A 60,948-nucleotide genomic window follows, 5' to 3' on the forward strand; every position below is an offset into this window, starting at 1 on the left:
TAGCTCCTGCTGCAGCTGTTGTCTGCAGAAGGTTTCCACCACCAGGCCACAGGTGCCCTCACCGCACACGGAAACCCTGGAGAAACGGTGGCCTGGGGTGAAGGGGCTGGTGCTCAGCCCCTGCCCTCCTGCCCCATGTCTGCCAGCCAGGAGCCATCCACATCCGTCCGGCACAGGGCACGGGAGATTTGTCCATGTAAACTCTGAGCAGATCCTAGGCACTTCGGATCAAATCACAGGGTCTTCCCCTTCCTTCAAAAGCATCTGAAGGCTAAAAGAAGCAGATCAAACGTGTAAATTTGAACTAAGATTAATTATACGTTTGCAAGTGGAGGAGGGGAAAAAAAAAAGCCATTAAGGTTTGCTTGCATTAACGATGCCTGTGGGGGTGTTTCTTTGTCTTTGCATGCGATGATACTTCATGAGATACCACGTCTGGTTCCACCAGATCTTTGGAAAAGCCTTAGAGCCTTCAGGAAACTCTGCAAATGCGTTTCGGAGGGAGGCAGACAAGGAGAAGGGAAGTGTCGGCACAGCTTCCTTGGAGCACTGGAGCAGCCTTTGTTGAGTGGCTGGAGGCTACTTCTCGGCTCCCAGATTTCAAACAGGTATAATTATCACTTGGATCGGGTTCAGGACTCAGAGAGAGCTGCCAGATCTTTCATGAGGGGCTGAGTTTGTTCCACTGAATCTAGGATAAAATGAAAGAAAGGAGGGATACGATTTAACCACATAGGTGTTGTCTCACATCCATAATGTGCCAGGTAGAATGTGCCTAGTGCTGTCTGAGAGCCTGGCTTATACACGCTTTCCCTTTGGAGCATCTGTGTTGTGATATTTTTATATATATAACCTGGTTGAAATGAAGAGGTACTGGAAATTTCTCTATAAATCCTGTTCTCCAAAGAGCTCCATCCCAAGGAGTCTCAGAAAAAAACAGCATCTGATCTTCCAGGGATCTCACTGACCCTCCAAAGCTTATGAGCTTTTTTACTTTACCCTATAAACTGCCTCTCCTTAAACCTCTTCAAGTAAATTCTAAGTCAAATGGATTTTCTTTCACACTTTTCAGAGTGTGAATGCCTTAAACCTTTAGATCTGCCAAGCCACTTTCCTAATCGTTGCCATCAAGTCACTGTCAATATTTGAGCATAAGCTCGTGGACTTTGTTCTCAGTATTAAAAGTCAGGGCTAGTTGAAAAGAGGGGAATGCTTTCAGGAAAAAAAATAAAATCAAAGCTGGATCTGTTTGCAGGCACAGTTCAATACAAATAGATTTTAACACTATTTTCAACTGTAGCCTTTTGAACTGAAAACGGCCTTCAGAATAAACATTTTCTTCTCTGTAAAACTTATTTCAGGTATAAAATAAAATATATCATCCTGATGATTTCGGGACACAGGTTGCTGCAGCCGTTATCACACCTGAGTGACACATTACACCAGACACTGATACCAAATGCTTCTCCCCTGCCTCATGCTCCAAGCCCCTAGTCCGCAAACCTTGGTGCCTGCTGTAGTAGGTGCTGTGTGGCCTTTGCCCCTCGCATGTCTGTGCCCACACTTGCATGTCAGACTTGATTTCTAAACTCTTACTTTCTCTCTTGCAATCAAGAACGGTGAAGAAAACTCACCAGTGACTTTCCTAGAAGTGCTCTTCTTACCTTGTGCTTCAGCCACAGGAACTCTGGCCAGAGATCCCACTTCAGACTTCCTTCTTGGGAAAAAAAAACCTGAGATTGTGAATGTGTTCTTAGTTCCACCTTACCAGTAGGCCCATGTGGATGAAACCTTGGGATCCTTTCCCAACATGTCAGCAGGAATCTCCTTTAACTCAGTCTAAACTTTTTTCCCAGCTGTTCCTGTCCAGCTGCTCTCTGCAAATGCCTGCTCCACACGATGCCACCCTGGCTGTGTTGCTCTCACCTAATCCTCACTCTACATGCCCATGTCCTGCCCAGCCACAGCTTCTGATACACGTCACTGCACACACACAATAACTTTATTATGTTTTGTGGTGATTACTAGGTGATGAAATGACCTAAAGTGTGACTTTTTCACCAAAGATGCAAATGTGAAATGTGGTCTTTAAGACAATGAACTCAGTAAAATTCCAGTAAAGTTTTCAGAAAATAACTAATGCCGAAAATGTTTTACCAAAAATAAATTTTAAAACATTTAAACACAACATTTTCTTCAATCACAAAGGGATTAAATCACAAAGGCCAACATATTTAATTCATCTCTGAAAACGCTGACCACTTCTACTACAGAGTAATTCAGCCATTGTGTGGTGATGGCATTGCTGCTGGTTTTCTTGTCCTTTCAACACAACCTCTCCCTCAAAACATGCAGCTACAACTTGGCGCCCTCATGAAACTCGCTTTTAGTAAAAATCAAACCAGCTGGTAAGTGAATGAGCTTCTCAGACAGGGTACTGTAAACACCATTTAATAACCTTATGCTTTATGGGCTTGTTAACGTAAATGGAACTTTTGAAGCTATCATAGCACTGCAAAAAGCAAAGCTACGGAGCTCGCCACACATAAACAGAGGCGAATGCCTCGCATTTGTACAGCAGGTCATGCTGACACACTGTAGGTGCTCAGCTTTGATCTGTCCTAATAGACCCCGTGGGATGCGCCACCACTGCTTGCATGGGGGGCATCACCCCTGTGAACTGGGGATGCAGCATTACCCAGCTGTGTTGGGAGCATATTGCTGGGGCACTAAGGGAGGCAATGACGGAAGTGGGTAGGGCTTTTCCTGGCTTTTTGCCTGGCTACAGCAATGGTTTGCATTTGTCAGCAGTAGGGTGCTGATGGCAAGGAGGATGCCAGTGGCATCATTAGCATGACAGACTGGCAGACAGATTTCTTTGTCCCCACCACCTTCACTATATCTGTAATATATGGGAATAGAATAGAAGTCAGGGGAGATTCAGGTTGGATGTTAGGAAGTATTTCTTCTCTGAAAGGGTTGTCAGCCACTGGAATAGGCTGCCCAGGGAGGTGGTTGAGTCCCCATCCCTGGATGTGTTTAAGAATAGGGTGGATGATCTACTTGAGGATATGGTTTAATGGGGATTAGGGATGGTTGGACTCGATGATCTCTAAGGTCTTTTCCAACCTAGAAATCTATGAAATCTATGAAATCTATGAAATCTATGAATAGAATAGAATAGAATAGAATAGAATAGAATAGAATAGAATAGAATAGAATAGAATAAATGCAGATGTCAGATGCAATACCAGAGCTGGGCAACATGCAAGGGCAGATTTATCTATGAGTGCAGGGGACTCAAGCACTTCCACTCACACAGGGACAAGCAGCCCAGCAAGCTCATGGCAGTGCCATGGCTGCAACCAGCTCCTGGTAAAGCTGTACAGGGACAGCCCAGTGATATTTTCCAGTGAGATGGGGCAGGATCTCATGGTGTTCCCAGCAAAGAGGCAAGAGAAGGGCCATGCTGTTGTTGAAACACAGGGAAAACGTGGGGCTGAAGTAATCTGAGTTTATCACTTGGCTCTTGACAGCAGGTGGGCTGAGCTCTGTAATAATCCCCTCTGCTCCCCAGCTAGAGCACAGCCTGCTCACAACTGCTCAACACTTTGATAAGAAATACACTTGGAGGTATTTTGCAATGATGAATGAGAAAAGACAAATGAGAAGCGATGGTAGGCAGATAAATGTGGTGTGTCTGAGATGCAGGCAGACAGACTCACCGTCATGCAAATGCTGTGGTCTCAGCTATTTTTTGCACAATGGCTTGTGGTAAAATCATATTACTGCTTCTTTTCTTATAAGGGTTGGGCTTTTTTTTTTTTTTAATTTAAATTTTGTTTATTAAGCAGCTCCCTGCCCACCTCCCGCCCAACTGCTGAGAGGTATGTCCATCTTCAGCAAGAAGGGATGATAAAATCAAGCTGCTGTATGAGAAAGACACAAAACGCAGGCAGGATATGCCTCTACACTCTTTCCTCTATAGCCGTAGCCAGGGCTACAGGGGCAGACAAGGAGGGAGGAAAGGAAAATGATGTGGATTGATGGCGAATGGCAAAACATAAGGAAAGTGGGCAATTTCACTATAACGTAAACCTATGACCAACCTCCGAAAAACACTAACAGCAAGAAACAGCCCTTCCTATAGTCCTGAGCTTGACAAAGCTTTCCATCATGACCAGCAGAGCATGCCTAGCCTGCAGCTCTCTGATTCCTCTTTCTATCAGATGTGTTACTGTCTTGGGTTGGACGTTCACACCACAGACTTAGTCCCTGTCCTCTTGTCACTGTTCACAGAGCCAGCACTCTCTCTTTCCCCTGTGATGACCAATGCAATGTCCCCATGGTTGCCAGCAGCACTCCTGACTCCCGGTGTGGGGAACAGAGGAGGAGGAGGAAGGAGGAAGAACAGTGTCAGTAGTGCAACTACTCATCTACTCATTTAAGAGAGACACCTCCTGTGCTTGGCCTCCATATGTGCTCCAGACTACTTTTCGCAGCTCTCATCATGGTGCTGGGCTCCTCTTACCCTCCCCACTATTCTGTTTTCTGCCTTCAGGATTAAGGTCCACCCCACAGTTCAGCCCCAGCCTGCCCCACCTCTCATTTCTGCCTCGTGACAGAGACAGCAGACACAGCCATTTGTGGCCAAGCTCGTGAGGGATGTCTGAAGTGAGCAAAGCCTCAAGAGGCCAAGTTGAGTCCTCACTAAACTCATGGAACCCCCGGGCTAAAAACACAAAGCCAACCCTCCAGGGGCAGGAGCCCTCCTCTTTCCCAGTGGAGTAGGATAAATATGCCAGGGGAAGGAAGACAGCACTTTAAATGATGGAAAACACCCACATTGGCTGGTGGTGGGGCCAGGGAGGGAGTCATGCCTTGCTCTAGCCCGGCCTATGGCTCCTTCTAAGTCCTGGTTCATGAGAGTTGCTGCTTTGCTTGTTCTCATTAGCATTTCTGCTATGCAAAATCTCACAAACTTTTTATATCTCTACAGGGTTACCCTGCAAATATATTAAGTCTGTTTTTCTTTTTTTCCTGCCAGGAATTGATCCTCCCCAAAGGTGTCATATCTCGTTTGTTCAGCTCCTGTTTCAGCCACACAGCTGCTTTGATATCAAGCTGTGTGTCACACTGCAAACCCACTTTCTTTCCCCCTGCCATCCTTCCTCCTTCTCCAGTGCACAAGCACCACAACACACATGCCTGTGTTTGTCCATCTTGGCTTATTTAATTTATACATTACACAGCTTATTATAAGTTTCATTCATTAAGCACCAGTGAGCTTTAACACCTCCAGGTGTGGGGACGCACACATCACCTCCACATGAGTGTTCCCCTGGGATAAACTCTTCGCAGCTGAACCTGAGACTTCTTTGGTGCTTCTTGAATTTAAAAAAGGTACATCTAGAGATCAGCCTAATATAGCATAATGCTGGCAGTAAAGCGAATACATAAAAAGGCGTAAAAATTCCTTTTATTTGTAACTACTTGTTCTCTTTGTGATCTCAGTGCAGGTGGAAGAGATTGGTTAGGATTCAGTGCCGACGGCTGACAGCCCTGGAACACAAAAATCTGCTATATATGTGCAGAACCACACTGCATCAAAATAAAATAATGAGGACAAGCAAGGTGCTTTGTGAGCAGCACAGCAGATGAAGCTTGGCTTGGATTTGCATTATACTCTCCCGGGCTTCACTGCCCACTACCTTCCCCACATTTTCAACCCTTCAGCCTCTCACAGTCCATTCATTCAGCTTCTTATTCTCAAATCAAAAATTTCCTCAAAATACTCATATTTTCATCCCTTGGCCCCAGAAGAACAGGCAAGAGGCAGGGTGGTACACTAGCGCAAAGCACGTGTGCCTGCTGCTGGCTGGCTGACCATCAAGTGGGTCAAACTGAAAAGATGATCTAGTGTTAGCTTTCCCCTCTGTAAGGACTCTAATTTGGCCTGTCCTTCTCCTCCGATGGCACCAGTGTTCATGGACCGTGTAGGAATTTCATGTCCTTGAGACCTCTATCTTCAGTCATATCTGAAGTGAGCCGAGGGGTCTCCAAAATTTTCAGGAGGAAAACTGGCAGAGAGATGATCGGACTCCTAAGCTTCCTTTAGCCATATGAATAAATCTTTTCATTTCCTGCACCTGCAAAACATAATTGATAAAAACTGAGGTCCACAGTAACATAGAGTTAACTCTTGGTGCTTCAGCAAGCGTAGGCTCATTCTCAGATGACAGTGAGTCCTACAAACTTGACTTCAAAGCCTTTGAAAAAGGGTGAGGGAACTCAGAGTGAAATACAGACTTGCTGGCTGCTCCTCACTCCTGTAACCCACAGTTTTGGGGGTATTAGCTCCTTCAGCCATATCTAAAGACAGTGGTGGTAATGAATCAGAGTCTTCAGCCACCCAGCTTCACAGATGGGTGTACTGACCTTAACAAATCCTCTCACTTTACATGAATACACCAAGTTACGACTGGAAGTGGTTAGTTGTGCCTGCTGTGCTGATCAGGGCTCAGGATCAGAGGCATTATCTCACAACATGGATATGAGTAAGTAGGGGAACAGACACTGATGACAAAAAAAGGCGGCCCTTTCACTCCTGACAAGCACTACCAGTCTCTTGCACGGCACACTAAATGAAGATGCTGGTTCCTACTGAGTTTCCAGCGTCTTGGCTCAGAGTAGCTGAGTCATAACATTTTCAGCTAGCTCTGAGCAGTGCCACTTTGCCAGGCTGCTGTACATTCCAGACAAATGTTCTTGACACTTCATGCTCATTTCAGCAGCATCCTAGCCTGACCTCTGTCTGTATTTGATCCACCATTGACTCTATGGAGATCCACTGATGCATGGAGAGAGACTTCTACCTTCAGGAACACCTTCACTCCTGTAGTTTGTTCTCCCAGCAAGGGCAACTTGGAGAACTTTTCCATTGCTGTGTCAGTGGACATATTCACAGCAAGGTATAAAAGAGTGTAAAAATAATGTGGGAAATACATGAGTGAGCATTTATAGCAGATTTTTACCTACAAGCACACCTTCGGGTTGATGGAGAATGTAGCTTGTCTTGTGTTTACAGGGCTTCCAGATCTGCAGCTGGTCAGCCTTGCACAAGAGTTAGGTATAGCTGCAGTCTCACCATTTTGCTGCTCCCCATCTGTCTACAACAAATTTACCTCTCACTCTGTAGCCATTTACCTATCTGCTGAGGATTACTAGTGATGAGCACCTGCTGAAGTTATATTTGCTTAGGCTCTGTTTTGGAGAGACTTACTGAGACCTTGCTCAGCTACAGTGACTGACCTCAGCTAACTTCAGCAGAGTTTTCCTGTTGGTACCGTTTGAAAGTCTCTCTTCAAAATGTTTTGGATCTTGTTTTGCCTCATTCCCAAGTATGCTGGTGACAAACGTTTTCAAAGGTTCTTTATTTCTGTGTGGACGTCCCCTGTTCATTTATTCCAGTGAGATAAATTGGTCCTGATTGCTTTTCTCTCTGAACATGACTTTTCTAAAGTGCCTTCTGGTTTTCTTTGGCCATGTTATTGACACTGGGTAATATAACATGAAAGGAGTGTGGCTGGGCTTTTACAAAGAAATCAGCTAAATAGCTATTAGAGGATTAAAAGCAATCCCATGGCCAGGATTACACGTCTTTAAAATGCTGATAATATCAAGGAGCAAATGGATTTGTAATTTAATGGCAGAAGAGGGAAGACTTCAGATGTATGTTTTTTTCACATTTGATAGAAAGATTAAAGTGTCTGCATTTGGTGTGCAGGAGTTTGATAAAGCTGTAGCACGGTTGCCTAGGGATATCAGCGTTTGCCTTTCTTGTAAATAGTAATTGCGCCACACGGAGAGAATCCTTCTGGTCAACATTTTTTATTAAAACTTTAATTCTCAGGGTGACAAGTTGGATCATTGTCTGCTTTCAAAGTCTGATAATCATACACTTTAGAAGCTTTGAAGAAAACCTTTGTCTAGACAGAAACAGCTTAAGAAAGCTTTTGAAATGTAGCACTCACTTGAAACCTTTGTTGATGCCTTTAGGAAGCACTGGTCCATATTTGGGAAATCTTGAGCTGTTTTCTACTTCCTTGTGCTAAAAGCATGCAAGAGGTTTGTTTGCATGTCAACAGGAACGGTGAGAAATAAACATGTAGAACTTTCCTAAGAAGAGTGGTTCAACCTGCGAGAGATTTTTCCCATAGAAAGAATTTCCTTTTCATCCAGAAATTCATTTTCCTTTAAAATTAAATTAAGCTGCATGTGACATTCTGCCTTTTGCATCTTCAGCATTGAGGTTGGACTGGGAAGTATTTTAAGGACATCTCCAGAGCTGCTAAAGATGTAGAATCTAAAAAAAAGTAGCTACAGTTTTATTGAAATGTAGACTTCTAACCAGTCTCCTAGGCTTGAGGTCCAAAGGCCTTTTCCAGAATATTATTTCACAAAATCCAGGCTTGATTCTGACTGCTGAATATTAAGGATATGCAACAAATAAACCAGTTCCATCTAGATGTGCAGCAGATGAGCCTGCGTCTCACATGGGAAGAGACACTCTACAGTGTCGATGGCCAAGCACAGGCCCAGGGTGTGATGCTCTCCACTGGGTTAGACTCCTGTTGAGGAACATCCCATGTGGAATGAAGCTGAAAGGGGGCAGAGCCATGACCTCGTCCACTTCTCCAGCCAGCCTCAGTAGCTGATCCTGGGAGAAGGTGGCACGCTGCACCATCTCCCTGGGATTTGGAAATCAGAGGATTATGGCTCCTGGCTATCTCTGTGATAACCATCTGACAAAATAAACTTATTTGGGGCATTATCTGATGCCTCATGCCCAGGAGGCTAACAGTCATTCTGGTCATTTTTAGTTTTAGTGGTTTGGTTTGACTTTGCTCTTTATTGTGATTACACATATATTAACTGCTTCTCATCATCAAAGCACTTTACAAACAACTATCTGTTTCACAGAATTTGTCTCAGGTACTCTGAGGAAGTGTATGTTTTTCACAGATAACAAAGATTTAATCTCTGCTTTGAGGGAGAAACGCATTTCAGGCTTACTGCATTAACAGCAGCATGACTGTATTTCCAGAAATCTCAAAACTGAGGCAGAGAGAGAGGTTGAATCTCTTGTCAGACACTGCGAAGGGAAGGAAAAAAGCCAAAAAAAAAAAGGATTCCAATCAGACATTCAGACCTTGTCCTTCTCTCCTTTCTTGGGTAATAAATAGAAACACTTATGCACCCAAAAATGAGTGCTTCAGCTCTGCATCCTTAGAGAGAATGGTCCAGGTAAGTAGACTTCTACTTTTTGGGTCTGGGGAGCAGACCCTGCAAAAGTAACAGCCCTTGGAAAAACAAAATAATCATTAGAAAAGGAAGCTGGCTACCACATAAAGAATAAAAAGTGAAGCCTGTGATTGCTGTGGACATTTTTAGCAGTGTTGCTTCAGACACAGTTTGCAGCAAGTCATTTGGACAACTCATTTAGGCTTTTTCAATTTCTAAACTGTGTGTGATTTGTCTAAATGTGTTTGTTTTTCAAGGTTATTGGCTGTAAATTAAGAAAAAATAATTGGGTTCAGAGCTCCAGCAATAGCTAGATCCAGACTTGGAGTGCAAGTACTTGAAGGCAGGCACCCAATCGCTGAAAGTGTTTAAATATTCAGAGCAGTTTTCTAGAAATCAGCAGAGCATTTTTATACCCAATAATTTTGATTAGATGCCCACAGCACAAACCCGTTCCTTATCTAGATTTAATAATCTAGGTTAAAAACGCATTTTCATAGGTAGCAGTTTGTATTTACTTCCTATCCATTTTCTTTACTCTTTCCTGAAAATTCACTACTCCTGCAAACAGTGCTGTCCCATTCGTTATCAACTGAAAGTGAAAAAAAACCACAGCCATGATTAATTCAATTTTTTATTTAAATGAAATTTATGGACACGTTTTGAGGTATTTGATCAGAATTTGTTCTTATTTATACACAAGTATTTTTTCAGGTGTTCAGTCAGCATATCACGAAGGAAAGACAAAAAGATACATTTCACCAACGTGAGGCCAAAAAAGCAAAAGTTTGAAAGGTCTGTGGAAAGTGTATGGGTAAGAAGGAATTTACTCCATACGAGATTTAAGCACATTGCAAAATGTTATTTAAATCCGGCCCTTGGGAAAGGAAGATTTTTGAGTAATTTGGAGAAAAATTCTCATTTTAAGTAGACAAGGTCCAAATTAAACGTATTTCATAAATTTTGAGACATTAATTTTAAAAGGTCCATTCTTTGAAAAAGTAACACAATATTCTAAACAAACGGAGAAATATCTATATTTTCCTGCAGACGTAAACTGATATATTTAACGTTACCCTTTTTGTACACACCAGTACCTAACCACTACAGGAACAAATTTCTAAGCATATCATCTCTGACCTGTCAAAAAGACACAATCAAGACTATTTTGTCCACAAACTCAATATTCAGAAAAGAAGAAAAAGGCTGGTAACATTTTTTCAGTATCATGAGTGGAGCTTTGCTTTTGAAGGCGCAGTTTTACAGAACTCTGTTTCCCTCTTCCCAGCATTAATCGAAATGAAAGTGTTAGATTTTCTTTTCCTAAAAATTATCCTTCAAATAATCACCAAGTAGCCAGTGCCCAATGTATGAGTTGCTTCTTTCACTTTATAAGATGCTGTAAAAGAAATTAATTCCCAAATATAGCCTTATTTGTGTTTTAAAACTGTCTTTTCAGAAACAGAAGTATTTCTGTGAGTTTTCTAAAAATTTTAGGGAAAGGTAGTTTATCTAAATCTTACCTTTCCCAGTCCAAGTGTTTGCAACCCAGTGCATCTCAGGTTAGTAGTCGGGAAAAACAGACAATAAAACTTACAGGAGGAAGCAGGAGAAGGGGGAGGGGGATTTCCTGAAATGGATTTATCTGTTTTTGCTGTCTTATCGAGTGAAAGGCAAAAGAAAATAGACGAACAGAATAAAAGCTGAACGAAAACTAGAATGCAAAAGTTGCTTCGCTTTTAACCATCCAAATCAAGTTTAGTAACACAGCTAAAGCAACTTGGAGAGATCTGTTTGCTTATGAATCACTTTTAGGTTTTGTACAGACACCATGTAAAGTCCTTTGACAGACTGAAAATACGTTGTGGGTTTGTTGTTTTTTTTCCTAGCTGTTATCCCTTTTCCTGGTATTCATTTTCAACTGTAGAAAAATCCCCAGGGTTTTAGATTTGGTTTCCAGCTGAACTTGAAGGTTTCTGTCTCCAGAGAGGCTGTTTCCTAGCTGCCCGTCTCCTCAAATTCACTGTAGGGGGATGAAGCTGAAGAGGTTTTAGACTCTCCATCACTGTTGCACTCCCGCGGGGGACCAGGACTGGGAGCTTCCGGGAGCTCCTTGGCAGGGAGCATTTCCTTACTGTTAGACCCTAAGGGATGGCAGTCCAGCAAGCTCTGCAGGTGTTTGATGTAGCTTATTGCAGCTCTCAGGGTCTCCACTTTGCTGAGGCGCTTGTCAGCAAATTCCTTGGGCAGGTGCTCTCTCAGGCGTGTGTAGCCCTCGTTCACGCAGCGCACCCGCTGCCTTTCCCTCTCGTTCCTCTTTCGAATGAAGGCAGGCTCAAAGGAATAGTCATAGACACCCACGTAGCCAGGGAATGGGATGTAGGAGATGCGACCCGCGTGCCTGCTGTAGGCTTGCTCCCAGTAAGACGGGTCCAGATGGAAGGGAACCCCAAAGGGCTCTTTCAGAGGGACCCCATGGGGATGCACATGGCTATTAGCCAGGGATGTAGCTCCTGGAAACGCAGTCCTGTTCAATAGTCCATCATCATCTTTATTGCTGTCCATGCTGCTTTACTTTCCCACCGGTGGAATGTCAGTTCCTGAATTTGGCTTCCAAATCTTGTATCAGTCCAAGCAAGGAGGAAACATTTGTATAGGTACTCTGCCCTGCAGGCTGCGATTTCCTCCTGCGGTATATAAACACTCAGATCTCAAAGCACTGCTAACGAATCATGAGGTCCACTCTGTGCTTGGAAATCAGCTCTAAGCCTTGTTGTTTTTATAGATGTAAGTTGCCAGCTAATTTACAGACAGGTTTTGAGGACCATCACTCCAAACTTTCAACCCTTCTTTTCCTCTGATCTTCATATTTCAAAAGATAATAAGAGGGTTCCTGTGTATTCCTTTTTCTCCGCTTGAAATTATGACCATAAGAGTTAATGCCAAACATAAATAATCTTCCAGGCTCTAAACACTTCTCATGTATTGTAATCCACCGTATCGTTTGATATAATTGTCTCCAAAAGATGGGTAATTTGCAAAGTTTACAGGGATCTTCAAAGTTTTGGCAGAACTCCTCCCTTTCAGGAACCAAGGATCTTCTGTCATCTGAAAACTACCCAAAGGCTTTTCACAATGAAATCCAAAAGACAACTGCAAGCTTTGTTGTTTCGGCTGCTCTGGTCTAACTGAAACAGCTCACAAGCAGTTTGCAAAACTTATATGGCATGTCTCTAGCGTTCTGGGGAAGCTGAGAAATCTTCAAAGGAAAGAGTGCTCTCTTGTGGTTGCAAGTCATGTCAGATCAAGAATGCATACGTGCAAGCACAAGCGGAAAACTGCTTTCTTTGCCCAAAGAGAGACTTTTTCAAGAAATGTGAGTTTCATACATTGAACATGAGCATTTTCAAAAAATCTTCAACATTTTGCGTGCTTCTGCTCATTGCAGGAATGTTCTAGTCCTCACTCTAAGCACCTACCTCAGATAAACGAATAAAAAGGATGCCTTGATTGCCCCCTGCGTAGCTACTAGATGTTCACATAGATATTGGCTTACCTGATGGACCCGACACACTGCTTTAATTGGGGAGCTGAAAATCCCTCTTGACTGTGCCAGATCTGTGCTGCATCCTCCAGTTTGCCTGTAGCTTGCCAAGGAGAAAAGGTGGACAAAAGACAAGGACTTCTGGCAGTATACGGGCATAACGTCCTCATCCATGCCTTTCCTCTAAAACATTGTATTGTGTTAGGATCTTCTTCTGCAGCAACTGGAGAGTCTTTGACTTTTCCCACGTTGTTGTTCAAGAACTCCATGGTTATATTTTTTTCTGAAAACAGGTCTTCACAGTTAACTGAATTTCCTTTTTTTTGCCACTAACAGTTTGGGGAGTTGAATGTTTGGTCTGGGAGAGCTGTGGGAAGGGACAGACATGAAAAGTTACAGGCACGTAGGCTCTATAAAAACTGTTCTTTTGCTCAAAGTGAAAGTTTCCACCCTGTTCGGTCTTTCATGCCAAACTGCCTCAGAAGCGTGAGTAACTGAAACAACATCCTCCACTCCGAGAAACACATCTATGTCTCTGCTGAGTCAGAAACCAGCAGCAATGACATCAGCATGCATTTTCAAGTCAGCCTTTGTATCTTTGCTGGCCTATTCTGCAGCTTCAAAAAACAATGGCAATCTTCAAAGTATGTTGAACATACCAGCAGACCGTTCCAGACAGATACGAGTGAGAAAAATCCTGGACTCTGGTTTATGCCAGGGGCAAGATCAGCACCAAAATGCTCAAAAGCCAGGGCAGCTATCCATCTACTTTCGCCTCTGTCACTAACCCGGCCGAGCAAGAGCTGATGTTTGAAGCTGAAAATTTGAAAATTTGATGTTTGAAGCTGTCGCATTACCTAAGAGTTAGCTAATGCATTTCATGTGGGGTTGAGATCTTTTCCAGTCACAGCTAAATGACTTTCTAAAATATGTGCCATAGCTCAGAAGAAAGGTATGGGTGTAAGGCAAGAATTATTGGGGTATGTACAACTCATTTCAGTTCAAATAATCAATAGAGCCTTTCTGCCTTTCAAAAATCTTTGGAAATGTTTGAATAGTATGGGCTTCTCAATATAAGCTATAAGCTTTGCTGTCAGAAAGGTCTCCAAGTAGAAAGGTTTTCAGAAGTGAATGCTAAATGAAAATAGCTCATTCACTGTAGCACTGAGGCAGGCCAGGACTTCAAGTTTTCTTAAAACAAGAGGATGTTGGCCTTTATGCAAATACCTGAAGTAGGAAAAGGACATTTGATTTGCGTCATCATTAGATTTAAAATGCTGTTCACTGGCGGCATTCCCGTAAGGAAAAGGAAGCATGCCTCTTGGGGGGTCTCAGGTGCCAGAATGTTTCACAGCTCTCCATGACCTTGCCAGAAGTCTAGTTAAGTTCAAAGGGCAGGGTTACATTTCAGTTCTGTCATGCAAACACCCTATTCCCTGCCACCAGACCTCTTTCCTATGTTTACTGTAAATGCAGGTCACTGGCACTTCCCAGAGTGTCAGAATTGCACCTGCGCTAAACAGACATCTGCTCCTAATACAGAAAAATCCACGTTGTTAAGCCTTTAGAGAAATACATGAAGAAAAATTACAGGTAAATGTTGTTTGTTAATCTGAATGATTGAAGCTGATCTCATACCAAATGCACTCTGTAGTCTGATTTTGTTTCTTGTGCAAGAGAAATAAGAAAACATGCCACAGGCTTTTGTTGAACGTCATAGCTTGTTGACAATCTAATGTCATGTGCTCTGAACGGGATTTGCCCCTGGGCAGGGAGCCAGCGCAAGGCCAACACGCCATATGTCTCGCTGAAGGTCCCTGTTGAGAGCGCGAGCGCGATTCAAGCAACGTATCGTTCTCCTACCAAGCTCTGCACCACGTAGGCCCTTCCCAACCTGTCTGCACATGCAGACTCGGCGAAAGTAGCGAGACTAGCCCACCAAAGGGTAAGGCTAACACGCATTCTTTCTAATTTTAAGAGTAGGTGAAGACTACACGGGTAATGTCCCTCTTCTAAGAAAAGCCTTTGATCTTAAACTGTTTCTCCAGTTAACTCTTCTTCACATCTTTGTCCAGACCATGCTTTGACTCCAGAATGCAATATCCTCCATGCTGATAAGAAGCAGATGGCCTGGTTTGCTTTCTAGGTGGTACAAATCAGGTGTTACTCACTGCTCTACAACGGCAGAAAAGTCCTGCTTTAAAACTGTTGCGCAAGGATATTCAGGCTCTGAGATTCTGGAAGTTGCGCTGTTTCTATTCATATTGTATGTTTTACTTTGTTGGTTTGGTTTTTTTTTTTAAATACAAAATTTAAATGGGGATGCTGAGACATTCCTTACATACTCCATTGCCTGTGGCATTCAAACAGGTTCCCTTCCTTCTCTCCTTCCTTTTCCTTCACTATACGCACTTAATTTACCCAGCCAAAACTAATAGAAAATACTTCTGACATACTTAAAAATAAACTGTTGAGGCATCTTCCTTCCAGATATAACTTAGTTGTGGTTTTAATTGCATATATCCTAACACAGTAACTACAAGAATGAAATCTTTGTACATAAGAACCTTCAACGTGTTCACACTCCCACAAGAATCATGAATAACACTACTGACATTAAACAGTGATTGCTTTGAATTACTTTGAATCACTCAAAGCAACAGATTCTCCTTGACACCGTGTCCTTCTGCGTCTGAAATGAAAGTCGTTGGTGGAAATATTGTAGTAGAAACACAAGAGTTAGCAAGCCCACCTATTTCCCAAGATGATGTCTCAACTATTTTATCTGTGAACACACTACTGAGAAGGAGGAAGAAGAAAATACATCAGGAGTCTAAGAAAAAACTTCTTTAAAAACAAACCCTCACAACATTGCTCATTTATTATGTTTTACTATGCTGTAATTATACTAAATTCTACTATTTATTATTCATATCATAGTTTGTCTGGGCCGCTGCAATTTATTAACAGATATAAAATTGTGAAATAAAGAGTTTCTCATGTAAACTACATACCACAGAATTAGAGTAATAACTGCAATTTAGATTGAGATTCAAAAATATAAGATTGAATAGTTTTGTGCCTCTCCAATTCTGTTTATTCCTCAGCACAAGCCATCTCTCTCCAGTTCTATAGCTAGAAGTGAGAGCTGCACCTAAACTACCCCGGTTTCATACTGGGATTATCACCAAAATACAAGCGGTGTATAACAGGCCAATAAAAGGTGGAGGGAAATTTTGCTTTTTGATGTTAAAATGGCTGGCTTCGACCATCGCTTTTTGCGTAATCTTCATTCGGTGTCATTCTGCTCACTCTGAAAAAGAACCCAAAAGCAGGTTTGCAACAGCAGAAGAGAACTGACTGTATCGAGATGTGGGCATGGTCCAGCAGGGACTCCTGCTCATGCTGCAGAGAAGGACTGAAGCATGCTTACTGCATCTCTCTCCCTCGTGGTTTCACGAGTCTCCCTTATCTTTCAGTATGTCTCCAGGATCTGAAAACGACTTGAAAAATAGCTCTGCAATTTGTTCCTCATGCAGCAAGTACTGCTATAAATGTCAATAAACTAAGCTTTCAGATGACATAGTGCAGTTGTCTTATCAAAACGTTTCACATATAATAAAAGTGTTTGGTATATAAAAAAAATCTTCCCTTGCAGTAGAAACAGTTCTTGAATCTGTTTTATCACAATACCTTGGGTGTGCAGAGTACATCTCTGTAGACATAGATTAATTTCTCATTCGGTGACACTTCATATTATCACTGGCTTCCTTTGATACTTGTGCTTTAAACTGGTAGTTAAGATATCACTCGTTCAAGGGAGTAAAGTGACTACAAAAAAAGCTGGAATCTCAGAGGACTCATGTTTGACAGTAGAAAAAAACACTCTTATCTGCGTATGACTACATCCAATCTGCCTCACAGGCTCCAAGTATTGCTTTCAGCTCAGACAGTTGAAATAGAGCAAGGATTTCAGCACCAGGGCAGTTCTGCCGTAGAATTACACTACCATAAGTGGCACAAAGAGAAGCTGAGGGCTTGGGATAACCCAGCATTTCAAGACAGAACTGAGATGTATTGAGTGTAACTGCGAAGTTGTAAGGATGACAACTGAAAATGGAAGGTCTCCAGCCATCTCCTATGTATTAGGGAATGCAATGCGAAGAGAGAGACTTTTGGGCTTGTAATCATTACCTGTAGTTTCTAAGAAAGATGTGAAGTACTAGCACCCACCATGTGAGTATGTGTTATTATACACATCAAAACGAAGCACAGGTAAACCCGCCATCGCAACCTTAGCAGTCCCTAAAAACCTGAGGACTTGATGAGTTCTTTCTTGACTTGATGAAATAATATTTGTGGGCCAATACAGATACACTCAGTCCTGGTTAGAGTAACGATTATCTGACTTAGTGGAGAACAGGTTGTGGGATACGCGGTGAACTAAATGAGGTCCTGCTTTTGGTCACAAGTGACAGAGACCTGGATTTATTTTGCCTAAATGTACTCCTCTAGAAGTTACACATTTAGACTAAACTAATTACACAGGTCCCAGTTACAGGCCATAGCCACAGAGAGGCAGCTCCAAAGGGTATTCTTCTCACACATTTCAGACACCTACCTCAGGGTAGGATGAAGGGCTCTCTGCAGCAGCCTATTTCTGTCAGCTAGAGAGAGAGCTTGAAGAACTAGCACATACAGGGCATCTAACTTTCTGACAGCTAAAGCCAAATGAGAAGAGCCTGTTTCCACGCCTAGAAGAACTGATGGGTTTATGCTGAACTGGAGAGACCCTTCCAGATCCTACGTTTGGGCTCTTTAGGTTCAAAGGTAGCTGGCAGAAAAACAAACCTTAAGTTTCCTTCTGTGCACACATCCATCCTATCAAGGGATGTCTCATTAAACGAGGCATCATTTAAGTGTCAGGCACAATCAAATTACAGAAGCGCGTTACGGTGTTTCAGGAAACACCTGTTCACTTCAGGAACTTGTAAATTGATTTGAGCAGCATATGTGATGAGCATCCAAGTGTCACAGGTGAAAGTGAGCTACAAAACTACTTGTGCACAACGAGATTCTTTCGCAATGTAGCCTTAGTTGGAAGCGTATGGATGAGTCATAAGTCACAGATAACTGAACAGCAGCTGATGGCCAGAAGGTAGCTGAGGAGTAGGGCCTGATAGTACCCGAAGACCACCGTGCCCTTCTGAGAGAGGCAGCACACGAAACCATGGGCTGACAGCAAGGGCTTTTGGTCACCCGCCCAAACTGGGAATGACGCCTTACGGCTACAGATCACCGGCCGAGATGCTCCTCCGGACGGGGAGAACCGCTGCCTACCTGGGCAGCTTCCAGGCCTGTCCTCCCACCCCAGTGCCACCCACAGTGCTGGCAATAATCTGGGAATAAGGTGGGGAGGAGGCAGTGAAACGGGCCCGAAACGCCGCCGAGGTTCACGGCGGGCAGGCCGGCCCCGGCCCCGGCCCCGGCCCCCAGCGCGGCGGCTGGCGGCAAGCGCCGCGGCGGCTGACAAGGGCCGGGGAGCTGCCGCGGCGGGCAGGCGGCTGCCGGGAGGCGAGGAGTGGCCCGCTCTGCCGCGGAACCGGGCGGACTCCGCAGGCAGCCCCAGGCGGGCCCCTCCGCGCCAGCACGGCGGGCGCAGGCGGCCGGGCGCGGGCCGGCACCCAGCGCCGAGCCCTGCCGCAGACGCCGCCGGACCCCGGGGCGGCGGCGCCGCTTCCTGGATGTGGCGCGCGGCGGCGGAAGCAACCCGCGACCGCCGTCCCCTCCCGCCGCCGCCGCCATCACCACCGCCTCCTCCTCCGCGCTCCCCCGCCCGCCGCCGGGCCCACGCCGCTCGGGGCCCCGCCCATGAGGCGGCGGCGGCGGCGGCGGTGGTGGTGGTTGCGGCCGGGCCGTGGCTGGGGCCGGAGCCGGGGGCAGGCGCCTGCCTGAGGGGCGGCGGCGGCGGCGGGTCGGGGCGGAGGGCCCTGATGTGGCTGCGGCCGCTGCCGCTCCGCCGCCGGGAGAGGTCCCGCCCCGGCGCCAGGCCCCATGCACCCCAGGTGAGCGCCCGCGCGTCCGCCGGGTCCGGGGCACCGGGGGCCGTGGGAGCGGGCGCGGCGGGGGACGGGCGACGGGCACCTCGGGCCTTGCGACCGCCGTGCGCACCCCGGCCGGGGGCGGGGAGGGGAGGGGGCCCTTAGAGCGTTCAGCCCTCCCGCAGGCCCCGGGGCTTGGTCCCGGTGCTGCGCCAGCCCTCGGTCCCGGGGCGGGGGTGGCGGATCCCTCCCTCGGGCATCACCACCCTCAGCAGGCGTTTGGGCCGGGGGCGTCCCCCCGCCCCGCCGGGCAGCCGAGACCCCTTGGCACCGGCCGCGCAGAGCCGTTCCTGGAGGGATGCGGGGCGGTTTGCGCGACCTGGGTTGGAAAGTCCGCGATGTGAAAACTCGCTTGAGATGAAAGTCAGCAACTCTCTGCGGCTCAGATCTTCGGGTTAACTTGCCCGAGTTCGGTGTGTTTGGCCCTTTTCCAGCGTGCGTAGTACCTTTCCTTACTGGAGTGGCGATCCATGCTCCAGCCCTCCGTCCGCGCTGCGAAGCTCGGGCCTGCTGCTCGCGGAGGGCATGCGAGAGGCTCGGGTCAGCCTGGAGGCCGTGCGGTGGTGGTGCCGGGGCTGGGACTGGGGTGGGGGCAGCCGGTCTTGCTGGCCCTGCGAACCGCTGATTAGAGCCGGTGTGTGGGCAAGAGCACCAGGGTGGGCAGAGCCGAGGCCAGGCAGAGCTTCTGTTAGTTAACCCATGGGAGGTGACGGTGTCTCCTTGGTCTCCCCAACCCCTTGAACTGGTTCAGGCTGCATGTGCAACTTCAGACCCCAGAGGATGGATGTGCCCTGAGCTGGCTCAGTTTATCCCAAGGCTGGAGATTTGGGTTGCCAGGCTGCCTGGCAGCTTTGGCAGCTCTGCAGCCACTCACGTGGTGTGCGCCCACTTGAGTACCTTGAGAGGTGCAGGCACTCAAGAGCCACTGGTCAATCACTGTGAAATAACATGCCATCCACAGTTCCAGTTTTTAATGTGATAGGAGCGTGTGCCATGTCTGCAGAACCAGGCTGAAGCAGCCTGTTAAAACTCCATAAAATGGCTATTCTGCAGAGGTGATTCTTGTCACTGTTGGCCTGGTTCGAACAGATGGTGAATTAGAGGTTTTGTGTCTGCTACCGGTTTTAAGTGATCTTTCCCCCTTCTCTCCGCTGACTTTGAACATGAATGTGGTGTCCAGAAGCCATGAAATATAAACCCGATCCCATTGTCCGAGTAATTCTGACATTCAGCTTGCAAATTGATCTGTGTTCACAACACTTTAATCAAGGAGTGAGACTTTTTCTGGATGGCAAGGAGAAAGCTATGGTCTGATTTGTCTTTTTGAACTGGCTTTTTAATCCTGGTTAGTGCTGTCTATTATGGTCAATATGTATTGATTACGGTGTGATCACAGCGTGACTGGTTGATGTGCTGTATGCTTAGCTTTCTAAGGCGGGGTTTTTACGTGTCAATATTTGATTTTGAGATTGTTTGCTCAGCCCTTCCTCAGCACAGTACCATCAGTAATCAGGAACGCTCTTGCTTCTGTTTCTCTCTCTTTTTTCCCCTCCCCTCTCTGTTTCCTGGCCCCAGGATGAATGACATGAACTTGAGCCCTGTAGGGATGGACCAGCTGACCTCATCCTCAGTGAGCAATGCCCTGCCAGTCTCGGGGAGTCACTTGGGATTGGCAGCGTCACCCACTCACAACGCCATACCAGCACCAGGTAATGGGAGAAGTTCCCACAGAGGGTATTGCAGCTCATGCTGTGTATTTACTGTCATGGGAATGTTCGTAATCTGGTAGCAGTTGCTTGCTCTGATAGTGAGTCATGTCTTCAGCAGGTGAGGTGATGTAGAATTGGGGAAGGGAAGACCATAAACCGTTACTTCCGTGGGCAAAGCAAAAGGGATGTGTGCTTACCAGGCTTATTCCTTAGAGGGAGTCTGATTTTGTTCTAATGGAGTGGTTTGCACTGTGGGTGGGTAGTAGCAGAATCCTTTGAAATATGAACTGTAGCTGCAAATCTGTCTCTATCTATGTCTGTCTTCACTCGGGTGAAAATAATGACTTTTCACCTGTAAATCAAAACTTTTCCTAGCTCTTTTTTTCAGGGAGCTACACAGACAAAATTCCATTAAGATGGTAAAGCAGAAGCAGGCCCTACGTAATGTATCCAAAAAAGATCTAGCCACATTCAGGCATGCCTCTCAGTGCTGTGATAACTGTGATCCTTTCTTTGAAGCTTGCCACCTTACTTTGACAGTACTATACCATACTTCGATAGGGAGCTCCTGAGGAATTAGTAACCTCTTTGTAAGCTCAAGTAGTTCCATTGGATTTAAATGGGCATTTTCTTTTGCAGGCTTGCCTGTTGCAATTCCAAACTTGGGTCCCTCCTTGAGTTCCTTGCCCTCTGCTCTGTCTCTGATGCTCCCAATGGGTATTGGGGATCGAGGAGTGATGTGTGGTATACCAGAGAGAAACTACACCCTACCTCCACCACCATACCCTCACCTGGAGAGCAGCTATTTCAGACACATTCTACCTGGTAAGTGGCCTGGTGCTGATGGATGGGAACAGAGAGAGAAATTGTTTTAAGAGCCACCTGTTTCTGTCCTGAAGCAGGCAAAGGTGACTCTTTTGTAGAGCTGTAAATTCCCTGAGCTTGTCTGGAGTCTGTTGTGTCATTTACACACCTTTATTTTCAGGTCTCTGTTGCTGTATATGTGTACGAAAAGAATTGCAGGGCACCTTCTACTTAAACCAAACCTCTGTTTGCTCCTCCTGCTGCTTTGTGTTTAAGATTGACAGAAAACAAATCATGCCCAGTTTCTACTCGGGTAGCTTGTAGTTTGAAAGCTGCTGCTTTTTTTTTTTTTTCCTGTAGTCTGAAGCAGTACTTAATATGTGCGTAATACTAGGTTATGGTAGTTCAGAGCTCAAAAAGAGCAAGCCATCAGCTGAAGAGTTTGGGCTCTTTCCCACCTCTTTAACCCATAGTATAGTTTTTCTTCATTTTTGTTCAAAGTAGATTTCCAAAGGCCTAACATACTGATTTCTACTTGATTCCTCTCTCACATGTGCTTTAGAGTATAAATGTAGAATTTTACATGTTAGTATATGAAGACACAGAAATTTAAGCTTTAAACGTAGGCCTCATTTTGTTTTGTAGCTAAGATTGACAGGGTGGCAGGGGGTAAATGGAGCACATAAACTTCTTCAAAGTGCTGTTAGTTCAGTCTAGGTTAGGAAAAGAAATACAGCAGCCCAGATCTCATCCAGCTACCTGTTGACTCGTGACTGAACTCGCCAACTGCTTAGGAGTAACCTTTCCTACTGCATTACATGCCTGCCCGTTTTGTGGGCAAAGAGTAGAGGAGGAGACGGCGCATTTGAGGACCAAAGGTATTTGCCATTCTTCTGAGCTGGAATAATTTATGCAAAAATATATTTATTTCTTTCCAGACTGCTTGATGTTTAGTCTGATGTTTCATAGGGCTCTTCCGTCAGTCATCTTACTGCCTTCAAGGATCCTGCTTGTTCAAGCCGCAGGGCAGCATCGCATGCAAAATATTTGATGCGGCTGATTAAATTAAACTGTACGTTTCTTGGCTTAGCCATTTTTAATGCAGTTATGCTGCAGAAGGAGTATCCATGCTTGCATACTTGTAATAATGGACACGTTTCAATGGAAAACTTTTACAGAACAAATGGCTCATAGGGTTCAAGGCCAAAAAGAAACATGCTGACTCAGATCTTGCAGAATCTGCAAAATCTTTCTCTGTCTCCCCTGGAAGTACTGTTTACTTGAATGTGCTGATGTATTTCCTCCAAAGATTTTTTGTTTTTTAGCTTTGTTCAACAAGAGAAGTTGGTAATATGTAAATACAGGTTGGTGTTACTTCATATCTTAAGTTCCAAGGTTGTTTGATGTCGAGAAGCTCTCCAGAACTACCAGAAAATATGTTAGGGTTTCTGCTTTAAATTTAATCAGGCTCACGATACCTTTGAGAGACCTTGGTCCTTCAGGATTGCAGTTGATGATCTCTGAGATGGACAGTTGTGTCACTTAGTCTTAGAAGAAGGAAGTAATCATTGTTAAAACTGAAATACCAAAGCAAAAAGGGTGTTTCTACTTCTCCTAGCAAAGATGGATGAGGGATTATCAAATGTTACGTTCCACTAGAAGTCCTTCACCCTTTGTGAGCTATTTCTTGAGAATGAAATATTATGCCTAAAATGTGAAGCACCTCTTTCTGATTCAGTCTTCGTACTTAGGAGCCTAGGTTAGATGCTGCCAGAAACTTGGCTGTTCAGAGTTTGACAAGTAACTAGAGACTTGCTCTGTTGGGTGGAAGCTCTGCATTTATTGTCAAATGATACTTTGATAAGAGTGCTTGGTTGGCATATGTTTGTGAGCCATGTTTCAGAATGAGTGGGTTTTAACTGGACATAATGTAAAGAACACGTCTTCAGGGATCTAGGTCTTAATGTACTGTGCTGCGATGATGGGATATCTTTGTTCAAGTTTTGAAAACTGATGTCATCTCACTCTCTTCTCTTTCCTCCTCTCTTTCTATTAGGTATCTTATCTTACTTGGCTGACAGACCTCCACCTCAGTATATCCATCCCAACACTATAAATGTTGATAGCAATCCAGCGTTGTCAGTCTCCAGCAATCCCTCAGCCCTAGATCCCTACCAGCCCAGTGGAACCGTGGGGCTGGAACCAGGGATTGTCTCCATGGACTCCCGCACAGTGAACACGCACGGTGCTCAAAATCTGCATCCTAGTGACAGCCATGAGGTAGCGCTGGATACTACAATCACTATGGAGAGTGTTTCGAGAGTAACCAGCCCCATCTCTACAGATGGCATGACAGAGGAGCTTACGATGGATGACGTAGCCGGGGATCATTCGCAGATCCCGAATGGCTCCCGGAGCCATGAACCTTTAGCCGTAGACACGGTGGGGAGTAACTTGACGTCGGATGCTGTGGGACACGGCGGTGTCATTCCCATTCATGGTAGCACTTTGGAACTCCCTGTCGTCATGGAGCCCGACCACATCGCTGGCCGGGTGACAGGAATGTCGGACAGCACACTAAATGACTCCATTCATACTGTGGCCATGAGCACCAACTCCGTGAGCGTGGCACTCTCTACCTCACACAACCTGGCTTCCCTGGACTCGGTAGCCTTGCACGAAGTGGGCCTCAGCCTCGAGCCGGTGGCAGTGTCTTCCATAAATCAGGAAGTAGCCATGGGGCCAAGTCATGTGGATGTGTCTGCAGACAATCTTGCCTTCGTACCATCCTCTCTGCAAATGGAAGACTCCAATTCAAACAAGGAGAACATGGCAACCTTGTTTACCATATGTGAGTGGGCGTTTCCTGGTTTCTTGGGGTAGAGTCTGTTATGTAGCGGTTGTCTAGTGGGATGACAGGACTCTTATTGCTAGTCTTACAGATTTCTGCTGAAAGATACTTAGTCAATAAGTCCACGAAAGTTGGAATATCTGCAGTTGCAGATTAACCACACTGAAACGACAGTAGTTGGAAATAGACATAATAGACTGTTTTAGCATCGTTCTCTTTGTGTCTGTCTCCCATGTTGCCTTGAGGATGGAAGCTGAGTGCTTTATGAAGCTCTTGCCTTTTGTGGATATGCTGGTATTATCCTTTGCAATGCGACTTTTGTTTTTTAAAGTCACATCACAAATGACTTTTCTTGCTCTGTCAAAAAAAACCCCAACAAATGCCACCACAAGCCATGCATTTCATCAAGTGGGTATAGTTGTTGAGTACGACATTATGCGATTTTTGCAAAATTTTTATTAAACTGTGATCAATTATTGTGAAAAGGTTCTCAACAGGACCTGCTGGAAACAAGAGCAGAGAGGGAGGGAAATTTTTACTATTTCTAGTTATTCTCATCAAACGACTTCAGTCCACAGTTTAGTTGATCTCCTAGGAAGAGAGCAGCACTGGAGGTTGTGCTCTCTCCATCCTGTCATCCTTCAAAGAGTGATGTTTGGGAACTGTGAAGTTCTTATTTGCTGGGACAGAGATTTGAAATTCCACCTGCAGCATGCCTGGCTTCCCGCCTCTGAAGCGCCAGGCCAGCTTTCATATTCAGTTTTATTAGTTGTGGTAGCACTGCCGAGTGCTGCCCTTGCACACCATCTGGCCCTGCAGCTGCCAGAGCCTTGCGACAAGCTTTGCCTGCAGAATGTTTTTTAAGAAATGGAAAGAGATAGTGCCTTGGTTAGCAATAAGAGAGGTGGAGTTTAGTGACTAATCAGACATTTGAATTGAAACTTATTCTGTGGGTGATAAAATGTAACTTAAAATCAGGTGGGTGTAGAACTATGATGATTTGATGCACTCAGAAGTATTTACAAGCAGCTGTTGCACGTTGAACAAATAATGATCAAAATGCTGTGATATACAACATGCTCATGGTGAAATGACTTCTCTCATTCACCTAAGTGAGATTTGATGTGCCAGCTTATTGTCCCTATACTTAAAATAGTCCTAAGATGTTTCCCAGATGACATTCCCCATTGGTAGGATGTTATAACGGCTACTGCATGCCTATAGCTTTCCTGTGACTTGCAAAATAGATCTTTGACTTGGGAAGGTTTACATTTTAACTTCTTGTTGTTTTTAAAATTCCCCTGAATAAAACATGAATTTGTGTTGGGGTAGGTGACAGCAAGGAGCAGTTGTTGTTTTAGACCCTCTTGGTAGATTTTCCTCACTGAGAAAGGCAGGAGTCGGGGCCTCTTCCAGAAAACTTCTTACACCATTGCTAAGCAGGAAGAAAAATGTGTGCCTTTGCTGCAGTCCTAAATGTTTGTGAAACTTTTAAGCAGCCCCGTTTTTTGTCATCTTTACTTACAGTTCTGGGTACCCAGATCAGAGAAGTAATCACTGTGATTTTTTTTTTTTCCTCCCATTTTTTGGCAAGGACAGAAGTGGAAAGGAACCGGTATATTTCATTTCCTATAAAGCGTGGGCTTTTTTTTTTTTTTTTTTGACTTCTTAAAAATTTATGAATCCTTAAGCCTTTCCAGGTGGAAATGTCACATGCCTTGGACTCCCTTTTCTTCCTCTTTGCCTCTGCTTGAGGGTAGTTCACAGACCTGTAGTGGTGTTTGCTAGGCAGTGCTTAAAAACAAGTGTTCCAAATAGTGTTTCTCATTACTCAGGTCTGGTTGTTGGTGGTGTACTCCTATGTGTCACCTGTGCACATGAAGCAGTGCTTAAATAGGCTCTACCTAATAATTTTCTGAGTACCTTCCTATCTCTTAATTATGTTGTTGCTCAAACTGTGCTTTATGTGGGGTCAGATTCTGGTACCCTGATGTATTAAAGGAGCGTCCCAAAAATCTCTTCGGACAAGTAATAGTGGAATTGCTGTTTATGCCTGCTGAAGACTAGTTTGCGGAGAACCTGCTTAATTATCTGAGCACCTTTCTTTAGAAGAAGCATGATTTATCAGGAGGGTGGTTGCTGAGTAGGTGTTGGTTGCTCCATTGGTAGAGAATTAAATTGACGTAGTTTTTCTAGATCAGAGCATTATACACCCTGCTTTTTCTGGAATTTATTAGACTGAGGACTTCCCGTGGTTTATTTTTCAGCAGTACTTATGCTGAATGACAGCTTAGGAAAGTGATGCTACCAATTCTTCTTGGACTTTCATTTTTTTTTCCATTCAGTGGCATCCCATAGAGGTGTACTGTATCAGTTTATTGCAGTAGGTCCTTCAAAAGCAGCAGTGAGGTCAGATTTTTGCTGCCGTGAAGATCTGCATATTGTCTGAATTTAAATGGTGATAAGGGGATTTGTGGGTTCAAATTAAAAAAAAAAATAGAAGACCTTACTGTCCCTTTACATGAATATCCTTGAGGTTCTACATGCAATAAATTTCTTGTGTTCCTCGTAAATTCCAAAAACATAACCAGTTAGAAAGTGTTTGGTTTGGTACGGCTTAGATTTTTCGGCCAGTAACGATCATTTCACTGGTGATAAGAGAGAAAATGGCTTTTCCATCATCAGCTTTACTGCCAGCTCTGGGAAGACTACCATCAGTTTTGCAGTAGTTCGGATGAAGAGTGGACTCTGTCCCAGTGCTAGCTAGGCCCCTCAGGGATAGTCTAGAGTGTAGACAATTAATTTACCATCCTGAAGGCTAGTGGAGATCCTCATGTTTCGCCTGAATTGGGTAGGAACAGTGATGTGTACGTTGGTGCCCACCTGACTGTAATAATATGGTTTATCTTTTTCTCGGTAGAAGCTAATAAAGCGGGCGAGTTAAACCAGATAGAAGCAGCCTTTGGCAGGAGTTGAGCTAAAACCTATCGGTAGGGAGCTGATTGCACCGTGGGGGCTGTTGCATCTTTTTAATCCCTGTTGTCCCTTCCCCTCTCTGCAGGGTGCACGCTGTGTGACAAGGCATACCCATCAGACTGCCCAGATCACGGGCCCGTCACCTTTGTCCCTGACACCCCGATAGAGAGCCGAGCCAGGCTTTCTCTCCCTAAGCAGCTTGTCCTCCGGCAGTCTATCATGGGAGCTGAAGCGGGTAAGAATCAGACTGCTATACATTTCTATGCAGCGGTTTAAAATACACTTACTGCCTGAAATCTAAAACCTTAGGGATTTTAAGGTGGAAAGAAACACTGCAATAAAGAGGTGGTTCCCTCTTCTGTAATCACCCTGGCTTACATTGTGCAAGAGCTTCTTGTCATCTGCTTAGACTTCAGCTAGAGTCTAGGGGGTGCTGCCACAGAGCGTTACTGAAATGCTTTGTAAGGTCAAGCCCAAGCAAGGTATGGTGTTTATTTTTATCGTGTGCTAAACAGCCCAGCCCAGCTGTGATAAGAAAACATTACAGCAGTTGCAGTTTGGGGGAAGATAATAACTAGAAATAATGGAGGAGATTTCTGCCTGCTTGTTCATCAGCTTGGTTTGCTACCTGTGGGTCTTCTGGATGCTCTCATTGGAGAATTGATCACGAGTGCCTCTTTTTTATTTCCTCCCCCCCTCATTTACGTTTGGCATGTAGACTGTGACCTTGTCATTGGATGTGGACCTTGTTACTGTATTTCACGCCATTGTCACCTGGAAATCGAAGAGTACAGTGCAATACCCTAAGGACCTGAAGGCTAGAGAAGAATTTGATTATTGGCTTGCTTAGCGATGCTGCTTGTTGAGAGTAGATTACATCTTTTCAAGCTGCACTAGTTTCCAGTTTATTCCTAAAAGCTATTTAGTGTATTCATGTAGACATATATATATATATATAAATGTTTAATAATAAATAATATACATGCAGGAATCCCTCTGCCCATGACAGAAATACAGCTGCCTCTGGGGAGAAATGCAGAAGCTGCTTAACAATGCCCAGCAACAATTCTGGAAATTCCTGGGGATTAGGTAGGCAAAATGTAGTTACTGAAACTAGTGTTTTCTGCTTCTGCAGAAAGTGCCATGAAAACTTTAATTGGTACAAGTGGCTAGGATCTTAGTTCTATAACTTACTAAAAAGTAAATTACCTGCTTTTGACAAACAAAATAAATATTTGTAATTAAAACAAAGCGGCTCCCAGTAGTGTCATGTGGTGGTGGTGGTTCTTGTCTCTGCCTTAGGTGTGTTTTACATGTGAAGTAGAAGCTTTGATGATCTTTTGCCTAGACATTACCCCTGGAGCGTTATCTCATAAACCTCCTACCTCTTTTGTTATGCACGATTGGTTGTTTAAATAATTGATTTCTGCAGAATTTGGTCTTCTGCTGATAGGTGTGTGGACACGAGAAACCATTCCTGTACGGACTTGTTTTGGACCTTTGATTGGGCAGCAGAGCCATTCTCTGGAGGTGGCTGACTGGACAGACAAAGCAGCTAGTCACATCTGGAAGGTCAGTGGGTGTTATGGCTCACAGAGTCTGCAGGCATGCCTTTATGCGGTGAGAGCCACCACAGGACACAGCAGCTTTAACATTATCATCCTTGTCAAAAATCGAAATTAATGCAGTTCGATTGTTCAATATAGCAGAGCTGTATAGCATGTAATATGCTGGTAATCAATCCTGAAGTACAAGGAACTTCTTGAATTCCTTTTCTTTTAAAGGGCTGTAAGTGGTTGCCAGTATTTGTGTGGAGCTGCAACAGGAATTGTACATGAATTACTAGGCAGGACTTGTTTGTTTTGTACATTTTTTATTGAAAATTCCCCCAGGTGATGAATGATTTGTTTTAGGAAAGCTGCTTTAAAGCGTTCTTTTTCACATCATTTCGTGTTCAGAAAGTAAAATTGATCCATATAAATAAAACATGTACTGCTTGCCCAGATATTATTATTCACAAGACTTGGCTTGTAAGAAAAGCAGCCAAATGCATTTCTGCTGGGAGCTAAAGATGATGTGTGGGAAAGATGCTGATAAACAGTAGCCTCCTGGGTAGCAGAGAGGTCAAGATTCCTGTGTGAAGGGGAAAGTAAGAACAGGGCTGTGGTCTTGCAATGGCAGTGGAGCCTCCTGGTTTATTCTAGATAAACACATCCTTTCTTTATAAGTAAAGAAGCTGGCTTTCACTGCATTTGTTGCTGTGTCTTGTCCTAAGATTGCATTTGGTTTTCCTGGTAGATCTATCACAACGGTGTCCTGGAGTTCTGCATCATTACAACTGATGAAAATGAATGTAACTGGATGATGTTTGTACGCAAAGCCAGGTGAGAATCACCTGTACTGTGCTAAGTAGCTTGGAGTCTGAACTGCTGGCTCACAGGAGGCTGTGCTGGAGAATGTGCACTGCTGCACTGGCTGCCCAGATAGGTAATGAGCTCGGGACCAAGGGACCTTCTGGAGTTATCCAGGCATCTTGGACTGATGGGAAGAATGAAATGAAGCACCCAGTAGAGAATGTTACGGGAGAACCATTACGCATGCGGTAGTAAAACAGCCCCAAACCTGCCCACGTTCTTTATTTCCCTTGTTCTAAAGCTTTAAACCAAGTTCTTTTTATATTAGCTTACTGTGTATTAGTTTATTATTGCCTTCTCTCTGTCTCATTCTTTTTGAATATATCTGTGAAGATCATGTTGATTTTTTTTTAACATGTTTTAAGCAAAGCATCCCTGGGTTCTTTTGGTCAAGTTCCAAGCTCTTAGAGCTTAAAAGAGCTGTCCGTTTCAGTCTTTCTGGAGCCTACAGTGAAAACTGTCCAGGCTGACTTCAGTATTGCTCCATATGTGGTCCACTGAGAAGGCTGAACCTTTTGTATTGCTCTGTGACACAAAGTAGGTTTCCCCTGCAGTTCATTTCATTGCTCCCATATGCAGGAGTCAAGAACTTAGTGCTTGATCTCCCACTGCAGTGGGGCAGAGCTTTTGCTAGTTTCAGATACGGGGATGAAAACATATGCATGGTACAACTTCACAAGATGAATTACCACTTCTTGGAAATGCTTTTCAGGAGTTATTTTGGAAGATAATTTTGCTTGAAGACTTTACTGATATTTTTTTCTCCCATATGTGTTCTCTATTTCTTAAAGGAGTTAATATGAAAAAAAAAAAAGTGGTTTCTTAAGAGAGCATAAACTGTCTTCTCTCAGCCCACTCCAATGTCTATTAATAACTTTCTCAGCAAGATATCGCAGTGGCATGAAAAATGTATCGTTTGGTGGAGCAGATTGGCTCTCAAGGTCCGGTTTTCCTTTACTTTCCTTTAATAAAGAAGGACAGAATTGAGAGATACGAAAGTTTTTATAATGTGCCGACAAGCATTAAGCTTCCCTCATTACCTATTTATAGGAATTTCCTTTTTTTTTTTTCTCTCTCAAAAAGTCATTATTTCTGGAGGGCTTTTTTTCATAACTCTTGTTATTGCTATAGGAACCGGGAAGAGCAGAATCTGGTAGCTTATCCTCATGATGGAAAAATTTACTTTTGCACCTCTCGAGACATCCCACCTGAACACGAGCTTCTCTTTTATTACAGTCGGGACTATGCACGACAGCTTGGTAAGTAAGAGCTCCCCTTTCTTTGTTGGTTTTGTAGGGGTTACTCAGCTTAAATTCCTTTTTAGTGCCATCTCTGGGCACTGTGACTTGGGAGTGCATTATATTCCTTCTCAGTTCCTAGTGGTGCACATCATAGTTTCGTTTTACATTTCCTGACTACAAGAGTACCATCATTTAAAAGAAACATTTCACTATCTAATTCCATTGATCAGGAGGAAAAGATCGCAGTTTCAAAGAAAAAAGGTTGGTTTTCTTCTGTTCATCCATCTGGTGCTAAGGGAGTTTTGCTAGCCGAAGATGTTCCTGTCCTCCCCTACCTTTGGTTGTGTTGATTTAGGTCTGGTGGAGCTGTGCTCAAAACCATTCCAAAGCTTGCCCCCCAAAACGTTTGAAATGGCCTACCTAAAAGAGCTGAAAAACAAGCACCGGAGCTGAAGGGAACAGGGGTAAAAATGTCTGCAGCTGGCTTTGCTTCTGCAGGCAAAGTGTTAACATGGATCATGCTCACGCTCTGTTAGGCCTTGCCGTGCCTCATTAAAAATGATGCTTTTGTGCCCAAAGGTGTCCCCGAACATCCGGACGTGCACATCTGCCACTGCGGAAAGGAATGCGCTTCCTACGCGGACTTCAAGGCCCATTTGAGCAGCCATATTCACAACCACCTCCCCAGCCAGGGGCACAGCAGCGGCCATGGGCCAGGCCATGGCAAGGAAAGGAAGTGGAAGTGCTCCATGTGCCCCCAGGCTTTCATCTCCCCTTCCAAGCTTCACGTCCACTTCATGGGGCACATGGGCATGAAGCCGCACAAGTGCGATTTCTGTAGCAAAGCTTTCAGTGATCCTAGCAACTTACGGACACACCTCAAGATACACACAGGTAAGGGCTGGGGACATTATAGAGATGCCTGTGCTAGGAAAATGTTGGGGCAGGACCTGTTCTCTCTGATCCCTTGGCCAGTTGGCAGGGCATAGTTTGCGTCCATAAATCTAAGCTCTTAAAAACATAGAATCATAGAATGTTTTGGGTTAGAAGGGACCTTTAAAATAATCATCTAGTCCAGCATCCCTGCCATGGGCAGGGACGTTTTTCACTAGATCAGGTCACTCAAAGCCCCATCCAACCTGAGCTTGAACACTTCCAGTGGTGAGGCATCCGCAACTTCTCCGGACAACCCGTTCCAGTGTCTCAGCACCCTCATTGTAAAAAAAATTTTTCTTTATGTCCAATCTAAATCTATCCTCTTTCAGTTTAAAACCATTACCCCTTGTCCTGTCACTATAGGCCTGGTAAGAAGTCTCTGTCTTTCTCAGAAGCCCCTTTAAGTATTGAAAGGCTGCAATAAAGTCTCTCTGATGACTTCTCTTCTCCAGGCTGAACAATCCCAGCTCTCTCAGCCTTTCTTCATAGGGGAGAGGTGTTCCAGCCCTCTGATTGTTTTCATGGCCCTCCTCTGGACCTGCTCTAACAGGTCCGTGTATGTCTTGTACTGGAGACCCTAGAACTGGATGCAATACTCCAGGTGGGGTCTCACAAGAGCAGAGTAGAGGTGGAGAATCACTGCCCTTGACCTGCCTTTCTAAGACTGGCAGCATCCTTGCCGTCTGTAGGAATGATCTGTAGTCTGTGCTGAGCCCGACTAGTCCTTGGGCCCTGCCTGAGCGAGTGCTGGTTGGCACGGTGTGAGACTGCACTGGGTTCAGTGGCGTGGCTGCTTAGAGAACAGGATGTAGACCTGTGTTCTGGCTGATTGTGCCATGTCTAAAAGAGCATTTGGCGAGTTGGAGTTGATCACAGCTGGGAAGAAGTGTCGGCCTCTGTCTGGGAGACAGAAACCGTTTGCTCCTACATAGCTGGCAGCTATGATAAACAAGGGTTCCCTTCTGTTCATGAGAAAAATCCAACTGGGTTTGAGACCTTTTAATGTGGACAGTTGTCCACTTAGTATGGGGCTGAAATCTTTCCCCTCTTTCCTACTTGAATTGTTTTTCATCTTAAGGAAATGGCACAGGAAATTGGTGACTGTGGGATCAGTCTGATGTGGATAAGGCTCAGCTCTGTCACTCATCAAAACTTAAGTCTGAACATGCTGTTGACTCCTGTGGGCATTTGGATATCACTAGAGGCTTTGGGGATAGAGGCAGAGTTGCCAGCAGATGAGTGAATGAGTAGTAAAAGAGGAAAACAAAACAGTGGAAGATTTTTCAGCTGTGTAAAAAGAGAGGAAATACGAAAAGGCATGTATTTAACACAGAGTGAGGATAGGGGAGAGCGTGAATGTCAAGTACAGGCCAGCAAGAGACAGTGCGGATGTTGTTACCCATTTTTTTTTTTCTTCAGTAAGGTTGAAATAGCAATTGGGAATCACAGAATGCAAATCACAAAGCTGGAAAGGGAATAAAACTGGAAGTTCAGTGCACTTGAGTCAAGCATGGGAAGCTGTGGGCTTAGCACCGAGGAGTTTTAATAAACTGATCAAGTACAAGTGGGGTATACACAACCGCAGAATACTCAGTGGGATAGGGATTCAGGTGGTATTCAAACTTAATCTGAATTCAGTGGCCTCCGGGGGTTTTGAACTATTTCTGGCAAAGACTAATAGAACTACAGATAAGTGGAAAAGTGGGATAAAACATAGAAGTTGCCAAAGAGCCAGTGAGCTTTGTACCTGTGTGTGTGTTAGATAAGAGAACTTGTTTTTCTAGACAAAGGCAATGCCATGCATCAAATGTGGCTGGGCCGTGGTAAGGCATCAGATACAGTTCCTGTGGGAAATTAGTGGAGATGGGGATGAACTAATGTACAGTAACTAGATGGCTACCGTGGTTACTATTAGAAAAGGAGACTACCGTTATTTTTACTGAAAAATTCATTTTGGATAAGCCTGCTCTTGTTAAGTGTTTGCCTGAATGTCTTTGCTGGAGAATTTACAAGTCTACTGGTGATGTTTTGAGATGCAGAACAGGGAGGCACAGTTGGTATAGACAAGAAGCAGAAAGTCTGTCTTACAGGAGAGGCTGACTGATCACACGTGCTGGAGGAAGAGGAATCAATGGTGTTCGGAAGGACAAAGTGCAGAACTGTGCATCACATAAAGGGCTCAGTGGTTTGAAACAGTAGCATGAAGTGTTTTTTTTTTTAGCCTGGGGGCATGGGGTGGGGATGAAAAGCTTTGGGAATGATGAAATTAAGTCAAATGCCTGTTTTTCACACAGCTAAATCTAGACTGTGACTAGGTAGGCCTTTATGCTGAGCCTGAAGGAACTGCAGGAGGGAGCAGGTCCCGTTCACAAAGAATCTGCCTTCCTTCAGGGTGAAATTTTATTTTCAGAAGCGGTCAGGTTTGTTTGCTTACTGTATTTCTTGGGACACTGACTGTCAATTTGTGTGTGCGATACTAGGTCAGAAGAATTATCGCTGTACCCTCTGTGACAAATCGTTCACCCAGAAGGCTCACCTGGAATCACACATGGTCATCCACACAGGGGAGAAGAATCTGAAGTGCGATTACTGTGAAAAGCTGTTCATGCGGAGGCAGGACCTCAAGCAGCATGTACTCACTCACACGCAGTAAGTGATCTCACAGAATGTGTTGGACTGGCCAGTGCAATAAATAATGAAGCTGAACAGCCCAAGAGAGAATGTCCAGTTTGAAAACAGTTTGGCCTAGAGACTATAGGTTCATCCTTGAAAATGACAGAGAAGTCAAGCTGGACAAATTCCTTGTTACTGGCTGAACTTGTCCTATTCTAGTGTCTGGAGTATTTGAATGACAGTAAATTCCAGGCATGCACCTTATCTTGTGAAGTGGCATGTTGGAGTGCTCATCGTTTCGAAGAGAGAGGGGGTTAGCTGATTTACATTTAGTTCTCTGCTGAGAACTGTTTCCACGTCCCAACATGACCACAAAAAAAATCATAAACTCCTCAATGCTATTCTCACCGAGTAGCTTGTTGGTGAAGTTTCCCTTTCTGCACTAGGAGTGAGGTGCAGCCATTCTCAGTTCTTACCTCCCCCCAGGTCTCATTCATGCACTTGGTCTCCTGCTCCTCCTGCAGAGAGATGCCCTCAGTCAGGGCAGATCCCCACCCCCAGGTCCTCCTCCAGCTATCTACGGGTCTCTCCCAGCCCCTGAAGCTCTCTGCCAGGTCAGATCTTTCCTTTTGCTGTGAGAATCTCTCCATCCTGTTTAGTTACTCCCAATCTAAGGTCCTCTGTTAAAGACTGCTTCCCCAAAGCTAGTCCCTCTGCTTATTTCGTTTTGAGCACCTGATTCTTGTACTCACTTGGAATCGATTGCTGCTTCTGTCATCCCTAGGACACAGCGTAGTGCAGGTAGCATGAGCAAGAGAGAGGCAGACAGACTTGCTCTGTTGCTTTTCTTACGGCCAGAGCCAGGAGCACTACTGCTGGGAGGTGCTTTGCACAGTCATCTACAGAATTTGACTGCTGCAGTCTGGTAAGCCTTTGCTTAGCACTTAGAGACCAAGGGTTGTTAACACTCAGCAGCTTTGTTTTCTTTTTTGTTCCTTTTTTCCCCCTCTGTTTACGAAGGGTAGGACAGAGGAGCCTAACCTTTCCACCACGGCAACATCTCTGCCCTTGCCACAACATGGAGCTTAACCAGCATTCGATCTTAAAAAAGAAACAAACAAACCCCTTGTAGAATTCTTTCTTCTTTACTTTATCACCCAGAAAGGAAAACAGTAGGTCGCAAGCTAGCAGCTAATCCTGACTGTTAATTAAGACTGACTTTTGCCAGTGATGGCGTGGGGGGGACAGGCAGAGAAGAGGGGCTTTGTGTACGTACTCTGTGCACAGAGAAAACCGAGCAGTGTTTACACTTTAGTGCTGCAGTAGTGGTGTTATTTCTAGTCTGCTACTTCTTCAAGTATATGGAAAGTAATATTTAGGAGTAAGACTGGCCCTTTCACCCTTGCTGTCACTACCACCCCACCATTTAGCACGGTACCTTGTAGGTAGTACAGCAGGAGCAAACTGTAACTTGGTTCCATGTCTTGCAGAGAACGGCAGATCAAGTGCCCCAAGTGTGACAAGCTGTTTCTGAGGACAAATCACCTGAAGAAGCATCTCAATTCACATGAAGGAAAGAGGGACTATGTCTGTGAAAAATGCTCCAAGGCTTATCTAACCAAATATCACCTCACTCGCCACTTAAAAATATGTAAAGGCCCCACATCCAGCCTGTCAGCCCCAGAGGAGGAAGAGGATTCAGAGGAGGAATTAATAGACTCTATGAGGACTGAAGACTGTAGGATTAACAATGGAGTCTATTCAACAGGTGATGCCCTCTCTGGACACAAATGAAGAAGAGAGAGGGAAATTTTCTTGGATGTTGAAACTGAGGAAGGAAAAAAAAACCCTCCGTTGTTTCCTCAATCAACAGCGTGTGTCAAATGAGGCATTTTCCTTCCGTTTTGGTCACCGCACTACCACTGCTTAATGAACTCTCGCCAGAACACTGAGAACGGATTGTGCATGTACAAGTGAAGAGTTGCTAAGAAGGAAATGTGAGGCAAGATTTTTTTTTCACACACACTGTGCATACTTCCTTTCCAAATCACTCAGATTAATCCATCCAGTGCTGGGATACATGACACACCTTGCATAGCCCTTTGAGTAAAGAGCCACAAACCAGAAATGTAGTTGAGTGACTGCAGGGACCTGTAAGCCAACTGTCCTTAACTGCCAAAACCATGACAATACGAAAAACAAACAAACAAAAAATGGTGCTGGCAGTTACGTGTTTTGCTTCTTAACTGAAGGATGTGGTTTGGCACAAAGCAAAGACATCTCAATGCTCAGGTTCCCTTAAATAAATAAATAAAAGGCTTTGGCTTTTTTTTTTTTTAAAAAAGGCCAGTGAAATCAGCATTTGCAGGCAAAGGAATTAGCCCACTACAGAAAATCAAACATTGGCTTTTGGAGAACAGTTATTGCCTCTTCTCACTCTAGTTCATCACTAGAACATGTAAGCAGGCGAAGAGGTAAAGACTGTATAGACTTAGTAAGGAAGAGGCTTACAGATGATCGACGGTGTTTACAGTATATATTACTTATTGTGCTGTAAACCTTTTACCACCTAGAGTGACGGGAGGGTTTGCTGCTAATGTTATTTATGGAATGAAGATGTATTTCATTCACTTGTTTTCTTTAAAAAAATTAAAAATGTGGCTCTTTTCTAATGTTCTCTTTTATTCGAATACTTACACTTTCCAAAAAAAAGGTTCCTAGTTCTGATAATGATGCTAAGAGAAGTAACACCACTTTTTCATCCTCTCCCTCTCCCAAGCTTTCCTGGGACAAGATTATGGGTAGGAGCACCTCCATGAACAGGCGTGGCTAAGAACCAGTTTTTAAGCCTTGCAGATTTGCTGTGGCTCCTCTGGCTGTGCTGCAAAGAACAGTAAGCTGAGCTCTGTTGTCTGACAAGGTGGGTGGAGGTTGCCTTGTGAAAGAGGCTCCAGTTCTTGTCCTGCGTGGCCCAAGTTCAGCTGTATATCTCCCTGTACACTGTGTTTCCTGGAGAGCTCCTTGGGTTCTTCAAACCTGAAAATGCACAGTGCTTATCCTCTGAGATCAGTAGGTGACTAAAAAGCTCCGGAAAGACAGGTTGAGGGAGTTTGTTTAGTGAAGGGAGAGATGTGTTGCTTGCAGTGACACAATTCCTTCCTAAAACAAAAAGCAGCTTCTAGAGCTACAGTGTCAAGTGACACCAGAGGTAGGGATAACAGAAATTACTACCCTCAAAGAGCTTAACGCGAAGCATTTATTTCAAACGAAAGCTTTGAAAAACTTGCAGCTTTTCAGCAGCGCACTCGAACAGAGGTGGTTCTGGTGCTTTCACCTTCTTAAGCTTCAGAAAAGCAGTTGTCCATTTGTTGTCTACACATTGTTCACTCTTGCTTGGCAGAGAAAGGATTGAGGCAGGAATTCCAACACATCCACACATTACGCATCCAAAAATCTTCCTGCAGAGCTGCACTAAACACCTGTCACCAAACTAGAAACAGATAAATTGGCTTGAGAAGCAGCCATTTAACCCCAAGGGATGGGAAGCCCTGCCTTTTCCCCACTGATGCAATCTACCTCAGCAGAACGAGCTACCGTGAGCTAGGGTGGAAAGCACTGGTAAGATCTTGTCAACTACATGCACAGACATTACAGCTGCTTTGAGAGCAGTTGCTTTAACACCCAGGGTGTTTCTACAGCAGCAACACTTCAATAGGCAGTTTCCAGCATGTGGTGAGGGAAGCATTTCACAGGCAGGTAAGAGTATATAATTTAATTTCTGGCCTGGGGTAGAAGGCACTTGGGTGTTCACTTTAAATGTAAGGAAACTGTTTGAGTCACGTTCCTTGACTGGGTCCCTGACACTATAAATGAAGTGTTGAAGTCGGTGGCTAAGCTGATACTCAAAGTATTCCTCTGTGCCTTCAGCTTTCAGGCAGAAATGCCTGGGAGGAGTTGAGAACATGAGTACATAACATGGGCAGCTTTCACCAGTGACAGGGACCAGCTGAGATCTCTACCCTCCCTGTATGTCCTGACAGCTTCTAGCCTCCTCCGAGTAGTAGCTCCTTATTTCAGTTCAAATTCTTTATGTTACTTTTGGAGCTTGAAGGAAAACCCAATACACAGGCACCATCAATAAGCTTCAGGTGCTGTGGAACCAGGGAGAGGAAACCCTTGATGGGATACAGCTGGGAACATTTCCAGTTTGATACTGGTGATCTGAGGCATTAAAAATATATTTCAAGATTCTACTCAGGGACTCCAGCTTAACTGCCCAAGAAATACTCTTATGACTTAAAAAAGTTACATAGAAAAACTTTTAAAATCTGTATTAGAAACCTGTAAGTCTAGCTTTAAATTAAGGATAAATTATCTATTTACACTTGTAATTTCATTCAGCTTTTGTTTATTTATTACATAACTGTTGTCTGAAGTATTTTTCCTTATGCTTTTAGAATATATTTACCTTCTTTGCAGTATTAACAAACTTCTGATACCACCAAGATGCTTTACACATAGCCCCTGTTTCAGGGATCATAATCTCAGGCAAAATAAAGTGATTTAATCTTTCAAAGCCAGTAACAGAGGCAGGAATTTAGAACTGCTGACTTAAGAGCTTAACCACATCACCGTGTTTGTCTGAGACGAAGCAGCCTGCAGGCTGCAAGACACCTGAGTCATTTCTATGAACTCTCACCAAACAGGGGATCTGTACAATGCACATTAGTCACAGTCCCATTAATTACTTTCATTTTGTGATGTTTGGTCCATCATGATTCCATTGCTGTCTCTGAATCGTTGTTGCTACTGCTGGCCATGGAGCTGCAAGCCACAGGGTTGGCACTAGTCAGAACAAGTCTCTCTCTGTTTCCAAAAACTTCATTCACTGCAACACAGACAGGGGATTGCTCATGTTACTGTTCCAGACACAAGCGTAATACAGCATGGTGAACACCACGGAACGGAAATCCTAACCTGGTGCAGTTTTAACACTTTTCCCCTTACCCTGAGTAGGGAGATGAAGCTTCATGTCAGAACAATCTGCTGCATATGATACCTAAATTACAAGTCCTGTTATTTCTCTCCTAGAGCATCTCTAGAGGTTTCCCTGTGTGTAAGTCCTGCGCCTAAGTACCGTGAAACGGTTGAGTTTTGAGAGCAAAACATTAAGTTTAAATAATTTATCTGTGGTTTTAGTCTCTCTGGTTTCCACCAAGCTCTTAAAAGCCTTCTCCAAAAATCCGTGCCATTTAGTTACATGGAGCTACAACAGATCAAAACCAGTCCTCACTTTTATTCCTACAGGTACTCAAGAATGTGATACTTGATTACACCAGGAACATTAAGAAAAAAGTAAAACACAGTGTAATAAGAAATCAGGTATTATACTTCAACTACAAAAAAAAAATAAACCATATGGCAAATACAATTCCTCAAGTTAGAAAAACCCACATTTTTTAAGCGGAAAATATGAACACATATGCAGTCTTGGGGTATTTAAAATATTAACCTACAGTTTCTCTCAGAGCCACAATACATTACTGAACATACAAATACACCCTGGAGGCAAGGGGAGCACCACAAGATCCAAAGAAATGAGAACGTTACCTGCAGAAATCTTGCTTATATCCCAAACACGCAGCCCTTCTCGCTCTCCTCCGAAGGCAAAAACAAATGGGAAGTCAGGGCAGCAAGCTGCACAGAAGAGAACACCCTGGGAGGGAGGCAGAAAGAGGAGGATTTTAATTTTTTTCAAAATACCATCCTAAAATGAATTTGTCATCTGAAAATACTTTCACCAAGCAAGTTTTAACAAATGTAAGCTCTTCAAAATAAGTTTCAGGAAACTTCTAGAGACACAAAATTAAAGTCAAGAGATGCTAATTACGATCAGTAAATCACATCTTCGTCTTGAAGCTGGCAGACGCACGTTGGGAGTACCTGTAGTTCCACTCAGAACATTGTATCTGGTATTCAGGTCTGAGGCTTTGAAGCAGTCTGCCAATTACGTGCTGAATTGAATACTGCACTGTAATGAGCATGATTTACCCAGAATACACAGATGTGGTTTTTTTTCCTAAAAGATGTTACATTATGTAAAACAAGATTCAAGTTAGACAAAAAAGACTCAGCAGACTCATATATGAACATTCTTAGAATCAAGAAATTAATATTACTTTACCATTTTCATATTCCTGGAATGGATTAAACTTGGTCTGTCACCCAGGATATCCCAAATTTTCACATATTTGTCAGCAGATGATGTCACAAGGCACCCTTTGATCTGACTGCTTAGTTGTAGCCCTGGAAGATTGAGTGCAGCAGTGTGAGAGCACCAGGTAACCACTATTTCACAGAGACGAGGATACATTTTGAAGTGAAGTCATGAGAACAAAGCTAATATTCTCCTCACACTAAACTCTGTTCCAGCACAAAGAAGCGAAAAGTCAATGGAAGTTTCATGCTGCCACTGCTCCCTGTAGCGAGAGCAAACTGACTTCAGGTAGCCCTATTTTGTCTCTCAATCCAACAACAGTAACAGTGCAAAGACGTTACTGTTCTGCTTCTTACTTACTTCATGTAATCTGGCTTCCCCAGCCAGCTTGCTTCATTCCTTTGCCAAAGACCATCCAAGACGATGGGGCATATTCATATCTCATTTTAGACACCTCATCAGGTGCTTCCAGTTGCTATTTAGAAGCTCCTACACTGATCAAATAATTCAAGTGGCCTGAAGGAGGCAGTGCAAAAACCTTCCTGTGCGCTACACCTAAATCACCTCCAGAGTGAACTGACAGTATAAAATAACTACAGCTACAGGAGGTAAACAATATAGTTCATAATCCTGGAGGACCTGACTGCACAGTTTTTATTCTCCCTCACCCAAAAAACACAAGGAGTGTGTCCCAAGTGAAGAGATCTGTTTTGACATGTTTATTCATGATACTCACTGAGAAAAGTTTACAGTTGTTAAAATACTTCGCTTACGATGACTTCTTAGCAGAGATGTGTTTCATGCGCCAGCTGCCCATGATTAGTATGCACAACTCTTACTTGTTAAGCAAGGAATCACTACCACCACAGTTGTGTCGGTTAAAGAACTTCCAGACGTGCCTCACCACTGGGGACAAACACACACACACAATTTACCTGACACCTCTTCATCGTGAGCTTTCAGAGTAAACAGCGGCTTATCAGAACGAGCATCCAGACAGTACACAAAGCCATCCTCTGTGCTTGCCTAAGGAAGAAACCACAACATTTTAAAAACAAACAGCTGTAGTCACTCATTTGGAAAAAAGCTCCTACGAAATACTTGCCCTCGTATCAAACCCCTGTGATCTGAGGCAGATTTACGCTACTTCTCGGTAGGGCATATCACAGTGTACACAGTCAAAATCAGGCTCTATCCAGGTGGTGCCTGAGCTATTCTACGTACCTAAACTATGCTGCAGGGACTTACATGGAAGTCTTAATCCTATACAATTTTCTGAAATTGTATTTTGAAGATGGTTGCACAACTACGCCTGGCTTTCTCGTTCAGCAATGAAACACAGAGCCTTAACTGTCTCTTAACTGTCAGTTACTCCAAACCTCCTGGAGCCATCCTGTGGCTGCATAACAGATCTGTGCAAAGCTAAGTGTGATTATACTGAGAGAGATCTACATCATAAACCCCACAGAACTGAACAACATCTTTTGTTGGCTGTATACAGAAAGCAACAGAGAACTAGACAGCCACTGCGATAATAAAAAAGATCTGGTTTTAAATTCTGTTTAAAAATTTTATTATAAAAAATCTGAACAAACCCAAGGTATTTTTGCTCCGTACCAGCTAGGAGGACAGTGCCCTCTAGCCCTGATTTGAAACACTGAATTAATATTCAGGATCTTCGTTCTAATTTGCTACTTCTCAACTGCAATTGCCTCATTACATGAAACACCACAGCAACTATGCAAAGGAAAATATACCCCAGCCACTGAACGCTATAACAACAAGGCAAAGAAGCCACCTCTGGAGTGAAAATGCATCAGCATCGATTGCTTTTCTACTGTCGTAATGGAGATACCAAATAAGTAGCTGATCTTGATATATTTGTTGAAAAAACGACCTAAAACCATCCTCCCACACACTGCATTTTTAAAATAAACAATGCCAACAGTCCAACTGTCCATCAGGTCCATTATATGATTCAGCAGCATTATGAACAGAAAAATACGGGTTAAATGAAACAGCAACAGTCAACAGACCAAGAATAGAAGAGCATGTACTCACCAAGAAATTACAAGGTGAAAAATGATTCCAGGTTACTCTTTCAACCTGACCACTAAACCGCCACGTTCGATGGTTATCTTGTGGGTTTCTGCAATCATACAGCACAGCTGACCTATGGGAAAAAGGGACAGGAGATGATGAAAAAATATAAAATCATGGCAGAATACTTTATGAAGTCTGTTTTACCACTGGCACCTCCAGAAGGCCCATGTAAACAACAATTCAAAAATTAAAATGGAAAACAACTTCACTATTTAGTCTCCCAACTCACTAACAGATGAAAATTTCTCAGATAAGCACAAGCTTTTTCCATATGCTTCGAAGTTTCATCTTGGTTACAAACAGACGTTCTATTCAAGCAAACAGAGCTTGAATTTGCTGAATACATAAGACACTCACCATACAGGACACCATAATTATGCAAATATATCACTTAATTATGAACAGAATTCAGTAAAGTAATGACTGTTCAAAGTAATGCACTAATTAGGAAATCAATTTGTGATACATACCCAAACATTTTCAAACATGCTTTAATAAAAAAATTCATCTTTACAAGTGGTTAGGGAAACACTACTCCAAAAAGGAGAAAGAGCAGATGAGAGTTAGTGGGTCTTTTGGGATTCTCTACACGCTTGTGCTCAGCCCAGAGGCGGCAGAATTTGTCCCAACTCACAAGAGCTCCTGGATGCAAATGCAAAAAAGGAGCGACGATGTCACTGTCGCAACATCTCACCACAATTTACATCCACTCCCACTCTATCCTATAATAAAGCCAAAGAAACGCGATCTAGTCCTGAGAAAAAGGTAAGGAAAACTACATTTAGGCCACATACAAACCTGGCCACCTTACTGGAAAAAAAAAAAAGCATTACTCAAATTTGGCACAGTTATAAGCAAATGAAAAGGAAAACATGAGGCAACTTAACAGGCTTAATTCCATACTAATACCCTCCCTATGTGCAATGTTTGAAAATATTACCGGGACATACTTATCATAAGATCCAGAAATAAGGGTCTGGGTTTCAAATGGATGAAATTGCACTGTCTGGACCTAGATAGCAGAAGATTTTATTTTAAAAAATAAGCATTGAGATGTAACACACATATACAGAAACTTTCTTTGAACAAACAGAGCACAAACCCTCCTCCCTAAAATCACCACATTTCCTTCCCTCCTATTAAGCTTGCTGATACTTAGATTTCTCATAAAACAATGCAAGAGATGCACATTATTTTTATTTCAAACACCCACACTCAGGAGAAACAAGATATTTTCCAATATAATTTAACTGAACAGAACCACATTGGAAAATAAAACCACATTAAAAAAAAATAAGCTGGAGGAGGTAAAAGAATAGCTGCTTCCAGTTTGGAGAAAATGCAGACGTTAGCAAAAAATGAAAATCAGGAGTTTGCCAAGGGCAGCGACTTTGTTAACAGCAAAATAAGGTTATAGCTATTAATAACTGACTTTCACATTTTGATTACTATGAGATTAATTAATTTCTGAAGTACCCATCACCATGGTATTTTAGTATCATTTATTTTAAACCTCTCTTACCTGGAACAAACTGTAACTGACACTTATCGTTTCCTTAAGAGAGTGTTACAGTTTGACCTATGCTCAGAGATGTGTTTTTTTAGCTTATACCAGCACTATTAGATTCTCAGCCACCAGGGCTTTCACACAAAAAGGCATTTTAAAAACTGCTGTAAATCTTGCAAACTTCTAAAGGATAAGCTAAATAACATTTTTAAAAGCAAATACAGTGTTGTTCGCCAAAGTAACCAAGTCAGAAATGTAAAGAATTCTTCACAGTTGTTAGAAAATTACAGAATTGTTGTTCTCAGGGTTCACTATCAAGCAGCTAATGAAAAACTGCAGTTATTTTTTTCTCTGTATTTTACAGCGGAAGAAACAGAACAATTATTACATACCTTGTCTGTATGTACCATCAGGCTGGCTGCGGGCTTACCCACAGACATATCCCACAGAATTACAGTATTATCAGCAGACGCACTTGCTAAAACATTCCTGATAAGGGGTCAAAAAAGAAAAAGTTTTAAAAATCTTTCTAAAGATACAAACAAATAATGGTCAAAAATCCCAATACGTACAGAGCCTGATTCTGAGATCGAGTACACTCTGGCCTACAGACTATGTGTATAAAGCCTAAGGGATAGCTCCCTGAAGGTAATTCTAAGTTACAAGTAAAGACTACAAACAGGCTATATTACATTACATTAGTACAACATTCATAGTAGTAAGTGACAGGGTGGCTTGTATTCCCCCACCCACCCCCAAATATCATTTACTGGAAGATTGCTTGAACAAAACGAAGCAAGAAAGGCTTTTAAGCACTTCCTTTCCTTTGACATCAAGATAGTATTTTTAAACATTACTTATGCAACTTGGGTTTATTTGCATAAGCATACAGCCAAGAGCCAGACAAACCTGTTTTTAAAACATTTTGCTCCCCAATATCCAAGTGTTTATATAACTGCTGAAAACCCAACACTGTACATCCTTCATAGAATGCTGAAAGGAACCACTAACACTGTAGTTTACAGACCCTGCATTTTAACTTAAATTTGACCAACTGTGTTAAAGCAATAAACTCACAGTTTAGAAGTTTAATCAGAAATAATTCAAAACATTCCCAAAGGCTGGTCAAATACACGGTACAATTGCTACCACTGCTCTTAAAAACAGATCCATCACCACAACATGCTGTTTCTGATTGAAACTGCTCACCTCACAACTTTTTTTTTTTTAATCCTAACCAAGTGTTTCTGACTTGAAAGCGCTAACATTCTCCTGGAAACACCGTTCTCCCAAACAATATTACAAGGGAAAGTTAAGAAAATGCACAGTGAAGGCTATGAGACCATTTTACAGTAACATGATTATGACCTACGGGTAGAATGTTATTTACAGAGAGCTGTCACAGTATGTCTTGCTTACAAAAAAAACAACAACAAAACAAGCAGGTCCAAGGAGCTCCTTGTTTTGCCCCTAAGCTTCCCACTTCAAGTCTGCTTTCATTTCCTGAAAGATCGACCAGTATCAATGACTTCATAACTCAGCACATTACAGAATTATGCATTCCAGACACTAAACTATTGTAGTCGTAATTCTGGGGACTTGTCTCTATGTTATCACCAGACAATCATCTCTAGGTACATGAAAACTATTCTTTTGTTCCTCTGATGGAAAGATCACTACTACACTCTGTGCATATGTGTTATTTAAGAGCAATAGATGAAGCACCGCTAATTAAGACTGCAATTTATGTACATTTACTGCATATCTATGCGGATGTTTCCTTCACATCTGCTCATCAGGACTATGCAGAGCTGACTACGTGTATCTTCAGAGACATTTATGACAGCGGGTTGTCATGGTTTGATGTGGAGGGGGGGTGGTTCTGGTGGCAGGAGAGGGGTTTTGCTCCCTGCGACCTCCCTGGTTTTGGAACCGGGTTAGGCTTAGTTCTGGCCACCAGATCAGACTGCCATCCCCCTCGGGGTTGAGCCAGTAGGGCGCCTCTGCGAATTGCCCTATTTAAGTCAGGACAAAGGGACCGGAAAAGGTGCTTTGCCCAGGATTGAGCAGAGAAGGGAGGAGGGCACTGCCCCTGCTCCCTGGCTCCCGGCCGGGCGGCTGCCTGCATCGGGCTGGCACTGCCCACGGAGAATGGCGGCGGCGGAGCCAGCTGGGGAACTCGGGGGCACCCCACTTCCGGGGTGCCCACTGGGCTGAGTTCACCTGGAGAGGACTGAGATCTGAGAGAAACAGCCGCATCGACACCAGGTCAGTGAGGATGGAGCAGGAGGAGGTGTGCCGGAGCCGAGTTTCCCCTGCGGCTGATGGTGAGATAGCAGGCGGCCCCCCTGCAACCAGGACGGCCTCGGTGGAGCAGAGACCCACTCGCAGCCCGTGGGGAGAAGATGCCTGAGCCCGAGGATGGTCGTGTTGGGGTGCACAACAAGGCAGAGAGGTATCTGGACTCTGCGTGACGACCCACGCCGGAGCGAGTGGCTACAGTTCCCTAAGTACCCGAGACTGTGGTAAAGCCCACACCGGAGCAATCTGTGGGGAAGGATTGTTTCCAGTGGGCTGGACTCACGCTGGAGAAGTTTGTGGATTTTTCCTCGTGGGTAGGGGACCCATTGGAGCAGGGGAAAAGGGTGTAAGGACTCCTTCTCTTTTAAGAAAGAAGCAGCAGTAACAGCACGGAATGAACTGACCTGCACTCCCCCAGTCCCTGGCCCCTGTGCTGCTGGGGGGAGGCGGTAGAGCCGGGAGGAAAAGGAAAGGGGGGGGGGAAGGTGTCGGTTTTAAGATCTGGTTTTGTTTCTTTCTGTCCTCTCGAGTAATCGGTTTTTGTTTCCCTTTGTCCTTCTAAGTAATCATTAATAAACTGTTTTGCTTTGAGAAAAGCTCTGTCTGTTTTGCCCAGGACCATGGTTGGTGGGTGCTCCCTCTGTTCTTGTCTCAACCCTCAGTCCCTTTGGTCTTCTTCTCTCCTCTCTACTTTACTGGAGAAGGAGAGACTGTGTGAGTTTTAGTTGCTGGATCAGCCTAAAACCACGACACGGGTGAAAAAATAAATCAGCCTATGTCTGACTGGAACAGTTTCAAGGCTCATCCTGAGGATCCTCTGACAGCTGAACTGTTAAAAAAACACCTACGCAATAAAGAACAGCAGCACCTTTATTTCAGTCAGCACGTTGTCCTTGACCTCTCCCCCAAGATGGGCCAGCTTTGTGCTGCTTCCGTAGCAGCACTTCACCACGAGTTCATTCAGGCAACAGGGAATTCTCTCTGCCTAGGACAACCCAAAGGTCAGAAGCATTTCTAGAACTGTGCTCTTAGGGCTTTTACGCTCCCTGTTCTGCTCACAGCTCTGGGGCAAAAGCCAGAGAGAAAAAAAACACCATAGCAAGGACTTCCTTCTATATATCTACGTATCTATCTGTTGAAATGGTGTTTTAGGTCACTGACAGATCGGCACAGATCAGGGCAGCCTTTCTGCTTGTCCAATTTGTGCATCTGACTTAAATGTAGCCGAGATATCAAATGGCTTAGACCCACCTTAGCCCTGCCCTCATCTGGACAACTTGCAAATAGAAAGTGATCTGCAGCAATATATAGGTTTTTAAAAAATAAATCAAGACTCCTAGTTAAAAAAAAAAAAAGGGAGGTGTGTGAATTTTTGAGAACTGATTCATTTCAGCACTGCTTTCAAGTTCAATGTTATACCACCTAAGACTTTGGATTTGTGTGAAAAATGTGTGCCTAATCAAGTATACAAATTTTTAACCATCTACTGTTATTCAAGTATTCTTTTACCTGCTTTGTTTATTCCATGAAAGATCAAGCACAGCATCAGTATGTTCCTTCACTGTACCTTCTGATGATAAACTCTGTGTATGCAGACACAACATGCTTTTGAAAATTACAGCTTCAACAGAAATCAAGCATTACAAAATATCAGTACAAACTCCTTAATGCCTTCACAAACAACTTCATATTTTAAACTGTTCTCACTTGCTGCAACAAGGCTTGTGACAGAACTGTCTCTGCAGTACTTGCACCTCACCCCCTACCGCAGATTTCAGATTGCTTCATTCGCAGCTGGTGGGCTTACAGAACTGGTTACTCCCTTCAGGCTAGTAGAAGAAATTTCATTGTCTTCAGCTAATGTTCAGCTTCTTCAGCTTCTAAACACTCCTGGCAGTTCCCTCTCCCTTCTCCCAGTTAACTGAGCTTTAAGTCCTTGTAACTGCCAGCTCCCACAAATTGTATTTTGAAATGGTTAAGCTTCAAAGTTTACTGGGACAGCAACTGGAAACCACCCATACATACCCCATTCCTCTTCTGTTCTTAATTCCAGGCTTTAATTATCCATACAGAGAAGAACTAGCATTTCAAATTGAGGTAACATTTATGAATGGTATTTTCAAACGTAATTCTGGTAATTCAGTGATTTTTCAGAACCAAGTTTCACAGAACAAATTCCCCTTCCAAGGATATTTTTTTACTGTTTTTAAAACCAGAAGGTCTGACTGCTCAAGAAGTAACCCCCCTTCACAACTACCCAGAGTGGTTCTTTAGCTGCCTTAACACCTCAGTGCTCTTTCATTTAGGAAACCAAGATTAGCAACATACCCAGGGTTCACCTTCCCTGTTTACTCTAGGGAATCTTTAAGCACCTCCTGAAGCATCTACTATAAGCAAAATCTAGAAGATTTAAGTTACATTACATTATCTTCCGTACTTGTTTTACACACCAAAGAACTTGGACAAATCATAACACCACATTCAGGCATACAATGAGGGCCAGATTCATCCCACATAACTTAGCATCCAGTCTAAACCTCAATCTTCCTCTTTGGTAGTTAAGGTTTTCTCTGCAGTCCACTAAAAGAAACTCAGCCATTCTCTTGGGGGGGGGGTCTCTATGCATTCACCTTAGAAAAATCTCGATGACTATCTTAAAATATACTGGAATTTTAGACAGATAAAGCTAACAGAGGTGAATCCTGAGTAAATGTATTTTATTAGTGTCAACTTTGTCCTTTACTGCTTAATGCCTTTTCAACTCTCTGAGATACAGGAAAATACTAATTTTAACCGATATATCACAGATGACCTTAACCTTACCTTCTTTAACCTGTCTAAACACCATCTTTCAACATGACAGACAGAATTAAACCAGATTATCTATGATTTTTCCAGTGTATGAAAAAAGTAGTAATGATATTATCCTTGCTCTAAGTTTCCTCCATCCAACAGGATAAACCGTTTAGCAATACTTACTTTCTTTCCTTTCTTTTTCTTCTTTTTCTCTTTCTTGCCTCCAAGAGAAAAGACTGGTTCTAAGGATTCTACTATGTCCAGGTCCCAAATGTCAATAACTGGGGTCATGTTACCCACTGCAACATAATTTCCTACAAGCAGAAACCCAAATGCAACCACATTTATTTAGAGTTACAAAACAGCGTATTTGGCAATCCAGCTGTTGCTTATTTCTTCGATTAAGTAAAACTTACATGCCAGATTCTTCTATTTGAACATCTTGAACAGATGACTACAACTGACAAGGAACAATTTAAAAATATCAACTGACAGTAGATGTTGCCAGAAAAAAAATTTACTTGCTCTCCAATACACTTCCCCTTCAGTACAAGTAACTGTTCAAAGAAGCTGTATAAAGTTTTGCTTGGGTTTTTAAGGAAAAAAAACACACCAAAACACATTCCTTGTGCTAAGGAAAAAAAAAAAAAAATCTGTAAAACACAGGAATAAGGTTACACATAAATATAAATAATTTTTGCGGTGTTTTACAGTTAATCAACTGCATTGGCCATAATGATTTTGAAGAAAATCCACCTTTCATTTGCAAATGGAAAATAAAGCAGATTAGAGAAGAGCTTGCTCTGGTCTGCTAATTGACAATAACTTAATCATTTGTAATAAAACCAGTATTTTAGTCAAAACACTTGTTATGGCAGCATCACTAAGATGACTGTATCACTAAAGCAAAAACCCCTTATATTCAGTTTTTCCATCTTAGTATCTTAGCTTTATTCCTGTTTGTACCACTGGAGGAAATTATTTAGTGACAACATTACATTTACATACTTTTCAAGCAAAAATTATTTAACTGAACATTTACAGTATTCTTTGTAATTTACCTATTGATTCATCAGGACTAGGATCAAAATTCAACCACTCCAGACTTAGAGGGTAAGCAGGCAAGATAATATCATGATGTACATAAAAGGAGTTCTCTTCGTGATTATAAACTGAAAAAGAAGTACAGATATCTTGTAAGACATCAGTGAAGAGGAAAAGCAAGCAATTATGAACAGCTCACTTCTGCAAAAGGCAGATGTGGCAAACATTAAATTGTTAAAGAGATCCAGAATGTAAATTTACAGTGTGTTCAGAGTTTTAGTATAGAGCCCAGAGCCTCCAAGTACTAATTCCAAGTACAGAATTACAAAACCAAACATACTCCTGTGTACTTCATCTAAAGTGACAAGTTCAGCAAAGCTTAGACACTTTTTTCCTAGCATACTACATTACTCTGCTTGTAAAATCACTTCAATAGATGTTCCATATCCACCACCACCACTTTCTACATCAATCCTGATGTAGAAATCCTGATGTATCTACACTAATGAAAGCTTAGACAATCTTTTTACAGAATCTGCTTTTTTTTTTTTTTTTTTAATGTAATTCCAGATGCAATCAAAGGGGAAATGAAAGTAACAGACAAACAGTTTTCAAATTAGAGGAAGCTGAAGAAGTCAGATGTAAGTTACCTTTAGCAAGTTGTAACTGAGATACAGGAAGAGTTTTGGTAAAGCAACCATATACTGAACACAGCATTCCCTTTAGCCAGCTATTTTTCTTCTTATAATAACGGAATTTACTAACTGGATAGCAGATAAAACCCATTAATTATCTTAATAAAATGGTATCGTCATACACACTGTCATGGTTTGATGTGGAGGGGGGGGGTGGTTCTGGTGGCAGGAGAGGGGTTTTGCTCCCTGCGACCTCCCCGGTTTTGGAACCGGGTTAGGCTTAGTTCCGGCCACCAGATCAGACTGCCATCCCCCTCGGGATTGAGCCAATAGGGCGCCTCTGCGAATTGCCCTATTTAAGTCAGGACAAAGGGACCGGAAAAGGTGCTTCGCCCAGGATCGAGCAGAGAAGGGAGGAGGGCACTGCCCCCGCTCCCTGGCTCCCGGCCGGGCGGCTGCCTGCGTCGGGCCGGCGCCGCCCACGGAGAATGGCGGCGGCAGAGCCAGCTGGGGAACTCGGGGGCACCTCACTCCCGGGGTGCCCACTGGGCTGAGTTCACCTGGAGAGGACTGAGATCTGAGAGAAACAGCCGCATCGACAGCAGGTCAGTGAGGATGGAGTGGGAGGAGGTGTGCCGGAGCCGAGTTTCCCCTGCGGCTGATGGTGAGATAGCAGGCGGCCCCCCTGCAACCAGGACGGCCTCGGTGGAGCAGAGACCCACTCGCAGCCCGTGGGGAGAAGATGCCTGAGCCCGAGGATGGTTGTGTTGGGATGCACGACAAGGCAGAGAGGCATCTGGACTCTGCGTGACGACCCACGCCGGAGCGAGTGGCTACAGCTCCCTAAGTACCCGAGACTGTGGTAAAGCCCACACCGGAGCAATCTGTGGGGAAGGATTGTTTCCAGTGGGCTGGACTCACGTTGGAGAAGTTTGTGGATTTTTCCTCGTGGGTAGGGGATCCATTGGAGCAGGGGAAAAGGGTGTAAGGACTCCTTCTCTTTTAAGAAAGAAGCAGCAGTAACAGCACGGAATGAACTGACCTGCACTCCCCCAGTCCCTGCCCCCTGTGCTGCTGGGGGGAGGAGGTAGAGCCGGGAGGAAAAGGAAGGGGGGGGGGAAGGTGTCGGTTTTAAGATCTGGTTTTGTTTCTTTCTGTCCTCTCAAGTAATCGGTTTTTGTTTCCCTTTGTCCTTCTAAGTAATCATTAATAAACTGTTTTGCTTTGAGAAAAGCTCTGCCTGTTTTGCCCAGGACCATGGTTGGTGGGTGCTCCCTCTGTTCTTGTCTCAACCCTCAGTCCTCTTGGGTTTTTTTTTTCTCTCCTCTCTACTTTACTGGAGAAGGAGAGACTGTGTGAGTTTTAGTTGCTGGATCAGCCTAAAACCACGACAACACAAAATCACTGTGCTGTTCTTAAGTGCATGTGGCAGATGTTCAGATTCTAACTAAAAGTGTTCAGTTAACTAAGTAGTCTTAGTAATTAACGAAGACAGGGCTCCCAATGTTATAAACAGCAGAAGCCTGTGCTATTGTTTTGGAAGTTTACACAGGGAAAATAACACACTTAATAAAAGTTGTAAAAACCTCCAGTTACAGAAAATGCCAGATGCTTTCAAACACTTTAGTCTTGCAGTTTGCTTTTGCAGACAGAACACTTTGCTTGCAGAAACATGTGCCATAGCAGAAGTAGCCAGAAACAGTCCCCCAAAGAACCACCATCAAGAAAAGATGGTAACTTCAGCACACTCAGTAGTACTCCTTGCTGCAACAGAAAAATCTTTTACACAGTAAAACTAAACCCATCCCTAGAAGAAATGATATTCAGACCTTATTAAGGATCATCTCTTCTAAAACTAAGATGATAAAGGTGCTGATTCTTCTACTCCTAGCAGTGGAAAGCACATTTAAAGAAGCAAGGAGAAAGCACAGAAAAAAATCCAACAACAAATCACTAAAGGAAGTTTGCATGATATGGAAAGTGAGACTGTTCGGAAGAAAGATCGTGTGTTCAGAGAATAAAAATGCCATAGTATTTTCTAAGTGTCATTAAGAATGAAATAAGGAAAGGAAGTGCTACACAGCCTGATAAAGGCACACTATCCTCTAAATAACAGTAACCCCACATTAGATGCTCTAGTTCTGGAAAGTGACTAAAGCACCATGATGTAGGAACGAGGGCAAAATACACAAGACAAAGGTGGGGACAAAAAAAACAACTTTGAAAAAACCCCTCCCCCCCTTCTACATAGCCATATGGAACAGAATGGGCAAGACGTATTCCCTAAGTTCACTGTAAGGAACAAATCCTATGTTACTTACCATGGACCTCCAAACTACAGCAGTCTTTATCAGCTCTGCCACAAAGAACAAGATTGTCAGTGGGCTTAATCAAGAAGTCCTCCTGTTCATATTGATCCTGAACAGCAAAAAGGAGAGGACAGCAGGTGTTAAGGAAAGCACACTAACGCACAAAACGACACACGTTCAAGTGGCTGAATCAGTAATAACTTTTAACCATAACTGAGATCCCCGAAAATCCAACACCCTGCTGCCCACCCACCTAAAACCCTCTTGTGGTGGTAAAGTGAAAATGACAGGGACCAGACTCAATCATGGGGAGACTGAACAGTTATTATACAGACTGAAGGACTGTTTATGTGGACCTAGGTGGATTTACAGAGATGTTTAATTACCAGATATGAAACCATCTTTTGAGGCTACCATGATACAGCCCACTGCTGAAAAGAGATTCACCATCAGGAGCTCACATACATAGTTATTTCCCTTGTGTTCCCATGCCTTGAGCGTTTATGTAGTGTAACAACTTTTTACACAATAAGCATATTGTAAGTGCTCCTCATATCCAGGAAGCAATTCCAAAAGCATTAAAGCATTGTCTACTTTCTGGAAAACATTTCCAGAAAAGTACTGCCTACAGCTATACTGGGCATTCAGCTGTACCAGAACAGATGTAACCGCTCATGTAATTTTCATTGTTACTGAGGAATGGAAGGCATTCAGGGAATTTCTGTTAGTGGAAAACTGAGAACTGTACATAAAAGTCAACAGTCTTACACAGAGCATCATGCTTCAAATATCCAACACATACAGCACTTTTTGGACTTCTGTTGCAAGTTTTTAATTTCTTTTTTATTCACTTCAAGCATCTTTTTGATATTAGAATTCTATCAAGTACCACAACTCCTTGCATTTATCAACTTAATGCTGCACAGTACTTAGTCTTCAACAGTACTAGTCATAAATACCAAAAGACAACATAAAAACACACGCTGAAGCACTAAAAAGTATTCTCCTTCAAATGTGAGGAAAGGACTTGAGTGTAGGAAGAAAGGCCTAAGAAAAAGGTGTTTGCTTTTTCTATGTCTGGAAGAAAGCTAGCTTTCTGACACAGAATAATGAAGCTCATATTCTCCCTGAATCCCAGTGCGAACACCTCTTTGACTACAAAAATTACTTTTAAAGCAGTTCTCTCTTCTACTGGTACCCAGGAGCAAGAAAAATCATCAACCAGTCAGTGGAACACAGAGAAAACATCTAGAGCCCCAAAGCGCACATAGCAAGTGAACGTGTGTTTGACAAAGTCCTCTGACACACAAACGAGATGTTGTGGTAGAAGCCTACAGCTACTCTCTTCTTTCAATCCTACTAGCTTTGTAAAGACAAAATATATACACATTTTGTATATGTACACAAAATAGTACAGAAAGGACGGCATCCAGAAAAATCTCAGAATCTTTATGCTTAGAAGAGGTCTCAAAAATTCACCTACTTCATCACCCTGCTCCAGATGACCACAGTCTCTCCTGGTTGCTCTCTAGATTACATTGTCTCTTCTCACGCAACCTTGCCTTCTATCCGATTTCTGTAATCTCTCCATGTACATTACGTCAATCACAAGTTGCAGTCTATCCTTCTGAACTAAACTGTGGGATATTCTCTGGAATCTCTCAGTATCTTTTCTGAAGAGGCACCCAATATTCTAGCTAAGGTAATATCAATGTTAAGTAGAATAGAAGGATTACCTCATGTCTTGCATGCTGCATCTCTGTAAGACAAACGTGCTGTGTAACAGGACAGCAGTGCTGACACAGTTAGCTTGTGTCAGACTGCAGCTAGAGAATTCTTCACCCCTTGCAGACCTCCTACAAAACCAGGTCCTGCAAAGATGTTCCCCATCTATGATACTTGGTGGAAACTGATGCAGGCAGAAACAGTCAACTAGACAGTATGCTGTGCATTTATGCTTAACAGGGACATACTTCTTCATGCCATACCCCTAATTGGACATGTAGCCAGAGTCCACCTCAGCTTGGATTCTTCCACAAACTGGTATGGAGGGTGTAAGAGTCTTGCAATCTGGGAAGTTTTCTATTTTGGGTCATCAGTGGCCTCATTACTGAGATTTGTTATTTCTTCAAGTATTTTCTGGTTCCTGCTAGATAGCTGACAAACCACATTCACAGACACAAGTACATGGCTTAAATAATGAGTCAGTTCGCCTTAATATCTGACTTAAACATAAAAAACATGTAGAGGGGACTGCACAAAGCAACCTTAAAAGAAAAGAGTCCAGTCTGATCAAAAATCTGGCACACCTTTGGTCTGCAAGCACTTTACAGATCCTAAGGCAGTGTGGAAAACTTAACTGATTTTTAAGTTTATGCTGTTTAAGATATTTTAACATTTTCATAGTACTTACAGTGGTTTTTAGAGTGATGTAAGGGTCATGGTCATTACTCCCATATACCGCCAGAGTAGCCAAAGAGTCTCCAAGTTTTATATCACCTAGATGGGAATTTCAGAACACTTTTTATACATGTCAGTGAGAGGTGAAGTTAGAAACTCCTGTACCAACATCTGTATTACCTGTATTGCAAAATATCGGGGGTGGGCTAAATGAACTTCCAAGTTCCAAACATAAGAACCTCAGTAAGCTAAATTGCTTAGTGCTTTCAGGGACTTCTGCTCTGCTCCAGCACTACAGCAGAGGGAGTGACAGTCTTTCCAATGCTGCTCTCAGTTCTAGTGTAGGGGAGGGGGGACACTGAATTGCTTCACTCACTAAATGACTTCTGGAACTGGGACAAGCAAATAATAAAAAAAATGTGAATTTCCAGCATTTGAAGTATAGCACTGCGCAGTTTTAGGATACTAATGTCTTAAGTACAAGAAGAAGTGAAAAGGTTCTACATTCCATAGCTGACATTTACATTTTTCTTACCTGTTTGTTCATCATAATTTTCCAAATCATATTCATCCAGTTCATCATCAGACAGGTGTTCATTTTTAGGAGAAGACTCAGGTCTGTCAGGAGTGGCTACACTCATGCCACATGCCATCTGGTCTTCATCGCTACCATCAGCATCATCCCTGTTTAAAGACACACAACCCTGACCAAACTGTGCCAGATATTTAGAATGCTTCCAGGTAACTGCTTAGGGGACTGCTAATAAGATTTCAGCACACAATCCTGGCTGTTCACATGGGTTTCAAGCCTTTAATATGCCAATATTTTGGAAATCCATTTACTCCTTTCCTATCCTTTCCCAAAATACAAGGCACCATTATCCTCAGGCTTCCAGAGAAAGTTTTTCCTTGAAAGTTTTCATGATAAAATGTGACACAAATTTTGCTCATCAGAGCTTAACAGTGTGTCTAAGTCCCTTCCCTTACCCTTTTCTTTGTGGATACAATGCTCTCAACTTCACTTCTGTGCATTCACATCTGTCCAATTCATCCCTTCCTTTTTTTCTCCCCCACCCACAGGCCCTGTCATGAGTGATAACTCTCGCATTTCTTCAAGACTTTTAAGACCTTATTTCCTCATATTTTTCAGAAGAAAAAACAACATAAAATACATTAAGTAGGGACATATTGCAGATTACTTCTTATGGGGTAAACTATGCAACACCTAGAAAACGCAGAACTTTTGTGGCAAAAATTCTATATGCAAGGAATTCAGTAGAAGAAAAGGCACGTTAAACATTGGCTGAGGACCTAACAGACATCTCAGATGTCTCAATGGAGCATGCTCCATAGGAACTCATCCCTGCTGAATACACTGTACTTCTGTGCTTCTGCATGCAAAACTCTCAGGCAACAATGATCCAAGAGAGTTCACATAAATATGTTCTAAAGTAAATATCAGAAACCTATTTTTATAGTCTGTTCAGTAAAATAAACACTTCACATTACCAGTTTTTCCTAGTGTAAAAAAACCCAACTGGTAATAAGATAATTAGAGATTCTAAATATGAGTCTGATTTGTGATCTTTGCACAGGAAAAAAAGTGACTGATGTCATAACATACTCTACAAAGCCCCAGATGTTATAAAGATATCATAACCCTTTTGATTGTTAGGGATGGTCTTTAAATTTCTATGCTGAAGTTGAACAGAATACAAAATTACTAACAAACAGGACCTCAAATCTTTCCATGTTTTTGAAATTGCAAGAGAAAGGCATCCACTCAAAAAAACAACAGTTCACACGCACAAAAGAGAAACAGGTAACACCACAGATAACATAAATATTAAATGTAATTGGTTAAGAAACATAAAGTAAGAGTCTCCAAAACGTTTAAGATGGCTTTGGAACCATTAAAAAATAAAAACAGAACAAAACACATTCTGGGACAAAACATTCTATTCAGCAATAAAATCACAGATCCATCTAATAGAAATCAAGTGGATAATATTCACCCAACTGTAAAAGCTTTTACTGCTGCCTGTTGCGTCTGTTCAGTCATACATTCTGTGGTATAACCACACACTCTACACAGCTGAAATAATCCGAAGCCTAAATCTATAAACAGATCTAACTGAAAAAGGCCAGAATAGGACCTCAATACGCCATCTTTTTCCAGACCAAAGAGAGCCATTTTTTATTGTCCTCCATAGATGGCGTTTCCCAAATTCGTCATTTGTGTTATTCTTTTCGTAAGTTTATTTACCTTTTTCTTAAAAGCGGAGCGACAAAACTTAACACAACTACACAGCTAAGGACCTTTAGTGCTAAATGGAGAGTCGTGATGTCTCCCGTTTCACACGTCAACCATAAACACGCCCCTGAGTGGTGTTTTGCCTTTTTTTTGCCAAAGCACAAATACCAAGTCATTCCGAGCTCCACTGTGGCCTCCGGACTCTCTTAGATCATAACGTCTCGGCCTCGGCATCCACTTTTTCACACTGTCAGTTCGGGACTTTCGCCTCAGTTTCCCACATCTCCAAAGAACACAACTTCCCTCCGGACTCCCAGCACCCGCGGTTACAAACCCAACTTTTTATTTCCTCACTCTCGGCGGGAATGGCGACTCCAGCGAGGACCGGGCCCGGCGCGGGTCTCTGCAAACTTCTCCCGGAACACTCAGCTCGTCTGACGGCACACGGTGACGACTAAAGACCCGCACGGGAACAGAACCCATGTCGTCATATCCATGACGAAGGCAGGGCATGTGTTCCATCCGATGCTTCTCCTTTCAGCCTCCGAACATAGGGCCCTCCCGGGACGTCAGGCTCCCGTGACACTGTCGCTCCAGGAGCAGCTCGTGCTGGCCGGTGCCATCTCCTCCGCCTGCGGCTGCTCCCCGAGCCGGGCCTTCGGCGAGCCCCCCTGGACGGCGGGGCGGGCCGGCACCTGAGCTCTCCCCCGGCCGGGCCCGGCGGCGCCCCTGTCCCTTCCCCTCCCTCCCTCGGAAGGAAGCCCGGGGGGCTCCAAACCCGTCTCCAGCAGAGCCCCGGGGACGCGGCGCGCCGGGCCCGGCCGCCGCCGCCCCTGCCCTCCCCGCTGCCCCGGCTCACCCCCGCCTGTCCTGGGCCTCCTCGATGAGACGCTTCAGCTCCTCCTCACTCAGCTGCACCTGCGGGGCGGACAGAGCGGGGTGAGGGCGGCGGGGGCAGCGGGGCGTCCCTCGGCGCGGCTCGGCCCCCCGCCCCCACCTTGTCCGGCGTTTCCTTGGCAACGCCGCAGCGCACCCAGCCGGCGCACGTCACGGGGCAGCTCATGGCGGCGGCGGCGGCGGCGGCGGCGATACAGCACGTGCGGCCGGCTGCGGCGCGGCGCGCCCCGAGTGACGTAGGCGATGGGGGCTCCAGCCGCAACGGCGGAGAAAAACGGAAGGGGCGGAGACAGCGACCCGCGTGAGGTCATCTCCGAGCGCCGGGAAAGCCCGGGCGAAGGGAGGGGTGCGGGTACGCGGGGAAGAGGCGGTCGGCCGTCAGCGGGGCGGGGCCCGCGGGGCGGTGGGCGGTGATCCCGCTGCGGGTCCGTGTCGCGTTGTGCCGCCGGGCCGAGGGGCGCCGGTCGCGCGGTGCCGGACTGAGTTCAGCGACGGTCGCTCCGGTGTTCGCAACGTTAATTGCGGAGCGGCGCTCAGTTGCTTCTCTTAATGAGCCCACGCGCGGCACCCCCGCCGCCTTCTGCAGGGGCGGGGACCGGATGGAGCTCCGAGGCCGATTTGGTACCAGAAACTGGCTCTCGGCCGTGTAACAGCTCCGCTCCTCCCGGGCGCTCCGCCGGAGCGAGGCTTTCTGAGTCCTTGGCTCTGTGTCCCCGTCTCCCTGGCTTGTGGGGAGAGACCCGCGCCGCTGACACTCGCCCCCGTCTCGGCTCTGAAGCATCCTGGCAGCGTTTCGCCAAAGTTAAAGGTTGAGGAACAACCTTTTTGTTACAAATCTCTAAAATTTGTCCGAGGAAAAGAAGCTGATCCACGGAGTGGGTGGTGAGAGGGAGTTGCAGGGGGCTGTGAAGGACCGGTGTCTTCAGAGGAGGTGCTGCTTTTTGCCCTCCCAGGTGTCTAGTGTAGCGTCCGGTACCGGCTAACTCATTAAATCAGAGAAAAGGAATAAAATGTCAGCTGGAATATGTAGGAAGGTGGTCTCTTACTAACATGCAGAAATCATTGCTGTTTCCATCACTGAAACCTTAATTCAGGGGATAAGTGCAAATTACACGGATGGGAAGCTGAGGTTAGGGGAAGGAGCGTTTCTCATGGTAAAACTCAAGGACTTGGCAACCGAACTTCAGCTTGCCAGAGGGAATGGCTGCATTATGTCATCCACGTGTCACTGGACAGCACCACTGTAGCATTTCTGTTATTTTGTCCGGATTCTTCTGTGGTTCTGGCATGAGAGAGAAATAGCTAGCTATCAAAATATTCCTACATCTTATGCCTCCTGTTCATTTCACCCATTTCATGTATTTTGTTGTAGAAACAAACATACCAAGGCAAAAGCTGTATCTTTTTAGCTATTCCTGTTAGTATCCTGTAGCGTGGGCTTCCTAGTCCTACCTGCATTCTAGATAGTTACCAGTCTTGCATTTAGGTGTGCTTGTCTTTTTGCTGGGCTTTGCTGGTCACCTTCTCTTACAGTGTTCAAGAAATCCTTCTAGTCCTCCCACGCACAAGTTGGCTACAGTTTGACTGTCAGTCTTCCTCCGGATTCCAAAGGAAGTTGTGAGTAAGCGCATGCTATTCCCAAAGGACAGGCAGAGGGGAACGTCATGCAGCCAAGAGGAGGAAAGCAAGATTACTTTCCAGTGGCTGTGGTTCCTGGATATGTGTTTTTGCAGATATATACATTTATAGTGTGGAGGCTTGCACAACAAACACTTGAGCCAGACTTGTTTTTACAGAAGCAACACCCAGAGGGGGCACACGTGCTCTACCTTCCCTCCCACCATGTATATAATTACAAAATGACAGTGTACTGTGGTGAGGCTCAACGACAGGAGTATCAAAAAAAGAGACTTGGAGAAGGTGGAAGGAAGGAAAACAGGTAGCAAATGTGCATATGGATATTACAGATTAGAGAACTGCACTTACTATTAAT

At 43.9% G+C, this 60,948-nt stretch overlaps 3 protein-coding genes across 7 annotated transcripts; 1 reads left to right on the forward strand and 2 right to left on the reverse strand.

Moving 5' to 3' along the window:
* Positions 1-11,301: 11,301 nt before the first annotated feature.
* On the reverse strand, positions 11,302-11,868 carry ASCL4 (achaete-scute family bHLH transcription factor 4). The gene has a single exon (XM_009985191.1). The coding sequence runs from the start codon at positions 11,866-11,868 to the stop codon at positions 11,302-11,304; it is 567 nt and encodes a 188-aa protein (XP_009983493.1).
* Positions 11,869-18,901: 7,033 nt separating this feature from the next.
* PRDM4 (PR/SET domain 4) lies at positions 18,902-36,286 on the forward strand. 2 transcript variants are annotated; one of them, XM_086610273.1, is made up of 11 exons: positions 18,902-18,912; positions 20,524-20,657; positions 21,297-21,482; positions 23,518-24,312; positions 27,374-27,523; positions 28,721-28,860; positions 29,587-29,672; positions 30,834-30,961; positions 31,523-31,837; positions 34,360-34,528; positions 35,983-36,286. In XM_086610273.1, exons 1-11 carry the CDS (start codon positions 18,902-18,904, stop codon positions 36,284-36,286), a joined length of 2,418 nt encoding a protein of 805 aa, XP_086466399.1. The 2 variants fall into 2 exon arrangements, with proteins under 2 accessions (XP_086466399.1, XP_086466400.1); XM_086610274.1 differs by having other exon boundaries at positions 28,742-28,860.
* Positions 36,287-37,161: 875 nt separating this feature from the next.
* Positions 37,162-59,121, reverse strand: PWP1 (PWP1 homolog, endonuclein). Of its 4 annotated transcripts, none has more exons than XM_086611117.1 (16): positions 59,056-59,121; positions 58,918-58,976; positions 56,340-56,488; positions 55,818-55,903; positions 53,417-53,513; positions 50,478-50,588; positions 49,600-49,730; positions 48,130-48,203; positions 44,712-44,808; positions 43,763-43,824; positions 42,771-42,882; positions 41,645-41,735; positions 40,677-40,798; positions 40,103-40,208; positions 39,241-39,380; positions 37,162-37,528 (listed from the first exon to the last, which is right to left on the reverse strand). In XM_086611117.1, exons 1-15 carry the CDS (start codon positions 59,119-59,121, stop codon positions 39,265-39,267), a joined length of 1,479 nt encoding a protein of 492 aa, XP_086467243.1. In that variant the 3' UTR covers positions 37,162-37,528; positions 39,241-39,264. The 4 variants fall into 4 exon arrangements, with proteins under 4 accessions (XP_086467243.1, XP_086467241.1, XP_086467240.1 ...); XM_086611115.1 differs by lacking the exon at positions 37,162-37,528 and adding an exon at positions 37,874-37,982; XM_086611114.1 differs by lacking the exon at positions 37,162-37,528 and having other exon boundaries at positions 37,874-39,380.
* Positions 59,122-60,948: the final 1,827 nt, after the last annotated feature.

The sequence above is a fragment of the Tauraco erythrolophus genome, chromosome 4 (assembly GCF_009769465.1).
Source record: "Tauraco erythrolophus isolate bTauEry1 chromosome 4, bTauEry1.pri, whole genome shotgun sequence".
In the NCBI taxonomy this organism is placed as follows: Eukaryota; Metazoa; Chordata; class Aves; order Musophagiformes; family Musophagidae; genus Tauraco; species Tauraco erythrolophus.

Excerpts from the sequence above, each read along its gene's own strand:
- ASCL4 (XM_009985191.1), bottom strand. The coding sequence starts at position 11,868 with ATGGACAGCAATAAAGATGATGATGGACTATTGAACAGGACTGCGTTT.
- PRDM4 (XM_086610273.1), top strand. Across the intron at positions 27,524-28,720 it reads TATCATGGGAGCTGAAGCGG|AATTTGGTCTTCTGCTGATA; the intron begins GTAAGAATCAGA and ends TGATTTCTGCAG. Across the intron at positions 28,861-29,586 it reads CAGCTAGTCACATCTGGAAG|ATCTATCACAACGGTGTCCT; the intron begins GTCAGTGGGTGT and ends TTTTCCTGGTAG.
- PWP1 (XM_086611117.1), bottom strand. The coding sequence starts at position 59,121 with ATGAGCTGCCCCGTGACGTGCGCCGGCTGGGTGCGCTGCGGCGTTGCC. Across the intron at positions 49,731-50,477 it reads TAGTCCTGATGAATCAATAG|GAAATTATGTTGCAGTGGGT; the intron begins GTAAATTACAAA and ends TTCTGCTTGTAG. Across the intron at positions 40,209-40,676 it reads ATTCCAGGAATATGAAAATG|GGTGTTCTCTTCTGTGCAGC; the intron begins GTAAAGTAATAT and ends CCTCCCTCCCAG.